The sequence below is a fragment of the Vanessa cardui genome, chromosome 13 (assembly GCF_905220365.1).
Source record: "Vanessa cardui chromosome 13, ilVanCard2.1, whole genome shotgun sequence".
NCBI lineage: Eukaryota > Metazoa > Arthropoda > Insecta > Lepidoptera > Nymphalidae > Vanessa > Vanessa cardui.
Genome location: NC_061135.1, coordinates 5,482,686 through 5,554,774, shown reverse-complemented (window position 1 = coordinate 5,554,774; position 72,089 = coordinate 5,482,686). Strand labels below are relative to the sequence as shown.

General features: G+C 32.1%; 3 protein-coding genes across 3 annotated transcripts; 2 read left to right on the top strand and 1 right to left on the bottom strand.

Annotated features, from left to right (window-relative positions):
- The first annotated feature begins 40,520 nt into the window (after positions 1 to 40,520).
- On the top strand, positions 40,521 to 45,062 carry LOC124534605. Its single transcript, XM_047110539.1, has 7 exons — positions 40,521 to 40,612; positions 40,816 to 41,014; positions 41,098 to 41,182; positions 41,599 to 41,778; positions 42,794 to 42,905; positions 44,080 to 44,147; positions 44,765 to 45,062. The coding sequence occupies exons 2-7, from the start codon at positions 40,860 to 40,862 to the stop codon at positions 44,840 to 44,842; spliced, it is 678 nt and encodes a 225-aa protein (XP_046966495.1). The 5' UTR covers positions 40,521 to 40,612; positions 40,816 to 40,859; the 3' UTR covers positions 44,843 to 45,062.
- A 76-nt stretch (positions 45,063 to 45,138) lies between these two features.
- On the top strand, positions 45,139 to 50,393 carry LOC124534938 (transcription factor SPT20 homolog). Its single transcript, XM_047110978.1, has 4 exons — positions 45,139 to 46,321; positions 47,085 to 47,434; positions 49,565 to 50,017; positions 50,334 to 50,393. Exons 1-4 carry the CDS (start codon positions 45,139 to 45,141, stop codon positions 50,391 to 50,393), a joined length of 2,046 nt encoding a protein of 681 aa, XP_046966934.1.
- A 1,462-nt stretch (positions 50,394 to 51,855) lies between these two features.
- Positions 51,856 to 55,403, bottom strand: LOC124534604. The gene is made up of 5 exons (XM_047110538.1): positions 55,138 to 55,403; positions 54,647 to 54,838; positions 53,677 to 53,821; positions 52,812 to 52,945; positions 51,856 to 52,223 (listed from the first exon to the last, which is right to left on the bottom strand). Exons 1-5 carry the CDS (start codon positions 55,192 to 55,194, stop codon positions 52,008 to 52,010), a joined length of 744 nt encoding a protein of 247 aa, XP_046966494.1. The 5' UTR covers positions 55,195 to 55,403; the 3' UTR covers positions 51,856 to 52,007.
- Between the last annotated feature and the right edge of the window lie 16,686 nt (positions 55,404 to 72,089).

The following is a 72,089-nucleotide window of genomic DNA, read 5'->3' as shown; positions in this document are numbered from 1 at the left end:
TTTTATGATAGTCATATTTTTTTAAATATAGAATAAAAGTAATAAGAACTGCTTATTCATGTCCAACTTAGCAAGACCTTCCACCACGCTGCTCAAATACGTTTATAAGTAACAACAACAACAACAACAACAGCCTGTAAGTTCCCACTGCTGGGCTAAAGGCCTCCCTTTGAGGAGAAGGTTTGGAACAAATTCCACCACGCTGTTCCAATGCGGGTTCGTGGAATAGACATGTGGCAAAATTTCTATGAAATTTGTCACATGTAGGTTTCCTCACGATGTTTTCCTTCACCGCTGAGCACGCTGAGCAGATGAATTATAAAGACAAATTAAGCACATGAATCAGCGGTGCTTGCCTGGGTTTGAAACCGCAGTTATCGGTTAAGATGCACGCGTTCTAACCACTGGGCCATCTCGACTCTTATAAGTAACATCATTACATAAATTAATATACATAGGGAAAGGGTCTAAGCCTTTGTCTAAGCCTGGATAAGACTTGTCCATCAACTTTTTACCGGCAAATAACAGTTCTAGATCTAAATCAGTCAAACATTTACATTATAAAATTAATGCCTATCACCCTTTTTAGTGTTTATCCAACTACGCAGGATAAATTATAGTATGCGTAAAAAGTTTTACTCACTTAATCAGTATTCAACATCACCGAAGTATAAGTACGTGTTATAGCTTGCATGATAGAAAAACTAGGCCTAAAACATAGTTTGGCGTCATAGGATAGGTCTGTCTGTCTGAGTGACTGAAAATGTAGCTGGTCTATTTAATGTCTGCATAGTGAATATCATAATATAAGAAAAAAAAACAACTAATTACTAAAATAAACAACATTGTAATGCGGTTTGTCATTAATATAAATATGTATATAGCGTGCTAGGTAGTTGCACCTATGATAGTAATTTCTGCGTTCGTCAAGTGACGATTTTTTTTATGGAATAGGTTGGCGGACGAACATATAGGCCACCTGACGGTAAGTGGTCACCATCACCCGTAGACAATGACGCTGTAAGAAATATTAACTATTCCTTACATCGAAAATGCGCCACCGGCCTTGGGAACTAAGATGTCATGTGTGCCTGTAGTTACACTGGCTCACTCACCCGTAAACCGGAAAGACAATAATATTGAGTACTATTGTTTGGCGGCAGAATAACTGATGAGTGGGTGGTATCCACCCAGACGGGCTTGCACAATTCTCTACCACCAAGTAAACGACATAATAGGAATTACAATTTAAGCCTAGATGTTGTGTTGTTTTGATGTTTATTATGCTATTTATAAGATTGCGCGTCAGACTTGAGTGTTTAACTGTATGTAATGATTACTTAACGGTTTATTTGTTAGACTTGAAACACATTGCTGTATGATTCTTGTCGTGAATTACAAGAATAATTTAATACTTATAACAAAACTATATTCAGAGTCTTTGTTAGAGCGTTTGTACACAAGAATACGATGTATTTCGATGAGCTATATAGATATTGTGTATATGTCGTGGAAAACACTATCTGCCATTTATTATAATTCCAAATTAATCCAAAAGTACTTGAATCATAAACCAAAAACTATTTATTTATTATTATTTTAAAGATAAAATATTTAAATATTGTTGATTAATTACTTTCTGAAAAATAAACATTAATTTATTCAGACTTCGTACCATCGATACATACTACTACTTTACTAGAAAGCGACTTAAATTACATCAATGATTAAATTATTGTACAAATTTATTAAAATATACATATTAATGTAACGTTTTACATCTTATTTTAAACTTCTCCAAAAGTGTGTAATGAAGCGATGTAGCAACAATTTCTACTCGTGAAAATAAAGTTGTCTAACTTTTGAACTCATAAACATCACATGCCGCTTATATACTAACGTCCAAATCCATTTATTATACACTAAATTCGCACAATTAAGAAAATTGAAGATATATTGTTAAATATTAACTGATTATATCTCCGGGGATAAAGCCGTGTGGTATACCGCAGACGTCTCGTCTTAATCCATATTTGTTAGCGCTGTCTTACGGAAACTTTTATTTTGAACATGGATACTTTAAAGCCATTAGCAGAAGCGCTTTATATATTGTTCAAGGTTCTTGAGACAACCATGACCATTTTATAATATATACAGAGAGAAACACATCTGCTGGGTTTTGCTATTAAAAATTTTAAAAAAGACTTCAAACAAAATACTACTGCAAAGCAACTGAATATGTCACTAAAAAGTATAGAAAAATAATTACGTATTCAAAATATTTGTTATAGTTATCCTAGGTAAAATGAAATGAAAAATATTAGATTACTTAAAAGTCGACTTAGGATTATATAATGTAGTTACAATATTGTTATATTTGGAGCCGGTATCAGCAGCGAGCACGCGCCTCAACGATCAAAAGAAAGAAGCGATACGAGTCTTTTGATTGACACTGTATATACGTATTGTCAAATAAAAGGTAATTTGTAAAAGAACATATTTTTTAAAGTATTTCTCGTTTTAATTTTAGCTAGATAATAATATGAAGGGTTTTCTTGGCTGACACCGTCTCCAAATATAGTAAAAATTGTAAAAAATACAGACGAATTGATAAACTTCTTCTTTTTGAAGTAGGTTAAAAAGGGCTTAAAATGTTTTACGTATTTCTTCGCCGTGGAATGTTTAAGTGTATGATAACATTTTAAAGAGCTATAAAGCAGCTACTTCTTATTTATAGGGCAATGCAATAACTATTAAATGAATTAACGTACGTGAATAAACGTCTGCTTGTATACAAATTTGTTTTCGTTTTATAAATTCGATACCGAAGTTTAATATTTCCCGCTCGCAAAATATTGGTTGCAAGGAATCTAAATTGAATCGTGTTTTGGTACTTGCTTGTCTATCACATGTTTATTGGCATTCACGCAGTTTAAAAGATTTACAGCGCTAAACTGGAATAGAGGCCAATAAATTCAAGTTAGCAAAGCTGGGTGCCAAAAAAATACGTTTTAATTTGTTCTTCATTTAAGGTGTGACGATACTGATTGATTTTGAGTTATTTTTTTTAACTAAAAATAAAATGCATAAAAAAAATGTAAATGAGAACTTATCGCCCTGGATATTCGGATTGTGTGAATCTAACGTGACTTCACTTCAGATACATTACTACAATTACTTTACAATTACTGTACCTTAATTTTGATTCTTTTTTTTGAATTTATCATATACTAGGTCAAATAGTAAAAGTAACAGCATGTAAATCCTTCACTCCAGCCTCTTCCAAATTATATCCAAAATATGCAGTGTTCTTTAAATATATTCTGTTTGACCATTAAACCGTTAAACTATTGGACATAACTCATGAGTTATGCTATGTAGTTACATGTAACTACATAGCATAAAACCCAATTCCTGGCAGAGTTGCATAGTAGCCGGTCTGGATAGACACTATCCACTCAGCATATATCTTAACCCTTAACAGGATTACTTAGTATTGACGAGATCCGATTGAAAACAACTGGTAGGAATCAAGACCTGGTTCTAGATGTATGTATGTCCATACATTATGTTCACAAGCGGAAATTCAATATAAATGACATATCATAATTAGATAACTAGTTTGTTTAAAAATAAATGCCGTTAATGTCTTAAAATGATTACTCTTAACTTTAAAAAGGTTTTATGCGATAAAATAAAGTTAAATAAACATAAAAAGAAAAACATAAATGTGTTTACTCTCGGACGATAAATATTTGTTTAATTTGAGAAGTCTCGAGAGTAAAGTCTATAACCCTACATTTAATTGTGCTTTTTTATTGGACGATGTATTAAGCTAATTCATTGTCGTACTATTTTACAAGTACGCCTTCGTACTTTAATTTATTTATTACTTTATACTGTATATTTGTTTTTGTATCTTAATCACGCTGCTTTAATTATTATTTAAACGACCCTGTTGATCTATACATAATTAATTAAATAAAAATTGATAGTTGGAAGTGTTACCTACTCTCTATGCCTTATATGTTTATTTATTAACATAAGCGCTTTAATATATACAAATATGAATTAAAAATAGTTACTGTATAAATCTTGACTGCGTGGAATGATAGCAAGAATTAAATTAAATGAAAAGGGGGAATGCTCTATACCTTGGAATATTGCTGGTCCTCCTGAATATGAGTAAGAAAAGAGATGTTTTCACTCTCCCCTTTTAATACCTTTTCGCACTATAACATTTGAAATGCTTGTTTTGGTTTGTTCACACTGTGATTTTCTGCCATTTTCAAAATATAATCATCACATTTAATTTCACACTTAAACTATCTATCCGTGCCGACTTCAGATGGGTGTAATAAGGCTAATACATATAGGGTGTATTAAACTCGTATGCATTATATTGAAGAACAAACATAAAAGGCAATTTAACTGTCTAGAAAATATATTTTTTTCAGCTTTTCTCCACTATAATTTGCATTTATTATATATATACATATATGTATACCTTCTTCTTGAATCATTTTATTTATTGATGAACGCAACCTTCGTTCGGTTCGGTTGCGTAATTTAAAAGATGTAATTGGACAGATGTATTTTTATACTACGTAGAGAAATTATTAAAATGAACATTATAAGCATACAGGTATGTAACTTTTGAATAGTTTATGTTGTTAAAGTTCAGCCAGTAGAAAATACGAGTTAATTTATTCTTTTGTGTCCTTACTCGAGCTAAGTTTGACCTGTAGTAACTTACCCACCAGTTGCGAGGAATTGTGGACGTTTAAGTGCCCAAGTATTTAAATATCGTATAATTATACAATCGTAGAACTATGCTGTGGTCGTAAACAATATTACGTGCAAATAATTACAATAAAACTTAACTAAGAATACGGTTAATAATATTTACAAGTCAAACGAGTTTCTGCTCGTGACTTCACCCGCTTGTTTGGAAAGGAAGAGAGGAGATCGGCCGCGTATGTTTATTTCTGTACTCATAACAAGATGTATGCAAAATTTCATGTTTTGAGTAGTTAAGACGCGAAAGCGAAAGTTAACAAACAAACACACTTTCGCATTATTCGTATAGTTATTTATGCACTTAGAGATATATACATTACGTAAATTGTTGTCAGAACTTTGTGCCTATGTGTTGTATGTAACGTTTTTATGGAGCAGAGATGGCCTAGTAAAACTTTTATTTTAATCGAAGATGAAAATTCAAATTTGGAAAACTTTACAGACATTTTAAGTGTTTAAGATGTGAGAAATATTGATATCGCGAAAACGAGATTTAGATGATAATTAACCCAAAAAATTAATTGAGTAGCGTGTATTTACTTGAGGGCTTTGGACTGGAAATAATAATCATAATAAAAGCGTGGTCCGATTTTAATGATGTGTTCTCTAGTATAATTTCAGGAATACGATAATAATATTTTAAATGATCTCACGGCGGCGCTTTCAGGGTTATTTGACACTTTTAGATCTTTACAGTAGTTTTATACATCTTGTAATGTCAATGTTCAGAAAACGCTTCAGATCAAGTGGTAAATAATAAATATATTGTTCGATTATTTTCAGCAAAATTTGAAAAGGAGGTTATCGATTTGATGATTATTTTATGTACTTATATTTGTGGATCGATTTTTAAGTCTTGTGATTAATTTATCGGTATATAATTGAACTGGTTTCATGCAGAATAAAAACTATGAGATTGTGGCAATATTGATAATATGTGAATTGATTTGAATAGTACTTATATCTATTTTAATTAAAAGACAAATGAAACTCCTTCACATATTTTCCTCATAAAATGCAAAGAGTACTTATTTGATTGGCAGATTTAATTGTAAGGTGGGAGTTTCCACATATTTGTGTACAATTCTCTTATGTAATACTCGAATCTCTGCTGTCAAATACTTGTGCCTATGTCAAGTGGAGAGGGATCATTATTACTACTGCAGCAAGACTTAAGTTCACCGATTTTATGTATGTTTCTCTGTGATTGGATTATCGATTTGGGAAACTCCACATTATTGACATTGAATTTATCATAGGAATTTGAAATATTGTAGCAAATAGGATATTAAATTATTTTTATTTCTGCTATGCTTATACTTGACGTATCGTTAATCGCGAATCGAATATTTGGTGGTAGCGCTTTGTGCAAGCCCGTCTGGGTAGGTACCACCCACACACCAGTTATTCTACCGCCAAATAACAGTACTCAGTATTGTTGTGTTCCGGTTTGAAGGGTGAGTGAGCCAGTGTAACTACAGGTACAAGGGACATAAAATCTTAGTTCCCATGGTTGGTGGCACATTGACGATGTAAGGAATAGTTAATATTACTTACAGCGTCATTGTCTATGGGTGATGGTGACCACTTACCATCAGATGGCCCATATGCTCGTCCGCCAACCTATATCATAAAAAAAAGAATTAAAATTCATAAATAATGCTTAGTAACTTTCGTTGAAATCCGTTCAATAAATATTTTTACTAATCAATTAATTTTGTTATTAGAACTTCGACTTATTTAACTTCAGGCATATTTTGCAATTGTATTATAAGCCAATTCAAACCAAATTATTTCATGTTATTTACGTAATGAAATTGATAAATTTTGTTTAACAATCGTTACGTTATAGCAAATCAAAGTATTCAAACTTACAAATCTCATTTATGTATTCGGTATCCAAAAATAGCTCGAAACTTATTGAAACTTTTTCGAGACAGATTATACACAAAACGAAGCCTTTTGTCATCTGCTGTTTAAAGGTCAAGGTTGATTTCGTTTGTTGCATGTCACGCTGTCTCTCAGGAGTAATATACAAGCGACGCGGGGCCGGTTCATGTTTAAAACAAATGTTTATAAACGTCCTTTATTTTATTTCTGCGTTATGTGTACTGTGCTGCAGGGTAATCACTGTTAACAAGAATTCTCATAAGATAACTTTTATAAAAAATCTTTTAAGCGAATTAACGATAGTGATTATTATGTTCGTATAATAGAGAAGTTGTATTTGATATATTTAATATTGTTGTCCTATGAATGAAAGAATGATTGATTGAGTGTAACGGGATTGACTCCTTAGTTGCCAAGTTTGTTGGCGCATTGAAGATGTAAGGGATGTTTAATTTTTTTTATTTTCGGGGGGGGGGGGGGGCGCGCTCGCCACACTATAATATCTATCTCCATATTAAACCAAAAATAGGCATATAATACTGTACTAGATCATATAGACGATAAAAGAGCTTTGATTTCGTATTACTCGTATTTTCATACAGTATAGTATATTAATTGAATTGTATGTGTAAAGAGTAAATTATTAGTGTCTATCTATCTAGATTCCGAACAGATAAATTTAATCTTATAAAATGACAATTCAAAATTTAATTGAATAAATTATTTATTGTATTATATTAACAAATATTCAATTTATTTTTATGCTGTTTCGTTTTTTTCTTTCTGTATTTCTATAATTTTATGTCTTATTTCAACATTATTTTAATGATGAATGATTATTATATTGAAATATTTTGTCAATTTATAAAAGACACGGATTTTATCAATTCATTAATTAGAAGAGCGACTTAATTTAACATAAAAGAAGGGCTTAGTCGCGGCGTAGCTTTAACGCCGCATGCTCATTGAAGCCAGCGGAGCTCGCAGTTGCTTTTGATATAATCTAGCGAAATCGGAGCCACGATAGAAACTCGGTTAAGTGCTTTAAAGTTTCTAAGATCGCTTTACCGCTGCTGTTCTCTCTGAAATGGGGTTTCAGATGGTATGAGAGAGTCATATTTTTTGTTACGTATGTGTGCATGAAGTTGTATTTTCAGCGTAACATCGCGTGATATAAATTTAACGGAAAATAGTTGGTGAAAAATTAAATGTTTTATTTTAAATTATTTCTGGGTGTATAAAGTATAGTAACAGCTTGTACATTTCCCACTGCTGAGATAAGGCCTCCTCTTTCATTAAAGAGAGGGTTTGGAACATATTCCACCACGCTGTTCCATTGCGGGTTGGTGGAATGCACATGTGGCAGAATTTTGATGAAATTAGACACATGCAGGTTTCCTCACGATGTTTCCCTTCACCGCTGAGCACGAGATGAATTATAAACATAAATTAAGGTGCTTGCCTGGGTTTGAACCCGCAATCATCGGTTAAGATGCACGCGTTCTAACCACTGGGCCATCTCAGCTCTGACTTTCTGGGTGTATGTGTATTACAAAATAACGTGGTCAGTTAAGGTTTATAACAACTTCATGTTGGCGGAGTTTTTTATCGATTAAATAATTACTAATTATAAACTACTAGCTACTTTCTTTTTCACATGGTATGATAAGGGTCTGTTTCCCGTGTGGTCCCGGATTAGAATAGGACCTCCCCAACTCTACCCGTGGGTGTCGTAAGAGGCGACTAAGGGTTTATATTAGGGCCCAGTGCATATCATCTGCACTTTGGGCCACCCGCACGGTGGCGGGTAAACCACCACGATAGCATTCCCAAGGAGGGTTAGTGTCAGGCAGGCGGCCGACTTTAAAATATAAGCCGAAACACTTACAGCATGGACAATGAAAACTATAAGAATGATAGGGCTAGGGCGTACCCCACAGGCGACGCGCAGGAGCAGCACCCGGCCCCTGTGGGAAATGGACAAGGGTTGTCGCACCAAAACGGGCGGGTGCGACGTAAGAAGCGAGCTCGAAGTGTGAGAGAGGTAAAATTGCGGTATGCGAGTTGGAATGTAGGAACGATGTCTGGAAGAGGAAGGGAGCTAGCAGATGTTTTGAAAAGGCGAAGGATAAATGCAGCGTGCCTGCAAGAGACAAAGTGGAAGGGTGCAAGGGCTAGGGAAATAGGAGAAGGATATAAGTTATTCTATTGTGGAAGTGATGGGAAGAGAAATGGTGTGGGTATAGTTTTAGATAGTAGGTTGAAAGAATGTGTGGTTGATGTAAAAAGAGTGAATGATAGACTGATAGCGATTAAATTAATTGTGGACGGCGTGACACTGAATTTAATAAGTGTATACGCGCCACAGTCAGGCTGTGAGGAAAGCGTGAAAGAAAAGTTTTGGGAGGATTTTGATTGTCTGCTGATGGATTTACAGGATAGCGAGGAAGTCTATGTGGGTGGTGACTTTAATGGCCATGTAGGAAAAGAGAGTGATGGATATGAGAGAGTGCATGGTGGGTTGGGATTTGGAAACCGGAACGCTGACGGCGAGGCACTTTTACAAGCTGCCTGTGCCTTCGACCTGGCTATAACAAACACGTGGTTTAAGAAAAAAGAGGAACACCTAATAACTTACAAGAGTGGCCACCACGCGACACAGATAGACTATTTCCTAGTGAGGCGAAGGAGTCTATGCTGTGTCAAAAACTGTAAAGTGCTGCCAGGCGAAGCTTTAGTCACCCAACACAGACTAATCCTAATGGATTTTAAATTAAGTGTCTCGCCCAAAAACAGCCGAACATGGCCCCCTCCTAAGACAAGATGGCGTATGTTAGAGAATGATGAATGTGCTATTAGATTTAGGAACCAAATATTGGAGAAAATGATAGAAATTAGTGATATGAAAGAGACATTGGCGAATGAATGTTGGATTGAGATGGCTAGGTATATAAGGAAGGTCGCAAAAGATGTGTTTGGAGAGTCGAAAGGAAAGGGTTTAATAGATAGGGATACCTGGTGGTGGAATAACGAAGTGCAAAATGTATTGAAAGAGAAGAAAGTGGCATTTAAAGAATGGCAGGTTGTAAAAAATGTGAATGCAAGTTTGAAAGATGAAAAAAAGGAAGTTTATAGGGAATTTAAGAGGAGAGCAAAGAAGGCGGTAGCGGTTGCCAGAGCGAAGGCACAGGAGAGGTTATACAACTCACTGGATAGCCCGAGAGGCCAGAAGGATCTCTACCGAATTACGAAAGAGAGAGAAAGACGATCGAGAGATATAACATATATCAAATGCCTGAAAGATGAGGCTGGTAAAGTTTTATGTAAAGATGAGGAAATAAAAGAAAGATGGAAGGTCTATTTTGAAAAGCTTATGAATGAAGAAAATGACTGGAATGGTGTTCTTCGAGAGGCGCAAGTAAATAAGGGATTAGTAAGAGAAATTAGCATGGATGAGGTAATGACAGCAGTCAAAAGCATGAAAAATGGGAAGGCTTTGGGTCCAGATGATATACCAGTTGAAGTATGGAAGATATTAAAGAGTGAAGGATGTATGTGGTTGACTTTATTCTTCAATAAGTTGTTGCATGAAGAAACCATCCCACAAGAATGGTGCAGTAGTTCACTAGTGCCCATCTTCAAAAATAAAGGAGATGTACAGGATTGCAACAACTATAGAGGGATTAAGCTCATATCACATACTATGAAAGTATGGGAGAAGGTAATAGAGAGAAGATTGCGAGAAGAGAGTGAAATTACCGAAAATCAGTTTGGGTTTATGCCAGGTCGAGGGACAATGGACGCTATCTTTGCACTCCGCCAATTGTGCGAGAAGTACAGACGTGCTCACAAGAACCTGCACATGGTGTTCATTGATCTCGAGAAAGCCTATGATAGGGTGCCTCGTGAAGTGTTATGGTGGGCATTGAAAGAGAAAGGTTTGCCTGGGAAGTATGTGGAGTTAATTCGTGCTATGTACAAGGGATCTTGTACCTACGTCCGATCGTCTGCCGGTAACACCGACCGGTTCAATGTGGCTGTAGGTTTGCACCAAGGGTCGGCTCTAAGTCCTTACCTCTTCCTGTTGGTTATGGACGCTCTAACGGCGGACATACAGGAGGAGGCACCCTGGTGCATGCTTTTTGCCGACGACATTGTACTGGTTGGTGAAGATGGACCTGAGATCCAGAGCAGATTGGAGGATTGGCAACGGAAACTGGAGAATGTTGGCCTGAAAATCAGTAGAACGAAGACTGAATACATGTTCTGCGATTTCGGCGGTCTCTCCGGTCCCGAAGCCATAGCGCTTGATGGCGCAGCTCTTCCAGTCTGCTCCGACTTCCGGTATCTCGGTTCACTCATTCAAGGCGATGGCGAAATAGATCGAACGGTGAAGCACAGGATTAACACAGGATGGATGAAATGGCGGCAGGTTACGGGAACAATTTGTGACCCCCGTATTCCCCTTAAACTTAAGGGGAAGATCTATAAGACCATGATCAGACCTGCTGTCCTGTATGGATCAGAGTGTTGGGCTACAAAAGGGATGACTGAAAGACAATTGCATGTTGCGGAGATGAGAATGCTGAGAGGAATGTGTGGTGTTACGCGAATGGATAGAGTAAGGAATGAGTATATAAGAGGAAGTTTGAAAGTGACACCGATAGCCGAGAAGTTATGTGGAAGGCGGCTATCATGGTATGGGCATGTAATGCGGAGGAATGAGGAACACATTGTGAGGAAGGCCTTGAGCATGGATGTGGATGGATATAGAGGTAGAGGACGACCAAGGAAACGATGGATGGATTGTGTGAAAGACGATATGGCTAGAAAGAATGTTACTTGTGAGATGACGTCTGACAGAGAAGTATGGAAGGAGAAGACATGCTGTGCCGACCCCAAGTAAAATTGGGATAAGGGCAGGAGAATGATATGATAAGGGTCTGTATACAACTTTTGGATTAAAGGAATAACATCAAAAAGAAAACCTTCTTACTTTTCGCGTTGAAATGTTAAAGTTCTCAGTTTTTCTCTACAATAATATGGATGTACCCTATTAATATTATAAATGCGAAAGTTTGTGAGGATGGATGTATGTATGTTTGTTACTCTTTTACGTAAAAACTACTAAACGGATTTGGATGAATCTTTACAGTAATATAGGCTATTCATCAAAATTGTACATAGCCTAAAATTTATAATGATATTATGTAATTTGGTCATAATTTAACGATATATAATAAGTACCCGTGCAAAGCCGCAGCTGGTCGCTAGTTATACATACAAACCTTTCTTTCGAATCGCACTATTTCATGATGAACACTAAATTAAAATCCGTTGCGTATTTTAAAATATCTATTTGTACAGACGTTGTGGTGACTATTTTATTCTATTATATACTAAGTGGATGTATATTAAAATTTGTCACAATTTAATAGAGTACAAGTCAGAGAACAACTCTCCTCAATGATAGTAATTGTATGTGTAGCATAAAATATGCATAGCGTGATTTATATGTAGAATTATTTTGGTTTTGGCTCAAACGATTCACTTTTATTAATAAATTTGTCATAGATTAAATTAAATGGAACTTATTAAAATCATAAATACTTAATCATTAGTGAATATAGTAAAACGAAACTATTTTACTGTTTTCAATAATATTTTATTGTAATACGTAGTAGTATGTAGTGTAATACGTATTTGACATACATATGTATTGGTATTCCATATATTTTTTTAATTGTTAAGAATGAAGTTAAATAAAGCTTGGCATAACGATCGTAATGCTATTCATAACCTTAGGCACATAACTTTTTTTATATACATATAATATTATACAAGTAAAACAAACTATTGATATATTTTGTTTACTTATAGTTTATATAATAGTAATGCGTATCGTATATGCGAAATTTTTTTATAATGTTCAATAAATGATTTAAAAAGAAATAAGTGTGCAGTCCGGCACGCCCAGAGGAAGCAATGACTTAAAGAAGACGTATTTTCGAAATATGGCTTTTTGGTTAGAGAAGAGTAGCCTGCCTGCCGCTGCCGTATGTGCTAGAAAATGAGAAGCTAAGCAAACTGACGATGTAACGCGTTACGTAACGAAGCGGTTTACCTTCCTCTATGAAGTTATCACTTCAAAAAGTATTTGAAATAGTACGGTTACGAGCTAAATGCTACACAAGAATTTATTGTTTTGTCTTGTACTGATTTTTTACTTTTTACATTACATTAATAGCCTATAAATTTTCCATAGCTGGGCTAACGCCTTCTCTTCCTTTGAGGAGAAGATTTGGAACATATTCCACCATGCTGTTGCAATGCGAACGCGTGCGTCTTAACCGATGATTGCGGGTTCAAACCCAGGCAAGCACCGCTGATTCATGTGCTTAATTTGTGTTTATAATTCATCTCGTACTCGGCGGTGAAGGGAAACATCGTGAGGAAACCTGCATGTGACAAATTTCATAGAAATTCTGCCACATGTGTACTCCACCAACCCGCATTGGAACAGCGTGGTGGAATATGTTCCAAACCTTTTCCTCTAAGGGAGAGGAGGCCTTTAGCCCAGCAGTGGGAATTTACAAGCTGTTGTTGTTGTTCTTGTTGTTGTAGCAATGCGGATTTTTTTGTTTTATTGGCCCCATATTATAATCGATAGGGGTGGTTACTCAGAGATAAATAATTATAATTTATACGTGACTTAAAAATAAATGTTATACCAATATAAATTTCATATCCGTAAGTTACATAATATGATTATGATTTTTTTATAGTGAAATCAACGATATCAATCTGGGGTTGCTGGTGGAGGTGTGGAACAAAGGCGTCATATGGGATCGCGCCCTCGGGTATCACTACCTGCCGCTCACCTCCGTCGCTTATGATGAGGTAAGAATACACTGCCTTTCTTTCTCTCTTTTTCTCATCATTGATTTGACATTTGAAAGAAGAGGAGAGTATTATTTTAATTAATCACATCATATTTTCTTGATGACTTTGTGCAAGCTCGTGTTATTCACTCATCAGGTATTCTGCCGCTGAACAGCAGAACTCAGAATTGTTGTGTTCCCATTTGAAAGGTGAATGTGCTAGTGTAACCATAGGCACGAGGGACATAACACCTTAGTTCCCAAGGTTGGTGGCACATTGACGATGTAAGGAATGGTTAATATTTCTTACAGCGTCATTGTCTGTGGGTGATACAAAACTCAAATCATTGGTAATACACTACCTACAGTTTTTTTTGACACATAAAATATAAATACTAAATAGTTGCTAACCTATTTATGAAGGCGGGCTAGCACGAAGACTCAAAATTAAAATTTCTTAAAATTATAAGTGAATAATACTAAAAAACAACTGGAGTATACTTTACTTTCCCGCGATCGAATAATAATCATAATAATAAAAGTGTAGATAAAATATTCTTTTCAATGATTTTCTTTGAGGCATAGTGCCAAGAAATCTAGCAAAATTTCCCCTTTGGATATTAAGGAAAGTTCCTAGAAAAAAAAAGAAAAGGTACACTCGCGCTCCTCAAAGAGTATTCATTTGAACGGCTTCAAGACCTATACATTACGGTTACAGTCATAATTAAAAAGTATTGCAATAATTTTATCTGTTATCGTCATACGTTTACAATACAATTTGCTATACATAATCTTGGGAGCATTTTATATTAATAACGCCTGCTGAACACAACTACTATCCATAATCTAAATACATAGTTTCTTGAATATTTTAAACGGATCTAAGAACTAGTAAATAATTTGAGACAGCTGTGGTGGTCCAGTGGGTAGAACGCTTGCATCTTAACCGATGATTACGGGCTCAAACCCAGGCAAGCACCACTATGTGCTTAATATGTGCTTAATTTGTGTTTATAATTCATCTCGTACTCGGCGGTGAAGGAAAACACCGTGAGGAAACCTGCGTGTGTCTAATTTCATAGAAATTCTGCTACATGTGCATTTCCAAATCCTCTCCTTAATGGAAGAGGAGGCCTTAACCCAGCAGTGGGAAATTTATAGGCTGTTACTTTACTTTTACTTTACTTTTAAATAATTTTATGTCCATTGTAATATTTTAAAAGTCAGATACTTGTTCTGAAATACTTAATGAAGGAGCATACCGCCAACAAGTTTTGTAAATTGTGCTTTGATATTTGTTCATACACATTATTTAAATAACCCCGATGGAAATAAAAACATTTGTTTTTTTTTTTATACTTTAGACGTAAATAATAGCGTGTAACAAAATTATTAATAAATATAATCTTGACACACTTTGTAATTGCTTTTTTACGATATAGGCTTTATTTTAACATTTGCATGTTAAGACTTAATAATTTTTCTGGTTTGATAGAAATAATTAATCGTAATATATTCTGATAACACTAGAAGCGACCGTCGAATTTGTATCGAAACTGAGGGACAAGTTTTTTAAGAATATTCGGGGCGGTAGATAGATTTGATAATTTCCGCGAGCACTTTCCCATGTCCATTAAACAGCATTAAAGTTTTTACAGAGCGTTTTAAATACTCTGTCCCCTACATTTCATTCGTGGAAAACTTAAGGGTTTTCATGTATTGATTTTCGTATCGGGTAACCTAAAAAACGTCCACTTTTGAAATATGAATAAAACAGAAAATCATGTTTTCTGAACGGATTTCAACAATTTTGGCCAATCTCAAGGAGACTAGCCAACTACACAGGGCACATTATAGTATACAAGTGTTTGCGCAAACACATCTTTCACTCTATCTCTCTCTGACATACACAATCCGATGAATAGGCAACAACGCTTTACGTGCTTTCCAAGACACGGGATAGTACAATATCAGATAGAAAAACTCAACATTTTTTATGGTTTCTAACAGAGGTCCAAGAACTCAGGATATGCGACTTCATATTTATATAGGCACTGGATCAATTGGTCAATACAAAATATTTTTTTAAATATTTTGATCAGACGACAACAATTTGAAAATATCGTTTTTAGTTTATTTCAAGAAATACTTATAAAAGGTATTCTAGTTTGAAAAGTTAGTATTAGTTTTTCAAGAATCCGTTCCATAATGCTCAGGTTCTCTCTAACGACACATCGGCTTTGCGCTATTGTAGAACTCAAGAAAATAATTCGAGTGAAGCTAACGCTGTGTCGCAAGACGTGACAAGTTAGTCGCTAATAGATTTCAGACATCGTTAACTCTATTCTAGTTCGTACTTTAATAGTCCCAGCTTTAATCTTTAATAACACAAATTAGTTTAATTGTCTTGATCGTATAAAATCGTTCGTTCGTATAAATAACGTATGATAATTGATCCAATTACGAGATATTACAGTTTTAATAGGAAATGGTATTTTTTATGCACGATGGAACGCAAATTGCGTTGAATTAAAATTAAAATTCTTATTAAAATTACGATTAAAATGTACTAGTAAAAGTTAATTTGAATGACGTTTTAATATCGTAAAAAGTGACGAGCACTGGTCTAAAGTGACGAGCACTGGTCTAAATCTGAGTAAAATGAAACGAAAAAAAATTGATTAGTTTGTTTAAGACAGACACAGCAACGTCTTTTTTGTATTTCGTGCAATTGTTTTTTTATAAATATTTTATAAATGTGCGTTTAAAACTTATAGCATAAAATAGTCCTCTCCTATAGACTCTTCATAGCCTTAATATTTTAATGTATTTTTTTATATTGAATATAAAACATGGGCAAAGGTCTTAACCTATACTTGTTAGTAACAATTTTGTTCGTAAATAAACAAACGAGAAGTCTTCAAGTCTCAGACGTCTGTTCAAGGGATACAAATACAATTTATTCCTAACATTTATTACATTGATGCTACAGCAAGAGTGCGGCGGGCGGTGGGTGGAGCTGGAGGCGCAGCTGATGATGCGCGGCGGCGCGGTGGTCGGCACCACCGGGCCCACTGGCCATGCCTTGCTGTTGGACTGCCGGTTCGAGCCGCCTTTCGGTAAGTATCAACAAAGACTATCTAATTTTGGAGAAAAATGCGTACTAAAATAATTGCATTAAACGTTATAAATATCAACTAACCGTTGAGACTGCTTTAACTTTTTGGTTACGTTATAGACTCCATGTAATGCCAGTTGGTCTTTAGTATTTAACTGATTACTAGTAGTAAACTGATTATTTTTGTAAAGTGTTTAAAATTAGTGATTAAATTTATTAAAAATTATCACGTGGTATAAAAATATCGAAATCAAATATCTTCGATTTTAGATTCATAGTTGTATTTCGTTGTAGCTCACAGCACCACTGTTTTTTATAGGAAACTAAGAAAAAATTATGTGACTTTGTACCAAGACAAATTGAGATCGGAAAAGTTTTTACAAATAACTCATAGTGCAGTCTTTAAAATAATGTCATTCATCTCGTAATGCATGTTTAATTCGAGACATTTAAAACATTACTTGACCTAGCTTTGGCAATCTCAAGACTACACGAGCGCAACTCGAGCATAGGAATGGGCTTTCGTTGTATATTTCATTTTCTTAAGCAGTGTAAGCGATGTGCCTTTTTCGTAAATGAGGGCAACCTCTTGTTTTATGACTATTTATGAACACGTATGCTACCTAAATGATGCAAGGTTGGTGTCGGTGACAAAAGACCTAGTTATGCTTTGGATTTTTTGTTCTTTGTTTAGTATGAAACATTTTAGTTGATTTTTCTTTTAAGATTGATTGTAGTTCTTTTGTTTATTTACATAAGCCTCCGGTTTAGTGTTCTGTTTTAAACGAATGTAGTTGCTATATAGATTTATAAAAATAAATTTGCAACAAGAAAGTAGAATAAAAAAAAATATGGTCACTTATAGCAAGCACTTAAATGCAATTGTATTTTATTATAATTAAAATTTCTTTTGTGTGTCATTAATTTTACATGTTTTACATTTTTTCAATTCGATTTGCTTGTATATTTTAAATTCTTGAGATTAAAAACCATCACAATTAATATTTTTAATAATAAAGTAATGTTCCTTGAAATTTTAAGATATTTGAGTAATATATAAAGGGGTTATTCGATAGCGTGAAAAGACGAGATACAATCCTTACCAGCTACCACTTGGCAGAATCAAAACTGTCGGACTGGCGCCGGTCGAATGGACGGCCTCGCCAATTTTATTATGTGGCTTGGGACGGTTACATCGTACTCCTTAATGATCTTGTCCTAGATTAGAAGAATTAAATGTACTGTTGTATTCTGCTTGTAAAATGTAACCATGACTGTCGCATATCATGCGACCGTAGAATACAAACAATGCTTTCTATATTTTTTTAACCGACTTAAATAAAGTGTCTCAATTTGTTTGTTTATATCATTTATGTAATATTATAAGTTGATTTTGGTGATTCAAACGATAAATTTAGTAGGATTATAGCGCTCTATCCTAATTTCAAATTTATTGGATATATTTTAATTTATATTTCAGGAAAAATTAAGGCGATTTTTTTATTGAAATTATAATCTTACCCGCATTTTTATTTGTCGCGATTGGATAGTAATGCCTCATTTAATATAATTAATTTGATTAAATCAAATTTGTTGACATATTTTTATATGCCTCAGTCATTTTTATGAACCTAACATTGAAAAAATATTCTTGGTCATAGTACTTTTTCTGGTGACGAAAGGACTGGTTTGTTGTAAAATTACGGATTAAAATGAAAATGCTACACGAAATGTTGTAACCACTCCACATGGTCATTATTTCAATGTTGGTTATTGTTCACATTTGTTTTATTTGGAAGTTTTTAATGTAATCCTGAAGGTATCGCTTTACATTTACTAAAGAGCAAGAGATAACTAGCATTAGAAAAATAATTACATATCATTGACTTCATAGATATCACAGGCCTTTTGGTTCATAATTACTAAAAATCTGCTAAAGACCTGATAAATCTTCGTAAAGGCAATACGAAAGAACCGCTTCAACTTTGCCATACATTTTAATCAACAATATAGAGTAAACAAAAATGTACAACGGTTATGAATGGCTCAGTATTTCACATTATTTTTAAATTTAAAATATAATAAAAGCAGTTCAGCACGGGACATTTAATAATATTGATATCAATTAATTTTATAACTTTCCCAAACATGTTGTACTAATTTAAGAGAAGGAACTAGTTCCTGAAACAGTTATCCACTTCAAGATTATACTGTGCATCATTGATTTTATACAATAAAGTTTATTATTATTACTACTATGTAAATTCAATATTGATAAACAATTGACCTTTATTTTTTCCTGGATATTTCAATCACTGGTTTCTTGGCGGGATGAGATGATAAGTTTTTATTTATGAGCCAATGGCGCCGTCTGGCCGGGGATGGCAGACTCGTGGGTGGCAAGGTCAACTCGACTTGAATGGAAACCGGTACGGTTACAGACGATCCGGCGACAATAACAACTGAAATGTACCGAATAAATCATATTAGATTCTAGCAAAAACATCATATTTGACATATATGTATGTGTGTATGTCATCCTATATGATATTAAATGATCATATGGTAAAAAAAGGCTTGGATAAGAACGATATTTTTATTTTTTTGTGTCAGAAACATTTCGGACATTTCGTTAGTTTAGGCGCAAAAGATCTTATGTAAAGTTTTATAAAAAAAACTGAATATCTTTGTATTTTGTATTTTCATGCGCATATGTACAAAAATTTAATTGAATCTAATAATTATATTTTAAAGCATGTTAGTCAGGAAGTTAATTTCAACGATAGATGATCCAACAATAGATTCAGATACGTACTTAAGAGACGATTTATATTCAATTCTTATTTATTTATTTAAAAAAATATTATAAACTACTTTTATGGTAAATGTTGAATTTATACATAAAATTAAAACACGATACGATTATTTCACTAAAAGTAGTTAATCGCATAGGAATTCAATATTCAAAAAATCAAATCCAAATCCCACTGCTGGGCTAAAAGGCCTCCTCTCCCTTTGAACATAGGTTTGGAACATATTCCACCACGCTGTTCCAATGCGGGTTGGTCGAATACACATGTGGCAGAATTTCTATGAAATTTGTCACATGCAGGTTTCCTCACGATGTTTTATTCACCGCTGAGCACGAGATGAATTATAAAGACAAATTAAGCACATGAATCAGCGGTGCTTGCCTGGGTTTGAACCCGCAATCATCGGTTAAGATGCACGCGTTCTAACCACTGGGCCAACTCGACTCATATATTTATTACAAATTAAATTACCTACATACACCTTAACCTATTTAAGTATTCGATATCACAAAGAAACGTCGTTATTTCACATATTTCGCAGTTAAGTCTATACTAAATTAACTTGTGGTTTTCTGTAAATTTAGGCCACGTTAAGCTTGTGGCTATTTCAGTTCGGTTGCGCTGCATATTAAAGTATTTGGTTAAACAATAGTGCCTCGTGGCGAATTATTTTCATATCAGAACAAAACCGTCTGAAAAAGCTATGAATTTGTTAGAGTTTTTATAAACACGTAATATTATTACTATCACCAACATAGGGAATATTTCTAATAGTTAATAGATATCAATATATATATAATCTTCAATTTTAATTTGAGTATTAAGCTACTACCGATTCAAGTAGATTCTACTGATAATAACTGGAAACAGACTCAGTTCCTGTTTCTCAAACATCAACTATTTGCTTGTATCTATGTATCCTGAAATAACATTAATGAGATGTATATTATTTGTGAATGATAACCTTTTATTTATAATCAAATATTCTTGTAAGCTCTTGATCAAAGGTGCTTTCAACAGATTAAAATCTGATTAAAATCAAAGCCATTTTAATTCTAAAAAGCTAATCCTTATATCTATTCTTTGGTATTGTAATATTTTTGTTATTTTTATGAATTGTATTGTAAGTTAATTAAAAGTTACAAAAGGCTGTTAATATAAAGTATATAAATATTTAGGCTTGTAGTGAGAATAATGCATTGTTTTTTGTATCGAAAAAATGCGTCCGGAGATAAGACACAAGAAATAGGCAAGGAAAAACCACTACGCTGTTTGTTTCCGATATGTGTAATAATAAACCTCCTGATAAAACAAATTTATCAGGAGGTTGCGATACAAATTTACTTTTCCTGACTCTGTTTTTATGCCACTTGAAGAACGTAGAGAACAAAGAGACCAAATGTTTCTTTACAAAATATTAAACAATTTAATTGATTCTCCATATCTGCTCAGTAAGATTTTATTTAAATGTCCTCGTTTTAACGCTCGCTCTCAGGATACTTTTTCAATACCTATTTGTAAAACAAATTATTTCAAAAATTCTTTTATTCTAAGATCTTGTAATAGTCATAATAGAAAATACAACCACATTGATCTGTTTAAAAATAGTTTAAGTAAATTTTATAATCTTGTGAAAAATACTTATTAGTAATTAACCATTATCAAATTCACGTTAAAATTTTACTTTGTCACAAATAGTTATGTTTTATGTAACATTGGGATGTTAAAACAGTAGTGGAAACTTAACTGGTATAAGTGTTAAAATATGATTATTATATTAAGTTGTAATATACGATATGCTGTATGTTTCCCTAATAAATAAATAAATAAAATAAATAATCTAAAAAAATATTGGTTGACTTGAATAACATGAATAAGAACCATTTTGTGGTATAAAGACGGCACCTTACAGATCAACAACGTAATCTTCAAGATGATGAATTTCATTCATTTTCAACAACTTCTTTGAACATCGCTTAGAGATGTGAGTTTCATAATAATTACTATTGTTTTAAATTTCAAGGTCGTCGTTATTAATCAACACATGAACTATATCTGCATGAGATTTTCCAGTTCAGTACAAAACTGTATCTTCAAGTTATGTAGATGGGGTAGTGTGACCCATCTCGCATGACGAAAAGAAATGCCTTATAAAAAACTCGAATGAAACTTGTCTAAATTATTAAATACTTTACGGACGTTTATACGTTTAAGCCTTTTTTCGGCTGAGTCCCAGTATCAGCTCTTAAAACACAACCGGTAATGCTGTCAGTAGAATTTATATTCAATGCCAGTTTACTATATAAACGATTCGTTTTGTTTCCGAATAAAAGAATTGATTTCGAGGTGTAGTTCAAAAGCTACTATTGATTTCAGATCAGAAAATTATGAATATCCATATACTAAGTGTTCAAGTAAGACAAGTACTATTATTTAAATTAAAAATTGACAAAAAATTTCAATTAGACCTAGATTCTACTACTTATAAAAACTAATTTGTTTTTAAAAACAGCAACTATATTTTACTCAATTGAAATCCAAAAGCTCGAGTAGATATTCAGTAAAAATTAATTCTTATTGAGTTTTCAACTATGACTTATTAACATAAGAATTAATAATATTAATTGCTTAAATATATATAAGAATATGAACTAAAACTAGTAACTGTATAAATCTTGACCGCGTGGAATGGTGGCAAAAATGCTAGCAGCATTTTCCCGTTGAATCGCAATTCCGATCCTCTGGGCAAAAAACGAACCAGCCCTCCTGTCAGCAGTAGGGGCAATAAGGCGAAGTGTTATACTTTTGATGAAGCTTTTTGCACTACTACTCCAAGGGCCAAGCGTTTGGACAGCAATATATTATATATATAATTTAGTTTTGGGACTTCTACACAATAAAAAACGACAATAATAAATCTTATAAGTAAAGATCTTTCGCCATATTTGATAGAACTACTAGTAGATTATTTGTGTAAAGAATCTGGTCCCATAACAATAAAGACCAGATACATTCCAATCTTGTCTCTGCTTCCTTTTGATATACTTTGACGGGAAGTAATGAGGAAATTTCTCTTTCTTAGGCGACTTTTCAGACAAACAACGATACGTAGCTATAAAGAAAACTTAGAGAACACTGGTGCTGCTCTCTACGCTATAGATTTTTTTATTAGTTCTATCAATGCTGGTTTGAAACTATATCATACCAGAAATATTATATTAAAAAAAGGCTGGTAAAATTGGATAGTGTCAAAAATGTACAGTATAAAGAGTTTTACCATATCTTCTTATTCAAATATCTCATTGCAGATAAGAAAATCTCTACTGTGTGAACTGTCCTTTTTATCGACACCAATATTTAAATGGGTTTATTTCCGCTGAAGTTTCCGTTGCGATATTCGTATGAAGTTTTCTTTCGTTGTATTGCGTTGCCAACGCGGTGTCGTTGTTTCATTCGGCTCGGGTGTTTTGAAAATGGATCGCCATTTTGTATTGTACTGAACCGGCATATCTAGTCCGTGTTTGAAGATAAAATAATACACTTTATTCGACAAGGCTTATTGGGTCTTCAAATTTACGATTATGTTTTATAAATCTTTCATATAACTTTCAGCATCCTTTATTTATTCAATTTGCATAAAGACCATTTGTGACTGGTATGATTTTCCTTATTAATCTTTATTAGGTTTCCTTCAACAATAACGCGACAATTTTCTTTATCTGACAGCATGACTTCGTGGAAAGCAAATACCAATTTAAGTATTACTAACTGAAAATTACATTCAACTTTTTCCATTATCTTAGCGTGATGAACAATGAACGATTCAAAAAGTATGTTTCTCATAATACCCTAAGGGCTTGTACAAAGTGGCTGGAAAAAATAATCTCTCAGTTTTTATGTGTATTTTAAATAACAAACTTCCGCATTAATTTCGATCGGAGTCCCGAGACCGGGAAAATAATAAATAGGATTAAAAACTTCATTGAAATGAAACGATGATACTGCGGTAACCGTAATAAGGAAAAATTACATTATTTTTTTGTGCTAACGAGTAACTATTGAATTTCAGTTTCTATGAAGTTACATCACTACTAAATATGATAAGGACATTATTCTACGAAGGATACTCTTTATGTTAATACTGTCATCGTGTATTGTTATCGATAACAGTTACATTCAAATATAATTGATTTATTTTTTCTCCTTTTAGAACAATTTTTTTAACCAAGTTTCCAACTTCGCAAAGTCAATAAATCCTTCTTGGGGCAAGGTATCCGTTTCTATAATAAAATTCCGGAGACATTTTTAACTTTGCCGTTTCGTAAATTCAAATCGTTTGTAAAGATACATTGGTATTTTTACAAACGATATATACAAAAGCATATTATTCTATACAAGATTTTATAGATGATAAAAAAGCGTGGAGTTAATACCTGTTGACTTCCAAGCAGGATATATTAATTTAAATAATTGTATTTAACTAAAATGACATTGTATTTTTTATAAGTTAAAAAGAGTAGCTACTGAGTTTCTTGCCGGTTCTTCTTGGTAGAATCTACTTTCCGAAACAGTGGTAGCTTCACTTAATTGTAAAATGACGATTCAAAAGTGCTTGTAAAAGCCTACTTGAATAAAGTTTATTTTGATTTGATTTGAATTACTAAAAGAGTTAGCAAAGATTAGGTTAATATGAAAAAAAATATTTTTTTTTCGCATCCGAATTCGACTCATTGTTTAAATCTACATACGTGAACTTACATTCCCAACATCTCAACTTTGCATAATTATTATACTGTATTCAATTGTCGGTATCGTAAGAGTCACTTGACCTCGTGGCTGAAAAATATTACAGACAAGCGCTACTGAGATTTGAAGTTCTTAATTTGAGTTATAATTAATCTTGCGTTTTAATAAACCATTTTGGTAGAGGAGGCTTTATGATATTTGCTGTCTGTTTCTTTTAATAATTATGGAGTACATTTGTTATGTAAGTCACAGTAACAGCCTGTGCATTTCCCACTAAGGAGAGGGTTTGGAACATATTCCACCTCGCTGTTCAAATGCGGGTTTGTAGAATGAACATGTCTCAGAATTTCGATGAAATTAGACACATGCAGATTTCCCTCACGATGTTTTCCTTCACCGCCGAGCACGAGATGAATTATAAACACAAATTTACATTATATGTTTATATACATCAAATAATATAATAAATTTAAAACATGAATTATGTACAGTAAATTATAGAAGGTGTAAGAGCTCTCTATCGTCATCATACTCTCATCACAGCGACACAAACATTCATCTCTCGGAGAGAATACGAATTGCCATTTCTTTTTTTTGCCCGTTAAAGTTGCATTTGCAAAAGTTGTAGTTGTGCTGGCACAATAGCGTGAGCGCCGGCTGTAGGCACACTTTGAAACGTGGGTTACGCAAGCCATTATTTCCAACCGATTTTTAAACGTAATTCTCTCATTACTAAGTTCATAGAGAGCATTTTCCGCTGAATCACTTTACACATTGTTTTAGAGTTGTAAGGCTTTTAGTTTTGTAAGAGTTTGAAATGTAAGCGATGATATTCTTGACATTGTTCAAAATTATTCATTTCAATTTATGAAACTTTATTTAAAAGAAAGAAATTGTCATTTTAGTTAGAAAAAGAATATTGTTAGATTAACGGTTACGTAACGCGTTAATACATGTACTTATATTAATATTAAATGAAATACATACATACTTTCAGAAATATATATCATGAAGTTTTCGATCGCAGCGGTAGCCTTTAATGATCTCATTAAGATCATTAACGTTTTGTTAAATATAATTCAATCCTCTATTCACTTCAAATAGAAAGATAGAATTTATATGATATTATAAGAAGAAAGATTGAATTTATGAACCCCTCACTCATTATTTATTTACAAGCACATAATAAGCATTATTGTTCAGAAATGTGCAGTATACCATTATACATATTATTTCGCTACGATAAAAAATTAAGTTGGATGGTTTCACGCACTGTCAAAGAAAAAACTCAGCGTCATACTTCGCTCAATGTCCAGTGTAACATAACCTCTGGCCTATTCAAAAATAGTTCTAGACAAAATGAAATAGAGTCACACAGCGTTACTCTCAGAGTCAAGTATAATTGGACGCTTGAATGGTTGTTTTACGATGAAATGGGGGCATCTTCCGAGCTGTCGCGATGCCCTCCGTTCTAATTATACTTTTCTAAAGCCAGTTCTGCTACCTAGTCGGCCGGCGTTCTATCGCTTACAGAATTACTGACGGTCTATGTAAGTGTCTTAGTTGTAACATTAAGAGTTAAATTGACTCATTGTTTTTATTTTTAATGTTATGTATGTATCTGTAAATGTAGATGTGTTATATACTGTCTCTTTCTATTTTTCTTACACAGCTGTGTTATTTAATCAATATAATGTAGTGCACTATGTTGAACGATGTTAGAGCAAGGTAGCGCTATTATATTGTGTCGTGCCTTTGACTGAATGAAACTGTATTTTGCGGTGTGTTTGTTTATATTTAGTTTTAAATAATTTCTTATCAATTTGTTTGTATTCAAATTAAATATCGTTACATTTTCTGCGTTACAATGTGGTAATTATCTTGAATAAGATTAATTATGTTTATTGTATTCGTTTCGTTCATTATAACTCAAATTGAGAGAAATTATCATAATGTAGAATAGAGGGCCAAGCTCGAGTCTGATTTTTATTGTATTTTATTTTGTAAGTTAAAAATTATGAAAAGGATTAATTGAAATATAAATTGGAATGTATTGTTTGAATTAACTAAAAAAATAAAAAGTTAGCTTCAAGAAGTTTTGATTCACGAGGGACGTAGAGAAAGATGCGTCTCACATTGGTGTTCTTGTTATACCTTTCAAATATCCTGTGACCATTGTTGTTTACATTCGTAATGTTATTTAGTATGCTATATCGTAAGAATCCTTACATCAATCTAAGAAGTGACATTGACTGTACATTTGTAGAAAAAAAAAACACAATATCATTTTTTTTTAATCAATACGACCAGCACTATATTCCATTTAAATGCCAAAAAAATATTTTTATTTAATAGAATAGCGATTGAATAACGTTCCAAATTTAAATATTTTATTTGTTAAGTCATACTCATATAAAGTAGACGAGCAGATGTCACTCGATTGTAAGTGATCATCGGGATATTGTCGTTCTAAGACGTATTAACCATTAATCTTGTTGTACGTAATAATAATATTTACAATGTCTCAACCTTAAAACGACGTACAAAGTATTGACGTTTAGTATAGAACTCTAGGTGATTTTAATGTCGAACCTACCAAAAAGTTATTTCTCACTTTACCACCAGTAAAATCAATCAAAGTTATTAGAAATATAATAACTTATTTATCTTCTGTGTGATTCTGTAAGAATACATCCTACTCATGAAAACCGGCTTTTGCTGATAAGCAGCTTTGATATGTGTATCCTTAGAATTAATAGATCCAGTGTCTCATATCAAATACTGACATTTCACGGCCGAGTTCTGCGGTGAGTTTCGAGTTTCTTCTTACGCAATACGTCTATAAAATGCTTAAATAATTTACACCGCATGAAAATGACGTGTTTATGTACTGTTCCACTTAGTATCTACAATTATGTATACTGATCCACTAGTATGGAGTATAACGATATAAAATAAAACCCATTGAGAGTCGGTACCGTGCTATGCACAGTCGTTTGTATATAATCACTAATGTCTAGTATGAATAAATGATTCGTTATGTAAAAAATATAGCAGAGAATACATTTCTAATTATTCTCTACAATGAACCACAAAGCTGGTGTTAGGAATGACATTATTGTCGTACAAGAGGCCATGATTAATACTAGTTATTAAAGATAAAAGGTGGATTGAAATATGTATTTATATTTTAAATCATAAATATCTTTAATCATCTGTGCACGGACCAAGGTCGATTATTCAAGATCAGTTAATATATTGATTAATATTCCAACGGGCGGCTGCAACCATGAATGTTCAAACGGCTGTGATTATCCAACTGAAAGGATTTAAGCGGATTATACGACAATAATCAACGTTCTACCCTTGTAATTGACAGTGGGATGGTGTACAATATGTCAGGCAATATTTAGATACATTTTCGTTTCAGCTTCGATCTAGTTGTAAAAAAGGGGTTTAGGTATTTATTTATGTACTGTTTATACAGAATTATAGTAAATAAAAAACATATAGAACCTTTTTTGTAGAATGTAGGTAATTGACGTTACGAATTATTTCAAAGTACCGATAGTATGATTTGCATTACACAATATTGTTCCAGTTCTGAGAGAAAAAGCAAAATGTTTATGTAGTTATGATTTACTACAATAGATTACATTAAGTATTGCTTTTCAAGGTGTACTTTTATTACGGTAGCGTGTTTCAATATCATAAAATTTATTATTTAAATAATATTGTAACTTCATCTATAAATAGATGCTAGTATTAAAATGTTAATATGTTGAAATTAAACGTGAATTTATTAAGTGTTTCATCTCACTTGAAATTTAAATGTATACTTTAAAATAGTTTGTTAAAATTTATCGCTTAGTATTATGCTTATTTAAATAAATTAAAGACAATTTGTTTAAGCAATAAGTTAGTCTTACAAATTGTTACTTCTATATATTGTTTATGAATATGATATTAACATGATTACTACTAATGTAATAGAGCTTTCAAAAGTCTACTTAAATAATGTTATCAAGTTGAAAATGTAACGTAAATTTTCACCCCAAATTTTATGATTAGAGTGTCAGGTAGGTTGTTATTTATTAGTGCTTAGTACTGTAGTAGCTCGTATTACACTTTTGTCACGCGATTTCTTGTTAAAAATAGCAAAAGCTCTTATTTAACATCGGTCCATTTTGTAACAGCAAAAATATCGTTAGAAAATTAAGGTGTCAATTTTTCAACTCGCTCAATTTATTGTCTCGACGAAACAGAATAATCAAATAAATTAACAACAGTGGTAATTTGAGTGATATTTCAGAGACTTAAAAAATTACTTAGTTAACATTTTCAGAAAATGAATAATGTTTATAAAATATTTCCTAATTACAACAACAACAGCCTGTAAATTCCCACTGCTGGGCTAAAGGCCTCCTCTCCCTTTGAGGACAAGGTTTGGAACATATTCCACCACGCTGTTCCAATGCGGGTTGGTGGAATACACATGTGGCAGAATTTCTATGAAATTTGTCACATGCAGGTTTCCTCACGATTTTTTCCTTCACCGCTGAGCACGAGATGATTTATAAAGACAAATTAAGCACATGAATCAGCGGTGCTTGCCTGGGTTTGAACCCGCAATCATCGGTTAAGATGCACGTGTTCCAAACACTGGGCCATTTCGACTCATTTTTTTTTATTTATGTATTGTGAAATTGACTGAAATGTATCATGAATATTTTAAGAAGTTTTCAATCGTGGTTTGTTGTGGAAACGCTAATAACTAGTATTGGACATTGAATCGAAAAGCATAGAAATGATGAGAAAACTGTCATGTTAGTTATTTAAAAAATGTGAACCAGCCACCGAGACAATGTGTTTTTAAAGTATAAAAAAATTCATCTCAGGTATTGTTTCTCGAGAACTTTTCATCTTTGAAGAAACCTCTCCCCTATTGAAAGCAAAAGTTACACGTATATAAGCTATAATGTTTGCCTGGTCCAATGTCTAAAACACTCGCGGCAAGGCTTTCAAGTATTTCTATCAATGAAATAGTTTCTATATACTGCTCATGTAGTAAGAGCTAAAATTTTGGCGATTTTTCATAACTAATAGTCAATATAATCAATTAGTTTTTAAAAATATTCAATTAGGATTCCTTTATATGAAAACAAACACACACAGACTCACATATACACATTGTCCCACAAAATAACTAACAATATGTACATTTAAGAAATTGCAAAATCAAAACATTAAACACCGTCTCCTTGAAATTTCAGAGAACAAAATAAATCATTGTGATTAATTATACTTTACGATGAAATATGTAAATTGTAGCATTTTATAGAAATAAAGTCGCTATAAAAAGTAAATTACATTTACGTCATCGGCTTAAAACATTTGCCCTGTGGGTATGCTGCTTAGCTTTATTTGCATATATAATTTATATTATAACTAAAATTGCCTTATGCTCTTATAGTCTTGAGAATGTTCATCTTCTGTTTCCAAGAAGATTTTTCTGCTTTTTTTACTACTTTTTACTTTTTTGATACTTATGTAGAGGTAAGTTATATTTCATACGAAATAATCAAGTTAGCTACCGACGTTAATCTTATATTACTCAAATTATTTCAGAAAATAAAAAAAAAAGAAAATTACTATAAAGTACATATTTGCTAAAAACAGTACACCCAAAAATGAAAAAACAACAGTCAAAATTCTTCATTCAATATAAAATATAGAATTTTGTTTTCTGTTAGAAATTGTGTTTACAATGTTATTGTTTAATATTTATATTCAAAACAGCCTGGAGGTAATCATTTCATTTATAAGGTATACTATCATCTACGAAGTCAATTATGTTATGAGGAATATTATAAAACAAATGTCTTCTTAGAAACACACAAATATTTCTAAACGATTTTTCTGAATAAATAATAATATAAACGAATTCTTTATTTACTATATTCAGCACTGAGCATAAAATGAAATATAGAATTAATTTAGGAAGACGTAAACTCAATGGTATCTGTGTTCTGTTTCATCTATAATTCCATTAATAAAACATATTGATGTTAATTGAACAGTTCTTACAATATCGGGACTTTATCATTAATAACTAAATAAATTCGTTCGATTAGGTGCTAGTTACACCGTTAATGACACTAAAGAACGTTCCTCTGGTCATTAAATGAATCGACACTATCTTGATAAAACTTTTGACTCATATACTATTAATGGTAGCGTGGTAATACACAAGCAAATATATACTTTGTTCTAAGTTTTGTAAAAATATACATATAGTAGCTGAACGCGTGCAATTTGTGAAACTTAATAGCAAACGCATATTCAAACACTGTTATACCCCGTGTGGGTTGTATTAAAAAGAGTAGCCGATAGTTGTCTATTCTTGGGGCTTAAGCTTACTCCTTAACAACTTTTATCAAAATCTGTTCTTTGGTAATTCTGCCACATGTGTATTCCACCAACCCGCATTGGAACAGCGTGGTGGAATATGTTCCAAACCTTCTCCTCAAAGGGAGAGAAGGTCTTTAGCCCAGCAGTGGGAATTTACAGGCTGTTGTTGTTGTTGTTGCTGTTCTTTGGTAAAGTTGTGAAATAGTAATAAACACATAGACTTGCATTGGCATTTATAATATTTATAGGGTAGCTACTATAAATTAATCTCTAATTTGTAGGTATGGATATGAGCAGAAGACTTAAAGAAATAGTATAATTTTTTTCTAAAATATGTGAAATAATCTTCAATTTTATTGGTCAAGAGTGCACGAACATTATTAAAATTGACGAAAAGTTAAAATTATAGTTAGCATTATATTCCTTATTAAAAAATGATCACCTTCATACAATTTTCATCCTTTCTTTACGGGTGATTTCCGTTACAAAAACTATGTCCTACCCCTGGACTCAATCTATTTACACAGCAAATTTAACCAAAATGGGTTCAGCAATTTAGGTGCGAAGAGATAACAGATTAACTTTGTATTTATAATACTAGTAAGGACGCTTTTTACTGCGTAATAATATGTTATTTATAAGCTCTAAAATTGTACATGAAATGTTTCAGTAAATTTCGGTTAGATTACGTACAATTTGAATTATAATTATATTTTCATATTCTATATTCATATCAAAATTTGATTTTATTGTCACCAAGCAGCTTTAAGGCAATAACATTTACGATTAATAATAATTTTACATTACATGTTGCATACATTACTATTGTTAGATTATTCAAAATGTACGCAGCGAATGAATATGAAAATTGAAATAGAATATTAAGATTATGGAAACGTTGCGGAAGAAAGCTGAGAATATCCATCAATTTGGTTTGAATCTTAATCGTTCCAGGTTCAAATCTATATAAGTGCCATTATATTTTAATGTGTTTAATTTGTGTCTATACCCCTGCTAGACTGTTAAGATAAACATAATGATGAAACAAGCATATGTCGGATACAAATCTGAAATAAGTGTATCCTTCAAGACATTGAAGCAGCATGGTGGAGTAAACTTCAAGCCATTTCCTAAGCTGAATAGTAGGATAAGACCAAAAGATATTTACAGGCTGATGAAATTAAATAAATAAAAATTCGGTTTATGATAGTTTAAGAAGGCTGACATACTTTAATATATTTATATGTTGTATATTTTTGAGATATAGCTTATTATGTCCAAGTAGTCGGAAGGAAAAGTGTCGTTTCAGGCACTTTTCAAGTGTATACTGCTTAACTTTACAAGAACACCTTGTGCATATGATTTTTAAACCACAAATATGTCTAAAGAAAAATCCGCAACATAATAAAGCTAAAGTCCTGTTGTATATTTATTGAATAAATAGCGAACTGAAAGAATTTGTTAATTTACGACATTACATTAGAAACATCTAAAATTATCAGTGTTTCTTTATTAAATTGTCCATGTACCATACTCTCGAATCACTGCATATATTTAAAAAAAATTCATCAAAATCCGTTGCGAAATTTTAAAGATCTTATACTATGTAATTATATCAATCAATAATATCCTTTTTAATCATTTAATAGTTTTTATTCTTAAATTGCAGTTCAAACTTCGATGTCCACAAGCGCTTAACAGATCATTAGGTTTCACTAAACAAAATTTGTAATAACAGTTTCTGTTGCGGTCGACCGCCTTATTTAAGTTTAGAAACTATTTTAAGCGGTAGTTCATCATGTTTTCATTTCCCAAGCGATTTTGTTCGGGACAAACTTCTCCGGTACTCAATTGCATTGCCCGCAACTTGATGGCTTATTAGCGATATAATGACGAGGAAATAAATTAATTTTCAACAAATTAGGTCATGGATAGGCTGTAACAGGCCCTTATTTATATTATTAGTCTTGTTCAATTTTAATAATGGAGCGATAGTATATTAAAATAAGAGTTCAGTCTAATCATGGCACGAGCGTACGCGCTGAGGAGAAAATGGTTAATTAATTAGGCATAGATAAATAAATAAGTTTACTCTCTGTTCTAATGCCCAAGGTTACAATACAATTAGTGAGTTTATGATTGATACACACCTTGGGAATGAAACGATAGTCTCCTGGCTATTTCTATTCATATTCAATATATGTATTTAATTAGTTTGACAAAAAAATCCTCTGAGTTTATTTCGCCGGTTCTTCTCCAGTGGAGCCAGTGGTAGTGTTTAATAGTAGAAAGCAGAAGGATTTATTATTAAAATTGTTTTATATCATATCGTTTAAACTATAAAGTCAAGTTCCATGTGTCGCGAACAGTGTGTAGGTATCAAATACAAACATAAAATTAATTACATATACATTTACAACACATAACGAAATTTAGTACGTGGATTTAAACCTAAAATTAAATAAACTAACTGATGAAACGAATCGACTTTGTCTTTCTGGACTCTTATGTATTATTTGAAAATATAATATCAACATACATAAATATACAACCAAAAGATTTTTGAATTGAATGTCATTAAGTAGTAATAAAAATAAGATGGTCTATTAAAAGAAACTTTCCAGGTCAAAGACAGTACCTTATTTGAATATAAAAAATATTGCATCATTGAAGTAGAAGCAAAAATAACAATCACAATACAAATTCTAAAATAGTTTCTTAAAAAAGTTAGTTAGTACTCTTTAATTTAATCGTATAACAATTGTAGTGAAATCGAAAGACGAATATATACCTTCCTTTTTTTTCTTTCAGCCATTCAATTTCTTATAGCCGGTCGAAATAAAAAAGGCATCTGTTCCAAGCATACTACATAGCAGACATTTGTGCACTATAATGCCGTCTTTGATATTGGCCTTAGTGGCCGATATTCGCTCAGGTGGAAGTTATAAGTATTTTGATATGGTCACTAGAAAAATATTACGAATTTATGATAGTATTTTTGTCCAGCTTTGCAGTTTTAGAAGCAAACAGCTTGGGATGCATAATATATTGCGATAAAACAAGTATTCTTTGTTGTATAAACCGTGGAACCGTATTTATAAAAGAATCTGTTTTACATTTTCAGTTTTTAAAATGACTCACAAAACATTTATGAGCTAACGATATTTTCTCTCGCAACTGTTACGGCACGCTAGGAAACTATGTAACTTTTTTAAGAAACTATTTTAGAATTTGTATTGTGATTGTTATTTTTGCTTCTACTTCAATAATGCAATATTTTTTGTATTTAAATAATGTACTGTCTTTGACCTGGAAAGTTTCTTTTAATAGACCATCTTATTTTTTATTCGCTTTAGTATGTTATATTTAAATACCTATTGAATATCATTTAAGCCGGTTGTTCAACCTATCTGTTCATAATTTAAAACTAAAGTTATAATATTCACTTATTCAAAGCTTCTTGGAAGTATTTTTCAGTGTTAATAATAGTTCGTAATATAGATTCTACGAAGGGAAACCACCGGGAAAGTATTGAATAAGTATTGAATTGACCACAGATTAAATTACCCGTGCTTGTATTATATATCTGTATTTTTTTAATTAAATATTTTTTAAAGAACGAAAAGGTTTATTAATCTGAATTCATTTATAAGCAATGTAAAAGTTTTTTAATAGAAAACTCTAAGGTATAATATCAATCACATGTGCACTGTGGAAGCACCCTAATCATTTAGCCTATATCCATAATGAAGTTTCATTCTTTCAGCTCTTAAGTATATCAACTTATATTATGTTAAGTACTTGTTCAGTATTCATTTATATACATTCTGATTTACTTGAAAAAGTAACATGTCGCTATAGTCCGTGTAATATTGCGTGTAGGGCAACCATTATGATGACATGTAACAGTTCGGAGGGGTTTCCCGAAATAATACATCACATAAACAAGCAATTTTGTTTTATTCATTCTATTTATATCTGTTTGTAAAATTTGTATTACATATTTGTGCAGTCGGGGTAAGAAAAGGTTCGTCACCTTCAGATCTATTGTCGTGTGCTCAGTATGGACGATAATCTGCTTTACCGATCGAGAATGATATTTTGCTTTGCAATAATTTGGTGTTTAGATACAAAAGGTACTAAGAGTTAAAGAGTTGATTAAGGAATTAATTTGAAAACTGACGAAGGTTTTCTTACTCTGACTGTACATTAAATCTTAACTAAGTTACCATAATGTAGTTCAAAAAGAATATCAGCTGAGTCGAGATGGCACAGTGGTTAGAACGCGTGCATCTTAACCGATGATTGCGGGTTCAAACCCAGCCAAGCACCGCTGATTCATGTGCTTAATTTGTCTTTATAATTCATCTCGTGCTCGGCGGTGAAGGAAAACATCGTGAGGAAACCTTATTGTGTCTAATTACAACGAAATTCTGCCACATGTGCATTCCAGCAACCCGCATTGGAACAGCGTGGTGGAATATGTTCCAAACCTTCTCCTCAAAGGGAGATGAGGCCTTTAGCAGCAGTGGGAATTTACAGGCTGCTGTTGTATCGATAAATAATAATGATTGTATGAGTTATTAATAATTGGTGACTATGATTTTGATATAGACATTTTTTCCGCTTTCGGAATACTTAAAATGAGCCATGCGTTCCAGATGCGGAAGGCACCGGAGGCGCCGATCTTCAGCGGAAGCTGGACTTGCTCAACGGCGCCCTCGATGCTGAGCGGGCGGAACAAGCGCGCCGACAGTTGCAGTACGTGGCACATTGTAAGTTTAATCATTATTTTACATAAAGTATTTTGTTCTTAGTAGATAATTATGGTACACTTTAAAATAATCTATACATATAATTTGGAATGTCTGTTTGTAATATTAAAAGAGCTCTTTTTTACTTAATGCATATACATGTATATATACAAAATATATTTTTTTACAATTTTTGTCCGTCTGTCTGTCTGTTTGTTTGTTCCGGCTAATCTCTGGAATGGCTGGACCGATATTGTCGGGACTTTCACTGGCAATAACTGATATGATAAGGAGTAACTTAGGCTACAATATTTTTTTTTTTTATTAAATTAAAACGGATACTAGGTCGCGGGCACAGCTAGTAAAAAATATAATTGGGAAATCGAAAAGTGCACAACATAGCCTTAATGCGTCAATAAACCTTTTCATTACCTTACTTAAATCTTAAAGTTAAACGACATACATAAAATACATATTTTTGATCGAAAAGAACTATCTCAAGCTTCGTATTATAAGTCGCGAAGAAATATTTTATTTTCGTATCGTGAGCTTTTTGTAAGTCGTGTAGTGAAAGCAACAAAAAATAATTTATACCGTTGTTATTTGTGACTTACATTTCTATTTAATGTAATAATTTGTAGTAAACTGAAGTACTGTTCTACTTTCGTGGGAACCTTTTTATGTCAAGAACTCGCTATATGTAATTATAAAAGTGTTGAATTTTTTATTAAACCTTTTTTAAATCATTTAATATTTTTTATGAGTTTATCGTCGAGTCACATTTATATCAAACAGAATCAGTAATATACTTTAGTAGGTCCTTACAAGCACTTTTGTATCGTCATTTTCCGTGATTATAGAGAGCGTTAAATACTATTACTTTTAATGTAAAAACTTAGCATAATACAGTTTTATCCGTTAATTTAATAAAGGTACATATTTAAATCAAAATTCAAATATACTTTATCCAAGAAGGCTTTTACTAGTACTTTTAAGACATCACAGAACAACTACATTAATTGAAGCTACCACCGGTTCGGAATGTAGATTCTACCGAGAAGAAAAAACAAGAAACTCAGTTTAAACATTTAAAAATAAAAAGTCATGTTAGTTAAAGACAAATATTTATGTATGTTGTATAATCTTGTATTGAATAATATATAAATAATATGTCTTCTTTACAAATGTATTTTTTTAAAGATTTGTATTTATGAAACAACAAAAAAGTTAAAAATGTCTGCCGAATTTTATCTTAGAAATACTAAAATATATTCTAACACCTATATAATCTTGTGAATATTAGTGAAATAATTTAATAAGTAAACATTTCAAATTATTATTTTTATTGGTAGTTTGTTTTATTGGTAGGAAAGTTTCCAAAAAGTAATAAAACTTATCACTTTAAGAATGACATAAATATGATGTAGCTTAGATATTTAGTGTAGTTTTTCAACTCAAGAGATTTATATAACCTTATAAAGTTTATCCATGTTTTGCAGATTATAATATAATGTGTTTCAAAATGAATGATATATGAGCGTTTTGGGATAGGAGATGATTTATTAGGCCTCAAATACATGATTATCCCATTACAGATTCTATTTCATAGCAAATAATATAAATATATTATTCTAAAGTGTATATTCGGTAACGTTTTTAATGAAGAAAGCGAAAGATTGATCTGAAAACCCGTTCGCTTCCTAGCCGATACCTAACCTAGAAAAGCCGTTGAACGATTTTATTATTAAACTAGCGACCCGCCCCGGATTCTCACGGGCACAATACTGATATACTTACCAAATATATTTACAGAATTTGAATTATAAAATATTTGAATTACGACATTATATTAAAAACATAAAATAATACTAAAATTATTTGTGTTTCTTTACTATATTGTCAATGTAATAAATACAAAAAATCCTTCTTCTCGAATCACTCTAGCTATTAAAAAAAACCGCATCAAAATCTGTTGCGGAATTTTAAAGATCTACACTGCCTACATAAGGCAGTAAGGGACTTTGTTTATACTATGAAATTAAGTTAAGAATTTGTTCAAAAATATATTTAAAATAACAACCTTTTCATTTCATTTGTTTGAAATAAATTTCGTTCTTTTTTAATTACAATACTAAGAACGTTCTTGAATACGAAGTAATAAGCTTTACTGTAACAATTAATTGAATAATATAGCGTAAATGACTATAACTACTACGTTTTTGTTATTAAATTTAATTAATTATTTGGTAGATAGAGGTGAAAATAAATGTTATCAACGTTTATTAAAATAATAAACACATAAAAATGCTGAAAAAATTTCGATATTATTATTCGTATTTCTATGTTATAGATGATTTCTTAGAAATAAATTTGTAAAGTCATATATAATTAATATATAATAATAATAAATAATATGATAATATAATTATAATCACAAGTATTATTACGTGTTTATTAAATATATTTTTCCAATATGAAAACTAAACAGATCCTGTAAATGTGTTTTTTTTAAATATTTTATTTTGGTTAATTTTATACAATGAGCATGTATAGTATTATATACATTTTTTCATTCTTCTTGAGTGTGCACGAGTAAAATAAGGAATTTATTTCTTGCTGTATTCTAATAATATGGAAACATTCGCATAAAAAATATTTTGTAACAGATTTCTTCTGATACCCTGGAGGCCTACAAATTTTTCGTATAAACTTCATGTCTGGTTATTATAGTTTTGGCAACGTTCGCTTCCAAAGACTACGTCAGCATTCTATGATTTATCTAAAAAGTATGCAAAATATTAAAAACTATATAGTCTTGAAACTGTTGACAAAAAACGCAAGCTTTGACATCACTATTTCACTTGCGTATTTTAATCAATTTAATTCTACGATATCATAAGGAATATGTGTGTATGAAATTGGCAATTTTAGATTTCTTTGCGGATGAGCAGGGGACCCAGTAACACGAGTTTACATGAGATTAAGACTATTTATAATATATTAATTGTTTTTAATAAAACATATTTACATTTTTACTTTTCTTACAGCGGGTTACTCAGAAGATTCAGACTATACGTCGGATCTAAACTACCCGGTAGGTCAGCACGCCAACTGCAGCGCATCGCAGTTCAGAAGCGCCGCGCATCAGATGCATACTCCACAGGTTAACGCTGTTTTAATTACTTTAATCTCACCGCTATTTAGAATGTAGTTTAGTTTTATGAAATGAATATCTTTTGTGAAACTTTTACAGAAACAAACGTTGTGTTGGAGATCAGTCAATTGAGCGTTTGAAATATATTTTGAGTGAACTGGTTAAATATGTTTTTAACTATTATTACAATGCTAAATAGTTTCATTTAATATATGTATATGTCATAGAAAACACACCTCTACTATTCTCGACACAATCATAAGTGATTACAGCTCAGTAGACGTTATCGCGGTTGAATGCAAGCATACAAATACGCATACAAACTGTTTCGTATAGTTTAATTAATGTTTCATAACATTTAATTATTTCACACTAATATAAAAGACCGATCAAAAGGTTCCAATTGAGTAGCAGGCTCCCGATATCGATATATTCTCTCAACAACATTATTATTCTATATTACCTATTCGCTTCCCGCCATATTGTGTATAACGTATATTTCCCGCCAAAAAGTTAAGATGGCGCCTCGACCCCGCTCAAGGTCTATGCTCGACTCTGATTTAGTAAACTTTAAAATAATAAAAAACGTAACTATACAAATAAAATTTAAGAAACTATTTAAAATGTTGACTGTAAAATATTTCACCATTTGTTCGGATATACATATGTATACTCATAGTAATAATAAAACCTTAAGTAAAATTTTTTATACAAATGCTACGATCAAAACTACTTGTCTTGGTACGTCATTTTCATTGAAATTTACTTAAAAAATTCAGACTGGTTCATTGTTCAGCTTCAATGTAACGAAAGAGTAGTATATGAAAAATATTTTCTTTTCAGAGGTCTTTGGAGGCATCTCGTGAAAACTCTTATGAAAGAGATGAATATCACCTGCACGGCGATAGCGACCCTCTCTATTACAATAGCCAGCCTAGGACTAATAGGTAAATAATTAAATTATTTTTTTATGTTCAATGATAAATCCCATACTTTGTGGTAGTTGATGGAAAAACTATCATCCGGTACTCCAGTACCGATAGTTGTAGTCCGTATATTCCATCTACTCTGTGAGAGGCAACTCATAACTTCGAATACGAGCGTGGAACGTCAGTATAATATATGCGACATTAACTGTAATCATTATAATCAGGCAAATTCGTTGTCAACATTTTACGAGTGAAAAAAGGAGTGAATTCTTACAGAATGGCATTGCAAGGTTTAATCCTGCAATTTATTATGTATTTTAATTTAAAAGAAGAAAATAATATCTGTAAGTATTAACAAAAAGTAATAATTTATTTCAGAATAGAGACGTGGTCTCAGTTGCACGCGCAGGCTAGTGTGGAATCCGCTATATCATGGCGGACGGCGGCGGATTGGCAATCTGGAGGTAAATATCTCATTTTATGGTACATTCAATTTGATAGATTTACGTAGAAAAAGCAAACAAATGTAACGATGCCAAAGGATTTCATTATCGTACTAACTTATTCGAGACCATTCTAGAATACAAAAATCTATATAGCCAGTAAACTATTAAAGACCTATTTATTGATAAGTCATTTTGTAAGACCCAATGCCTTATGACATTGTTTATATTTGACTACTCTAATACAATTGCATACCTACAACATAGAGTTATAATTATTTTGTTAGTTCCATCTATTTTATATGCGATAAACTTGACAATTTAAAAAAGTCTACGAATTTCGCTGAGGGTTTTGTAATTATTTTCGATCGCTCAAACTCTCATCTTTAATTCAAATTGTGACTAACCATTAACCCATCTAATACCCCTTGAAGTTTCTATGCTCGCATCAGCTAAGCATTTAAATTTACTGACTGCTGTTTTAATCCAACCGTTAACTCCATTTTTCTTCCTTTGTTATTTTTAAAATTATATTTGTTCAGACATTTTTAACTGTAAACCTTTTGTAATTTTCAGAGGAGCAGCGAAGGCCAAGCTTAGAGCGTCAGAATACGTTATATGATGACAGCATAGGATACGGGTACGACTCATACACCGCTAGTACGCACATTAGGTGAGACCATTAATGAGTATTTCTTGAACAAATGCGCCCATGTGTTCTATTGATAAGTTCCAAATTGCGTGAATATATTCCTTAATTTTCCTGCTTCATAAAATTGTTCAAGCTTTAAATCTATGTAGATTTTTGTGAGCAATATATATGATGATATACAATGTGATAGATTTACACATTTTAAAAGGTTTTGTTTTTACTAGGGACCATTCACATATATCACAGCAGGCCAGCTACGAAGAGTATTATGACTCAAGTAGCTACCAGTACCCCGCGTATCAGGCGCAGTGGGAGAACCGTTACTTCTACGAGGAGTGTGGTCTCACGCCCACTGAGTATGAGAACATCGTCAACAAACGCCGTTCCTCCGTTGTACAGTTGCCTCAGATGCCGCCTAAGCAGGTGAGATGCAAATTATTTGAAGTGTTTTCATTTTCTGGTCGTGGAGAGTCATATATAGATAAAATTTCTTTATTTCGTTTTAGCTTCCACCGTCGTCACGATATTCTGATTACAATGAGATGGCGCCGTACAGACCTCGGCCGCGACGTACAGCCGCTAGTCTTCCAGGTAAGATATACTTTACTTCATACAAGATAACTAAATTAATTTATGCGTTCATTTTTAAACATGATATGAATAAGGTTATATGTAAAAATGAAACCAAAGTCGTAACATTTCATATTAAAGGATTGTAACTGATTATTATAGTATTTAGGGCAAATTAGAATATAATGGATTATAATATATTTAATGAATCTCATACCGAAAAAATTGCAGTAGTACTAAGTATTTCCTCTTCAAAAAGATATTATTAAGTCGTAATATTAAATATTAAAGGATTGTAAATTATTATTATAGTATTATAGGCTTGGTAAATTTGAATATGGATTATAATAAATTTAATGAAACTCATACGGAAGAATTTGCAGTAGTACTAAGTATTTACTCTTGAAAATGATATTACTAATTTCAATAACTTATAGCAACACCGTCATCAACGCCAAAGCGTGGTCGAGCACTGCCCGTACCGCCGGGTAGCGAGTCAGGGTGGGGTCGTCGTGGTCGTCGGCTGCCACTCCCGCCCGCTGTCGCGGCGGCGCGCCTGCCCGCAGTCCCCGCACCGCACGCCCCGCCTGCGACCACCCACGTGCCTTACACACAAGGTGACTGATCATAATACCATCTGATCCTTAGATGAATCTGAGGGTAAACATTATTATCTCAGTTACAACCTGACTTACAGGGTTGAATTAGTTTCTAATAAATTAATCAGCATCTACAACAGGTCCAGTAGTTGTACTGGCTTAGTATACATGTACTTATGTGTTAGTCAACATCCAAAATATGTCATTGAAAAGCTGAATATTTTAAAAAATAATACAACATTATTTTATACTAGTAGAAATAGTGAGATAAATAAAAATGTTTTGCAAATACATAGCACAACCGGTACAACAGCTTAACCGGGAATCTCCCCTATTGGAGGCCCGCATAGGCGTCAGGGCTTCACAGTAGCTTGCGTTAAGTAAACCTGTGACGCCTGCTGAAAAGACGGAGAGGGTACCGCTGGTTTATTAGTGGTATGATGGGGCGCACTCGGCATTCTGGGCATCGGCGAGTCCCACATAAGCCCCCACTTCACGAGGGACAACGGCTTAGCCGTTTAAATAAAACTCTCGCTCGAGTATTGCGACAAGACGTTTTTAATTTTTAAACCCACACTTCCATGTTTCCCTTTCATATAGCAACCCTCACCATGCAAGCTAAGCATAAATTTGTTATAGATTCTTAGGTATCTAAATTACCAACATCGGACACGCTCGAGAATTTTCATGCATTATTTTTACAGTATTCAAGCCACTGAAATTTTTCTCCAGCGTAAGAAAAGGGAAACTTTACATTCATAGTAATTTATTTCTCTTATCATCTATTCTTTAAAATCCAATGGGTTCTCACTACGCTCGAGTAAATCTCCATTTATCATTATTATCATACCTTATAGATCCCGATGCTTGACTAAAAAAATTTAGTAGTAGTCCTACCACTTAAACATATAAATATTACATACAATTTTATACCTTTGATTGCCTTTCATATGTTTGCCAACTCCATTGACATACACACTCACACCGAAAATGTGTATTTTGGTAATAATTTTAATTCATTTTATTGTTACAGAGCCCGCAAGAACGGTACCCGATGTTAGTTATGGTTACGATAGCGGTGGTTATCAGCCGCAGTTCCAAGACACTGCCAATGATCAGTATCAAGAAACCAATTACAGTACCGGGTATGTATTATGGTATTATTTTTGGATATAAATTTGTCTGTATTCATTATTATTAGGGAGAATAAAGTAAGTGTCTGTAGTTTAATTGGCTTATTTTTCTTTTAGTGATAAATGTATTGCAAGTTTTACTTTACTTGCCCAGACGGGCTTGCACATAGCCCTACCAGGGCTATGTGCAAGCCCGTCTGGGTAGGTACCACCCACTCATCAGTTATTCTACCGCCAAATAACAGTACTTAGTATTGTTATGTTCCGGTTTGATGGATGATTGGTGGACATAACATCTTAGTTCCCAAGGTTGGTGGCACATTGGCGATGTAAGGAATAGTTAACATTTCTTACAGCTTCATCGTCTATGGGTGATGGTGACCACTTACGATCAGGTGGCCCATATGCTCGTCCGCCAGTCTATACCATAAAAAAACGATGGGGCTGGAACGCTTAGGCGTCCTAAGAAATATTACTAATTATTAATAATAGAAAGCTTAGAGCTTATTCCGTTATGTACCTATATCCTTGAATATTTTCTTAACATTTCTCTTAGCACTGTATGAATTATTGATTTAAATTAAGCACTTGAAAACTAAATGGGGCTTGATCGGGTTTTAACCAACAATCTTCAGTTAATATTCAATTTACTTGGTGGTAGGGCTTCGTGCAAGCCGGTCTACTCAGACCGGCTGAATGAATGTATGTTACATACTCATGTAACATACATTCATCAAATATTCTATATATTCCGCAAAACAGCAGTACTTAGTTTTATTGTTTTCCGGTTTTAAGGGTGAGTGAGCCGGTGTAAACACAAGGTTCCCGGAGTTAGTGGAGCAATAGCGATGTAGGGAGTGGTTGATATTTATGATCGTTCCATTGTCTACGGGCTTTGTTAACCACTTACCATCAGGAGGCCCTTTTGCTTGTCAGTCTTTGAATAATAAAAATGAATCATCTTAAGCGTACCACTGAACCATCTTGGCTATTTTTAAATATTGTTTACTTTGATTTATTAATAATTTATTAATTCTTATCGATACAATTTTACATTTTTATTTCAATTATACAGTCTGAGAGACAACGGAAAAGCTTCTTAATTATAAATCTCCTTTTCTATTCAATCGCAAAATTATTTAAATGTGTATATAAAATTATAATTGTTTACTTTTATGTTTTAAAGTTACGATGAGGATGGAATGCAGCCTTTCTTTGATGAGACACCTCATGCAACACCTCCAGCAGCGACAGGTAAAACTCATGATTAAAACAAATTGCCAATTAAATGTAAACTTATTGATTGTAAAATATTCGATTCTTGCCTCTTTTTCGTTAGAGTAGAATGCTAGAATGCTCCTGGATTTCGTTAAGTTGTTCCAATATGATTTAGACAGATATATAGCTTATATTTATCTAAAACGTGCAGGTTTCTTGTACCTCAAAGTAAGGGATAAATTATAAATACAAATTAAGTTGGGCTTGTATGGATTTGAACCCAAATTAATCTTATATTCAACTTAATTTTATAGGAAACCACTGGACGTTGGCAACGTTGCTATGAAATATAAAAATTTAGTAATAGGATTTCTGTCTCAATTATTACGTAAAAATTTAATTTTCGAAAAAACCATTGTATTCTATTAAAAATATATTTATAGAAACTTAATTTCATCATTTATCAATGACATTGAATACTGCTTCAATGTCCTTTGATAAAAACTTCCGTAGTACGGTCAGGGTTACTCTCGCAGATTAATTTGTTAATCAGTTTATTTCTGAATCTTCGTTTAACATAATGTCGTTATTGTTTAATAAATTTTATGACGAATTGATATATTCCTTTTTTAAAAATCTGGTTAAACTTCCAGCTCAAAAGACGACTTGGGCTGAAACGGAAAGTTCGACGCAATTTTCTTATCCAGTTACAAGTGAAGAAGAATCTGTGATACCTAAATCAGTGCCATCAAAAATTCATTCATATATTCAACCGCCTGTAACTAGTAAGCAAGATGTTTACCACGACCAAAGTTATCAGCAATATGATACACAGTATGAAACGATGAAACAGCATCAAAAATTTGAGCAACAAGATGCAAGTTACCGAGACAATCAAAATGATTATTTAGATAAAAAAAATGGTTATCAATATCAGTATGATGATCAGTATAAAAATGAACAAAATTATCAACAAACTGAACAACATCAACAATATCAACAAAAAAATGAGCAACAAGAATATCGAATGCAACAAGATATGCAACAAGAACAACAACAGCAAAATTATTTTAGCGACCAACAGCAGTACCAAGGACAACAGTATCAACAAGAACAACAATATAATCAAGACCAACAATACCAACAGGAACAACAATATAATCAGAATCAAAATTATCAACAAGGCTTACAATATGATCAACTCGATCAAAATAATCAATATCAACAGCAGCAAAGTCTACAAGAACCGTATGATAAACCACAACAAGATTATTATGAGCAACAAAAACAGCAGCAGCATTACGATCAACAAAACCAGCAGGAACAGCTCCATACATTACAATATCAACAACAACAACAGCAGCAGCAGCAACAGCAGTTGCAGCAACAGCAGCAGCAACAACAACAACAACTGCAGCAACAGCAACTTCAGCAGCAGCAACAGCAGTACAATCAACAACAGCAACAACAACAACAACAAAAAATACCAGCACAGCAACTTCAATCTACTGTTTTAACTGGTGCAGCGACATTGGGTTCATTAGTAGCTGGGGGAGCTAAAAAACTAGGTAGCTTCTTTGGTGCAGCTGCAGCAGCTGTAGCTGCTCCACCAGCAAGCCAACAGCAACCACCCGCACCAGTATCAACAGCTCCTCACACTCAATATCAATCTACAATAGCACCCGTCACGCCATTCACGAGTACTACAACAGTTTCCGCCACATCATCCGTCCCTGATGAGTCATCAGTTCCAGTGTCCAGTGTGACTACGTCAGCACCAACGTTACCGAGGACACCTTCGCTTAGAAGACAAGAATCAATACAAAGACCCTCAGTGCGTCGAACACGGACTTTACCTGATGCTCCAGAGGATTATTCCACGGGGAGCTTCGATGAAAGTGCCTACGAGGACGAGTACCAAAAGACTGATATCGATCAAGTAGATCGCGATAGGACATCCTTAGACCGGTTTCGTGATGATGATTTAGTACACGAAACCATCCAAGAGGATGTTACAGAAGAAGTGAAGGCGACTGAAGAATCTAGTATACAAAAAACTGCATCGCCTACCAAGACTGTTGCACCAGTCAGGAAACCTTCTGTTGATAGTTATCATAGTCAAACGCCTTCTGTACTTGATCGAAAAACTTCACAAAGTTCTTTTATTTCGCAACACGAAGAAAAATTGACAATACCCACAACATTAGAAGGTAAGACGCCGTTTTATTATTTATAATACTTTATATTGATACAAACAGAAACAAATTATTATAATCATTTGTACTTAGCTTAGCTTTTAAAGTTAGTTTATACTGTCTTTAAAAAGCAATAACTTCAAATATGCAAAATAAATGTATAAATAGTAAATTAGTTAATGTCAATAACGAATTTATGAGATGATATTTGATAAATTCTGTGATGCACTTTAAGCTATAAAATATTAAAAACAAAAAGCAAGTTATATCATATTTCTATTACTAGAATTCATATTATGCATATGAATGTATGCAGTATTTTGGTTTTAAATCTTTATAGTAACTATTTTGAATAAATATTTAAAAATAATATCAATTACGTACGTGAGAATCAATATATTTGAATATAATACTAAAGTGATCATCTTGATAAAATTATTAAAGAATTATTATTTATTTATGTATAGATTTAACATATTATTTATATTTTGAGTACAAGCTATAATTAATTACAAAAAGAATTAAATTGTATGTACGAGCAATCATTTTCATTCCACTGTTCGTTCATACATTAAATTAATATGTTTATTGGCAGTAACAAAAACCCCAATTCTATGTTAAAAAGAAAGAAGTCGTCAAGTTAAAATCATACAAAGTTTTGATACACTTTGTTCTCGATATTACTCGTCATAATTAAGTATATTTTATTAACATTACAGTCGATATTAAATACAATTAGGTATTAGAGATATTTTATTGAATGTATATTTTATTTCAGAACAAATGCAAGATAAGTCAAAAGTAACGTTCCAAGAAGAACATCCAACTTATCACGAAGTTCCCGAAGACAATGGATTCCAAAGACAGGAATCGTTCGATCAGGACGTGGAATATCCTGAAGACCAGGAGCAGTATCCGGACGAGACATTTACAGAGGACAAGTTTACCGATCAAGAAAGATTTGACGAAGCAGATGAGCAGTATAATGAAGATAGTGTATTTAATGAAGAGGAACAAAGGCACGAGGAGGAACAATTGGAACAAATGGAGTTCCAGCCGGAACAGCCCAAACTTACGCCGAAGCAGAGGTGGCATCGAGCGTACAACAAAATCGTGATGCAGCTAAATGTGAGTCCTTTTTTTCTATTTTCCGACGAATGAAACAAATTATTTTTTCTTTTTTTTTTTTTTTTTTTTTTAATTTACAAATGTGTATAAAGTTCAAACTTAACATTTTTTTTTACATATCTGTTTTAATCGTCTATAATTTTACTTATAAAAAATATTTTATGCAAATGGAGAATTAAGTTGTTCAGTGTCAAATGGTTAAGGTAAGTTATATTGTTTTAATTATCACAAAATACATGTTTTGAATTTTTAGCTCGCCATTAAAAAACTACATAGAAATTACCTTAATATTTATTATTATTATTAATTATTATTAATTTTTATTTATATTTACTATTATTATTATTAACGTTTTTAATATAAAAACGTTTAGGTTAAATTTAAACTTCTACCTGACACATAACGTGGAAGTTCTATCCACAATAACTAGTAAGAAATATTGATATTCTACGGAGATGTTAATAGCTTATAATCTTGAATCTGATGAAGGTACAAGACCGTTACTCTGTGATAGAATTAATTCAGTTTACGACTGTCTGTGCGCCTAATCAAGTTCATACATATTATTGAACTTAATCAACTAACGTCTGGCACCATTGGTGTCCAATTTACACTACTGTTTTGTTATAGTCTGTGTCTTAAACTTATATGACATCTCTAATGCAAAGTGACTCTTAGATAACGCAATATGTTTTATCTATAAAATATACCTACTTATTATTACGGCATAATTTCATGTTAAAAGCTTTATATGAAATTTTCAAAAATTTCTACGTATTTTCTTATTATTTATATTGTAAGAATATATCCAAATAAGATTATCACTTACAAACTATAGTGTTTTAATCCCGCTGTGAAAAAACGTTAGTGCGCAAACTACTGCTGGGAAATGGGAAAATGCTGTTACGTTGCTGAACTCTTAATGGTTTGACCTTGCACATAACTAAAGCTTTTCGAGACACAAAGGATAGGTCTGTAATTCGGTGAGGCTATAGTTCTAGCGATAAAATCTAAGAATTTTTTTACATTTGTTTCACATATGTTCGTTTGTTTTCAGTAATGATTCTAATTTTATAACAATTACCTGGGGTAATTTTATTATATTTTTTGTCTTTCTATAAAAACAATAATTCATTAAATAATAATTAAAATAGAAGGTAAATTTAATACATACATTTAGAAGATATTCTGAAAGTTAACCTTATTTTATATAATGATGTAAAACTCTCGATCAAGGTGCACTATGAGTATTATTATTTATCTGTACAAAATTAAACATCATTGACGATCATTACGATAGGAGTGGGCCTGGTCGAGTTTATCTATTTTATAGCTATATAAAATTAAGTATCCTCGGGAGATTATTGCACGAAACACTTTCGATATAAATATTTAATTTAACGGAAATAAATATTATTACGACGAATTAAAGTCTAATAGACGAGTTTCTAAATCTTTATAAATTATGCAGAAATGTTAGTTTTATAGAATGAGATTTCAAAAAACATTTTCCCATAAATAGTCGTTGTTACATTTGTCATTACCCTAAAATGTTATTAAGATTTCATAATTTAAAATACGAAAGGTTATCAGGGAAGATTATCTTGTTTTGATTTTAAATGGAATAGAGCCTTCCTTTGAGTTTGAAAGTAATTAATTATTATTAATTTGTTTTCCTTTATATCTTTTCTTTTTTGTATTCAATATAACTTACTCGTCATTGTTCCAACCGTCGCTGTTGGTTAAGTGTACCTCCTGTAGTACGGACCTCCCGCTGAGTCCTATGACGCCTTTGAACCCAATTACTTTATTAGTTCTATCGAGTTATTCTAAACACGCTTACTTAAATCTACGCACTCTCAGTCAGCAAACAGACCTTGTATCGTACGCACATCGAGACAGTGATAGTAGAAAGTAATTAAATACTTTCAAGTTAAAATGAAAATGTTATAAACTATGTTACCGGAAACCTGCGAGGACGCGTTATCGCTATCCTGCGGGCGACCGTGGCCCTAATGATTGCGACGCGCGCGCACCTATCAGCTATTTGTATGCAAATTTGTATTACTTCAGGTGTAAACCTTCAGTCTTTGTGTAATTGCTGTAACGGTCTGTGCTTTGTAAACATAGAGTATATTGACTCATGCCTCGGCGACCATGGTTCGAAGCAGGAAATGTCAAGCGGTCAGCGAAGCTGATGTGCGTTGCGATGCTTTCGCGTCAAGCCGTAGCAATGCTAGTGGTTCCCGTTTGCGGGTTCGCCGCGGGTCCAGTTTGACAGATTTAGATAAGTTACGATGCAGTGCCGGTTCGAGTGGTGGCGGGTCCATCGGGGACTTAATGAATATATTCAGTGGTAGTGCCAATTCCGTCGGGAGTGATACATTGGTTGCAAGAACAGTTCCCTTGGAGACGGTTCGCCGCAACATGCCACCGATATCGACGCCTCCTCCTCATCCACCACCATCCCCGCTAATTCATGTGTCTCGACCTGTAGGTCCATTGACGATGGCACAAAGAACTCTTAGGTTCAGCAGACTTTTGAAGTATCAGCCTTCATCGACTGATGTTGTTATATTGCTGGTAAGTTAGTACGGTAATTATTTGACAAATATGTCTTTAAGGCTTTTTATTTAATGTAATTTATAGTGTGCGTGACATAGTTACTTTTTCAAGTGAAATTGTAAAATGTACATAATTTAAATTGTAATCTAAGTACCGTGAATCAGCAACTGCTTTTATCAGTGGATACACTCAGCGATGCGCACCAAATAGGCACAATTTTATCTATACAACCTTTTTAATGAAACGTAGCATTACTAAACGCTTTTTAAATACTGTTTAAAAATAATATTTTTTAATTTTTCACATTTAATTGCAAATTCTACAAACATATCAGTCTGGAATGAAAAGAAGCGGATTCGATAACTGCTTGGGATTTGGTGTGGCTAATACTTGAGCTTTGTGGCTCTCAGGAGGTAACAAGAATCATATTTAAAAGGAGAACAATATAAATAAATTGCATTTATTAATCATATTAATCAATACATAACTACAAATGCGTACATAGCACACTAAGATTTGAAAGTTAGGTAAGCGTGGTAACACAGGTCAATAATACAGTTATCATACCAGTGGGTCATTAATAAAGTAGTAATGTGCGAAGTCGTCAAATCCACACGATATTTAGTGAGTATGACGCCATATTGCATTTTGGGAATTAAAAGCGAATATTTATGACATTTTTTATATCGTAGTTAATTTGTTTATCCATTTCATGTTAGGTATTGAGGTTATTTTTTATCCCACCTGCTATTCGACGTCAACATATGAAAATTTCACAGCAATAAACGTTTTGTACGGGATATTATAAATATTGTGTACGAATTTTATTCAATTTGCATCGGCAAAATTCAGGATTCATTGGCTTCAATTGAATATATTATGAAGAAAGAATCTGCATTAACTGACGTGAATTATTTCATAAACGTTCACGTTCCATTTTTATTTAAATACCTCAATGTAAATCGAATGGATTTTAATTGTCTTCGGCAATCAAGAGTTACAAAATATTATTCATTTATTAATTAAGGGACATCAGCAGTCACTATACTTACACATCTTATACATAAAACATATTTATACTTTATGTAAAGTGTGTGACTCTTTAAGACGGCCGCAACATGCATTTTTAGCTACAGTCTAGTTAAGAAAAGAGTAGTCACATTAAAATCTATTTTCGTATACTCAGTATGAGCAACATTCTGCTTTACCGAACGAGGATGACATATTTTGTCGTAATGATTTGATGTTTAGATACAAAAGGCAGTGGCGTAGCTAGGTGAGGAAGGGCCCCGGTGCATAGAAAAAGAATCGGGCCCTAGCATCCTCTTTCCCAGCCCTCTTTAACTAATAATTACCCTTTAAAATTAGAGATACCAAATAAGAAGTCTAGTGCGCAGGGTATTGATTTTTTAGCTGCAGAAGTTTAAGGTTTAGTTTAGAGGGCCCCCTGAACTCCGGGGCCCTGGTGCACCGCACCACCTGGCCCTACGATAGCTACGCCACTGACAAAAAGTAGGTACTAAGAGTTTAAGACTTGATAAAGGAATTAATTTAAAAACTGATGAATGTTTTCTTATTCTGTCTACAATACACAAGTATTCTTTTTTACTAAAATAATTTTATAATATTAAAATTCTACAGATCTAACTATATTTTATTTCAAATATAAAGCAATTAATATTATAATTAACAAGCTCAGTAATTGAATTAATATACAACAAAATAAATTCAATAAAAATGAAGTTAATTCGTAATACTTGTTTGCAAAATATAAATAAATTGTCTATTATGCTATTCTACATGTTATATCGAAGTTAATACGAATTAAAACAAATTGTATAAAAGTATCAGTTTAATAAAAATATTTCATCTTTCAGTCAAACATTAACATTAAAGTTTTAGGTTTTGTAGTTATATATACATATTATATTCATTCAATTATGCCTACACGGAGCTTACTTAAGGTGATCTATTAAGTCTATGAAGATGTTTTAGAATGAATAACTTTTCATGCATATTTCTTCATGAATTTCAGTAAATATTTGAGTTTCGGCATCTCGATGTTGTGAATGCATCTATTGAAGTCTCCAATGACCTTGACGGAATGAGTCATCATTCGCGATATAATGTCCTTGAGACAAACGCTCAAATCGGATACTTCTTTGAAGCCGTGTATCGCGATTTCTGCCATCACGACGGGAAATGGCGACGTTTCATATAAAAACTGAAATACACAATCAGGAGTTTCATTCAATCAATATTGGCTTAAATAATAATTTCTCGTTTAATTATACCAATAGGAGATCACCTTTACGTTGAAATAAATATAATTTTAAATTATAAAAGCAAGCATATATATTATTAACAGTCTGGAACAAATGATCAAAGGCAAAGTGCCACTTTGTTGAATAAATTTAGAGTTTATTCCAGTTATGGCTACTCTTATTTGCCTTGGGGGATGTAACACAGGTATGCGACATAAGCAGACTTTGTTACGTGTTTTCCATCACCGCCAAATATAATGAATTATAAATGGCAAATAAATCACGGAAACTCTATAGATCTCACTCGAATTAATGGAATTCGCCTTTTGGATAATCCACTTGTTCTCGATGAGAAGAATGATTAATGTAGCCCAGTGGTACTTTTACATATTATGTTTATATGCGTAATAAATTAATTACTTTTAACTTATATCCAATAAAGTCATTGGAATTAGAATACGCCCAATATACTACATATTCTTGTGTAAAAAATAAATATTTCTTGACATAACGTTCATTACAAATAAATTTATCTAGACATTACTTACCACTGTCCTTTCAAGGTCTTGACTTTCATGAGAACAGTTTCCGCCGACTTGCTGCTGCTTCTGACATTCGAATAATTTCGATGCCGAATATTTCTTCAGATTTTCCAACGTTTCAAAATGTACTTGTAACTTTTCTGTAATATTAATGAACTAAATTAGTTAAAGTGAAGGCTCTTGGAAAATATCGGAATTCAATTTAATTTATTCTGAGTAATATGTCGTTCAAATGTAATAATATATTTTGAAAATGGAATTGTAGTTTTACCCTAGATAATAATATGAGGTATAAGAATATACCAATCCAAATCTAGGGCACGAAAGAAAATTAAATAGTAGAATCTGACTAATTCAAAGAGTGATCTTCTTTTTCATAGAATTTATTTATATTATTTATTTATATTATACGTTTATTGTGATACTAGAATTGAACTGCCAGTGGAAAATGCACTACAAATACACTATGAATAAAAATAGTTTCACATTGTCAGACATTATTATTGTAGAAGCATAGTATTGTTTCCAACACATCCTGTGCTGTCTCATACGGAAAGACATGTACGAAGTAAACAAGGAAGACACCGCCAAAATAAAACCATGAAAAGTAGGTTGAGTATCATATCTGTCAACCTGAGATTGTCCTGTAAACAACTATGAGAGGAAACATGATCTTCTATCATAATATTTTTTTAAATAAACTGCGTTTTAGTACTTAGAAACTTTTTGGCCCCGTTAGCATTCTGAATTTAAATTTATCTCAAGACATATTTTAAATTATAAACCCCCAAGGAAGAGATAGAGCTCTGATTTACTGTACTTGGAAACAGTTTGTAGTTAGGTTGTTGGGAAACAATAATATTTATCGTACCTGGCAGCCGCTGTACTCGTTGATAGCCCAAAGCTAGACATAAGGTAACGTTCTCATCAGCAAGCTGCAAATTCTCCCCGAGCAGTTTAACAATGCTCTCCTTGCAGTAAGTGCCGTTGCGGGGTTTGCGATCGTGAATTATTACCTGAAACGTACGTAAATCAGGTGGAGATTGCACAACTGCAACAAATTCTGAGCGGCTTTTTGCTGGTTGTGGTAAATTGGTGCCGCTTTAAATTAGCCTACCGAACATTGCTCTGTATAAAAAATATATTCTGACTTTAATTTTAGAAAATTATAACTCTGAAATGCGAAATATCTTAATTCGCTGTACCGCTCTAAAATTTACAAGGGCTTATTTACAATGTTTCTAGCCTTCTAAAATGTGTTTTGTGCGTCGACTTTCCTATGTAAGAGCTCTTAGAATGTTGTAGCAGTGTAGCTGCCGACAGCTTGCTCGTGTATATAAGTCCTTAGGCTAAGAGGCAGACTGCCGGTTAATGGACCGTTCCTATTTCACATTTCTCTTTTTTCTTTCACGAATAGACCTCAATTTTATGTTTTACAGTTGTTTCGTTTGTTTAATTAACCTAATATTTTTGAAAGCTAAAATTGAGTCCAAGGACATTCGATACTTGAAAGCGAATATTCGTTTATTAAATTTTGTGTGTAGCCATTATTTTACAAAATTGTCGAAATACAACAAATAAATTTGTCGCAAAAAGACACAGGCGTCGCTTAGGTAATAGTAGAAATTTCTATAGTAAAGTAAAGTAAATTTCCCACTGCTGGGCTACGGCCAGTTAAAAGTTATTATACTAGTTCAATAAAACAGGAGGCCGTATCTAGCACGAAGGCATTTTAAGGCCGTTTTTTATTTTTAATTTAAGGGACATAACGATGTCGATATCATAACGTCGCATTGACGGTGTAAATATTTGTACATAATGTCAATTAATAAAAAACTTACCTGGAAATACATAGATATCTGTTCTAGATAGATAGTCATATAGTTTATTGCTTTGTCTGCTTCATTTTTCATGAGTAGCTTAATTTGTGACACTAGGGTGTCCATGTCTTCGCGTGATTTTTGTGTTCGAACTTGGATATCCGCTATCAGCGTTCTATAGCCATTTATGAGGTTGTCCTGGAAGTCTGTCGTCTGGAATTTTTTCAGACAAATTATAGCCCACAGACAATAAAACTCCACATTGTTGAACAGAAGAAATGTTTGTACAATTAATTCTCGCTTTATATGCCATTGTTATCGGAACTTGTAACAATGTATGTTTTCAAAACAAATAAACATATTAGCCTTTTATACGGAATAATTATTGGTATTCCATATTTAATTGTTATTGTTATGTGGTTTAAAGAAAATAAGCTGAATAAAAATTAGATAAAATTATCATTTAATTTTCAGTTTTAGTTTGTAGGTTACAAATTAACCCACTTACGTACCTGTATTGTAATGGCGACAAAAGCAGCAGAAATTAAAAATATAATAAAACGATTCATCGTTTGTTTTCAACAATTCGCATGTCAACTACACACACAGAACATGCTAATTATTTCTACACATAAATATTTAGTTTAACTCACAGACTTATGAAACACTTTTAATATTTTTATTAAATTGTAAGTCTAGATATCAAAAATATAATTAATTAATTAGCCTGTGTATGTTTTGTAGTATCAAATTGCTGATCGATTAATGACTGCACATTTCTGTTCCGTCTTGTTTTGCTTCCACTCTCCGATCGAGCGATTTATTGTTATCATTAGGGCTTGACATACTGGCATATTCAAAAAACTGTTTTTTTAATTATAAAAACCATGTAATCTTCAATACAAAATCTGTTGATATTTTTAACTTTGCCGTTTCATAAATTAATATAATTAGTATAAAAATACAAACATATTATTCAATACAAGACTAGATAAAAATCGTGCAACTACTCCTTGTTGACTTCCAGGCAGGATATATTATATACATATTATGTAACTAGCGGTCCCCCGCGGCTTCGCCCGCGTAGATAACGGTTCATAATCAGTCTTTTAATATCCCTACTGCTGAGGCACGGTCACATTTGAGGAATTACTGCAACCGGCGCTTGGATCTATTGTGATAAACCTCAAAGTCGTGATCACAACACCTCAGCCAGACCAACATCAGCCACGAATCTGATGAGGTTCTTAGGGTCGGAGGCCATTATGCCTTCTAAGGACCGGAGTTAGAACATTTTATAGTTCTATCTTTTATAGTTTAGGCATCATACGCAAAAAATCAAAATTTTTTGGTAGATTTTTTCCTTTTTTGTCCGAAAAACCCAAAATATCTTACGGAACCCTATTTTTTTTCAAAATAAAATTTTGCCTATGTTATGCGGGATTAATTTAGCTTTCGAATGGTGAAAGAATTTTTAAAATCGGTCCAGTAGTTTTTGAGCCTATTCATTACAACCAAACAAACAAAGTTTTCCTCTTTATAATATTAGTGTAGATTATATTTAGCTAAAATGACTTTGTATTTTTAAATGTTGAAAAAGATTATGTGAATTTACTGCAGGTTCTTCTCGGTACAATCTATATTCTTAAGCGGTGGTATCATAGTTTGTTAAATTGATCATTCAAAAGTGCTTGTCAAAGCCCTTAATTAAAATGAAATTTAAACGGTATTTTAATAAAAACTTGGGATTGTTTGTTCGCTTATTATTGCAGTTAACATATTTTGAAAATTCATCTTTCGTATGTACGAGACTTTACAGTGGAAATTCTGTGACGATTATATTTACTTTTCATGGTACTAGTTTACACTCGCTTATATTGTTATCGTGTAATTCATTGCTTAGGAATGTCCATTCTCTAATGTGTTCACGTATTGTTAATTTAATGATTAATATAAAAAAAATGTGTTTACAAATACACATATGAATACATTTATTTCCTAAATTAATAAACAATAAAAGTTTACTTAGTATTTACTTAGCAAAATATAACTTGCGCCCCATTTTTTTTAATTATATGACTTTAATTATATACTCGTTTTTCTTGTTACCCAAATATATCTTTGAATTCCGATTCCATTAACTTTTTAATCTCACAGACGATTTCATTGTAATCACATATCAATTTGACTTCCGTGTAAGCAATTTGGACGGATAATTGTATAAATGTACTATATGTAAGGGTGGAAATGTATGTTGTATTTGTGGAAATTAGTAGATGTGATAGTATAATACAATGTTACTATGTAATGTACTCAATACGACTGTACTTTTTGGTACACATAAAACATCGATCAAAGCCACGTCGCCTCCAAGTCTGTATGCCTAATGAAATTTAGTATTTAAATTACATATATATGCATGTGCAGCAACATATCTGTACATTATTCAGAAGTATTTCACCTAAACGGAAAAATATTATTTATGTATTTATATCAATTTTAATTACATACAAAACAGCGCCATCTGTTGAGTGCATTTGGAAACATTAGAACAGTAAAACCAGATCGGGCTGATTTGTGGGCGGAATAGAAGTTTGTATTGTAGTTTAGTTATGAAAGAGACAGATGTCGCGGTAGTGTTCAAGAAGTAAGTTAATTACATTTAAATAAATTTGAAGAAATGAAAACGACTTTTATAAAAGTTCGTTCAAGCACATAAATGAAATGTTATCAATAAGTTTAAGTAAGAAAATTTAAAAATAAAAAAAAGTAAAAGTAACAGCCTGTAAATTTCCCACTGCTGGGATTAATGGCCTCCTCTCCCATTAAGAAGAGGGCTACGGACATATTCCACCACGCTGTTCCAACGCGGTTTTGTGGAATGCACATTTTCTATGAAATTAGACACATGCAGGTTTCCTCATGATGTTTTAAAAAATTTAAATGTTTTTTAAATTTTATAATGAAACCGATGAATCCTATACACGTGTAATGTATGTGTTATTCGTCTAAATATCCAGTGAAGTGTAAAAGTGAACGCAATTTTACAAATTCTTTGTCTGATCCATACGCTTCGGCAACAAATACCTTCGCACTTGAACGCTTGTTATTGCATTTTGCTTTGTACAGTTCCTAACAAAGCTTTGACTAAGAAAAAGAGGTTTTACGCAAGATTTTATTACTATAAAGTTTTAATATGAGTAAATATTTATCGTTTCCTAGAGCGCTATGAATACTGCAGTTGTGAGAACAAGTAAAGTGAAGTTTAGTTATTTAATAGCCAGTTTTTCGGTTAGTTTCATTTTTACTTCAGAAAGGTTTAAATTTTATTTCTTAAATTATTCGTTCATGTATATATAGGGTGTATAATTTATAGATTGTATAGTGGGGTTCTTAATTTTATTCAATATAATTTGATATCTCACTTATATTTTAATTTCATCTATTTAAATCTTATTTATTTTACTTGGTAAAGTGATACACATACATACTAAAAATAGCTTATGGATTAAGAACAATATTTGTATAACTATTTGGTCCCACATGCCCTTATGATGTATAGCCGGCTTTATATTTGCATATCTTAATTCGCCCAGTCTATCTTATCACTCCAGCAATAATAATAATTACTCAAATATTTTGGTTCGTTGGTATTCGTGGTATAATTTGGCTTCGGATCGGTCTAAATGGACATTATTTCCAGTTTTTTATTATGTCATAGACATCATCATGCTGAATATTATTTAAAAGGACAGAAATACCGTACTTTACGTCACTTAAGACCTTTATATAACTTAATATATCGGTGACTGTAACTTTGGTAGCCTACTGTACAACAGTTTGTCCGACAGTCCCCTGGTACTAATTGGACGATTGGTACGCAACGTGCATACTATTGTCGAGGTATGCATGCACCTGCGAACAGCAAATATTCCATTTGAATGCATCAAATTAAACACAGCCGTGTGCTATTCAATTTTTGAGCGATTTGCGGTCAGATATCAAATTGAGAGCATTGTTCGTTAACGATTAAAAAATTGAGAATTTGAAGGTTGTTGTATATATTTATTTTACAAAAGAGAGCAGTCCGGTCTGTTTATAACCTCGGAGCTAGAGACTCTCTTCGGGATGTTTTCAACAAAATAGGAATACTCACTGTTGCGTCACAATATATTTACAACAATGTTATGTTTATTCATAGTAACATTGATCACTCTGATAAAAACTGTGATAATCATTGTATATGCACAAGAAGTAAAAATGAGCTTATAATAGCTTACTTGAATAAGGTATGTTTTTTTTTATTGTATAGGTTGGCGGACGAGCATATGGGCCACCTGATGGTAAGTGGTCACCATCACCCATAGACAATGACGCTGTAAGAAATATTAACTATTCCTTACATCGTCGGTGTGCCACCAACCTTGGGAACTAAGATGTTATGTCCCTTGTGCCTGTAGTTACACTGGCTCACTCACCCTTCAAACCGGAACACAACAGTACTGAGTACTGTTATTTGGCGGTAGAATAACTGATGAGTAGGTGGTACCTACCCAGACGGGCTTGCAAAAAGCCCTACCACCAAGTATGTTTTGATTGATTGATTAATGCTGCCTATGCTTCTATCGTGAAGACGAAATTATTTCATTATCTCATTCTGTTGTATGGAAATCCAAGACAAATGACCAGAGATTCAACGCAGATCCATTCCGAGGTACGAGCAATGAGCATGTATCAACTGCCTCACTCAAAGTTGCTTTCCGGGATTCAAAACTGGGCTTATAATTTGCAACAAGATCATATCACCTCTTCACTATGGACTACTTAACCTTATATTAATATAGAATATTGTGTGAATGTAAGGGTAAAACATAACAGAATAATATTAAAAGATTACTCTTTTTTTAAAGATATATTTAGAGAATATTAAATACTAAAACCTTACTAAAACTGACAATGTACGAAAAGGTATATTAGTCAGAACTTAATAAATGATATTAAGGTGAATAAACACAAAACGCTCACTCCATAAGACCGTAATGGAGTTACCGTGTATGATATTTTAAGCAAAGTTAGTTTAATTTATTAAGAGATATGCGGCGCATAAATATTAATAGAGAAGCTAGAGGGATGAAATTTCAACGGTTGCAAATCGGAAGTCGTAATACTGAATATAACATTGCAAAGTGTGTGATGAAAAACCGACCTTTTTAAAAATTACACGCAATGGATTCGAAATAATGTAAAAAGTTTTTTTTTTTATTTATGTCTGCTCTGCCTTTGCACTTATTAGCCTACTTTTATAATACTCATTTATCAACTTCTAGACATCGAATCAACATAAAGTTAAACGAATTTTCCCATTAGTGGCACAGAGTACTTACGCAATGAATACGTTTCAACTTTATTAAAAAATGATTAATCGTTCCTTTTTTAAAATTTTCTATCTTTGCTTTATTTTTCTCAACAAGCTCACCTTCTTCTTAACACGCAAAGAGGCCGAAGCCCTTATTTTTTGTATTTAAAGATGTAAGGAGGTTTTATATTTTGTAGTGTATAATATTATGTTGCTGGTTATATCTAGGCTTATCAAATTTGATTTTTTTAAATTAATGATTTACAATTAAAATTTAAAATCAAATGTAAGTGCATCGATCTAATATTGCCAATATGTTTATTTATGCTTCATGCACAAAAATTCATGAAAATAAATGAGTTAAATAAAATTTTAGTCTACATAAATAATTTATATTACTTGCGAAGTCTCCAAATTAAACAAATAAAGTTTTGTACACTAATAACGTGTTTGTTTTCAGTTCGGGATCGCGTTGATGTTGCGCAACCGACCACCTAGCGTCCGACTTATCTATTTCGAACTTTTCTCTCAAAAAGAATTCTAACAATCTTAAGACATTCTCCAGAAACTTTATCTTTTTACGTTTCGTCTTCTCATACTAAATGTGAAACTTCTTTATCGTATTGAAAATTTCAATTTGTTGCCTCGGTGTTTAACTTTTATTGTTCTAAAGAAATAACTTAATCAGGAAATTGAAAGACGTGAAGCTCGAGAGTTTTATTATTGTCTTTTCAATCTTTTGTTCGGACAGATATTGATTCTGATAGCTAGTTACTTTACAAACATTTACAGTTCCTATCGAGAGCGAAGATCTCCCGGCGATTTCAAGTTATTGATTGTCTAGTTGGCTTTGCGTAATACTGGCTTCTATATTTACCGAATCGTTATTGTAAATCAATAATCGATCGTACGTCTACACAAGTTAGCCTTTAAGCTTGTTTTGAAAATCGATTACGTCATATAATCTTTCGAAACTATTAGAAACTTTTTAATGGAACCTTTTTAAATTAAGTGTAGTAAAGAAATTTATTATTCGTAAACAGATATGTTTCGTTAGTTCTATTATAGTTTGTAAGGATTTTAATAAAAAATCTACTGCAGATATTCTCTGGTATAAACTTCAGTTCATATAAAATAAACTTTATTTATTACGAATTTAATGCTATTCGTATTGTCATAGCATCTGTTGTCATCATTTAATACTTTCATTTCGTTTCAATGTAACTATTATATTGCTCGATTTTCCGAGACTGCATATTTTGAAACCGGGAGCCGAAAAGCCTCAAATGAATAATTGGTTTATGCATGAGTAACAATCAAAACGTTTTGACTAATAATTCACAGAATATTATTATAAATTATATATCTACTAGTGGTTGCTCATTTATCGAAATTCGAGCGTAATTCGTTATTAATAAAAATGAGACGTATCATCGTAGAGAAATTAAATATGTTAATATAAAATAAAAACACAAGGCAATATCTACACATTTTTTTTATTATACTTATATCTCATTTTGATATATAACTACGTAATGCAATTATCAATAAATTAAAATTATACATGTGTAAAAGTTAAATTTTATATGGAGTTGGTCAGAAATCTAAAGCTGGATAAACTGACTGACTAAATATACATACATATTTATTTATATGTATATTTGTGATTGTATTGTACCTACAACAAATCAAATCGAGCATTGGTTTTAACTGCGCTTTAGATTTGATGTTAAATCTGTAATAATGTGATTGGTCTCAGCAGTGAAATAACGACGAATTAGCATTTGTAAGTAGCGCAAACATTTGGCCAGGTGCAAGATCTTTTATTTCTTGAACATTACACTTGATCATGCTTTTATTGTCACATTACAGGCGAGATAATGCACTAACTTTTCGAACAGAAAACTTGCTAGAAAGTAAAATAACGTAGGAAGTTAGCGTATGTAGCTATTCGTAAGCCCAAGGGTTGAATAAGTAAAGTTTGCTTTACCTATGAAGTTGTATAATCAATCACTGTTTAAATTAAAGTTGAATAGATTTAGGGTTTAATTACTGACTTGCTAAGAGTAAATGAACGAAACAGTACGTATAGTTTGTAAATTTTTAAATATAAATTTACTATTTTGTATTACCATATGTACCAAACCAAAAGGTCGTTAAAATATATTAAATACAGAACCATTTGCAGACTTCGTACGAGTGAAATTAGGTACGGCAAGTATTACATTAATTTTATGTATCTTATATTACTATTTGGTGAATGCGATATTTTAGAGCACTTCTCAAAGATTCGAACCTTTCGTAAACAGATAATCTAAATTATGGTGGAAAAAGTGTCAGAAGCTTGCGTAACTTAGACGGAGTCGTGGTAAGAATTTTAATTTTATTTATGATTAAAATTATGTCAAAAACATTTTAAAATATCCATTCAAATGTTATAAGATGCAGTAATTTAATTAAATGATTGCATTGAATATCGGAGAATTAATATATAATCTTTTTTGAAGATTTATGTTCCCATTTTTTGAAGTAAATATATCCTTCTGCGTATATATTAGATAGATTTTTTATGTTACATATATTTTTGATATTAATATGGCAATACCTCGCATCGAGCTATTTTGTAATAACTTAATATTATTTGAAGAAAATTCTCATTAAAATTGCATATATAAACGTAACAGGGGTTTTCACGTATGATCACAACATTATAATAAACTTTCCTCTAGTAATAGTAATCATTTTACAACTTAAATTGAATGTAAAGGCTTCCAAAGGTTCTAAATTTTTTCATCATATACTATTAGGTTTATATGTGTGAGTTTTTATCGAATCATACTGATGTTATTTTTTATCTCTACTCGTACATAGACATAATGTACGTTCCTCGTGTATAATTAAACTATGTAACGACTTCGTTATCCCAATCTCAAGTTTGTGTTCACATTTGATCGTTAACAGGTTTCCCATAACGACCATTAAAAGTTTTACGCTTTGATTGGGATGTGATGTTATCTAACTTTATTTTTGTTCGCGGGGATGATACTATAATTAATGTAATTATTTCTTATGTGTTCATTTGGGTAAAATTTTAAAAATATTATTACCAACAACTATCAAGTGAGAGCAGGTTATTCAGAACCAATACAATTTGACAATCTTTAAAAAACCTACATCTCTTAAAGGTTGGCATAGTACCTAGAAGCCTTGCGCTGAAGTAGAACTTAAAGTATTTTAGATGTCAATTTAGCCACCTCTATCATAAAAACAGCATCGATCATAAATACGTCAGGTACGTGGTGTCATAATGTACATATATAGTAAAAAACATGCTGAACAACGCAAGGTGAAATAAGTCGAATTGGAAGCAATTAAAACTGAACTTTATATTTATGGAAGCTATTTTTAAAAAAATACTATTATGAGGATATAATAAATTGTAACAGACCAAGACAAATATTATGTCATTTTATAATTTTTTATGTTTCAATAAATGAAAGAAAAGCCAATAAAACTGATGTACTAACTTTATTTGTGTTAGAAAACTTTACACAATAAATCTTGCTAATTATATTACTTGTGGTCGAATTTCAGATTCACGACTAAAATGTACTGAATTATAAGATAAATTACATTTAGTATGCAGCTAAAGTATCGTTTTATCTAGCTCGTGCGACTGCGGTGCAAATTGTAATGCCAGCTTTAATATACCTACAAAGGCGAGAGCACTGCAGCTAAAATATCTTTGCATGCAATCTATAATACTACCTGACTTAAGCGAATTATATAACACGTAGAATTAAAGCTCCACAGAGCTAGGATACCTGTGAAAATACGTATCTCTATCCGGAGTGCTACTATCATAACAAAATTGTTTACAATTTAACATTGTTATAACAAATACACCTCGTGTGAATTACACACACAAGCCAATTCTCGTACTCACCTACACACAAACCACAAACACACGCGCAATATACGTGCTAATGCTGAACGTATCTATGGAAGTAAATTAAATAATTCGGATGTAATTATTTGTGACACATGAATTCCAATGTAAAAAAACACAATTGTCTAAAAGTCTAATAACTAAAAGGATATAAATACGTTGAAAAGGGCAATGATATATGATTATATGATCGTAGGTGCTAATTTTACTTTTATTTTGTTGCAGTATAAACTATAGTTAGTATTTTAGATAGACATTTATATTCTCTTTGAAGGTCTTATTTAATTTTGTATCAAAGATGATTCGCACTCACCGAAAGTAAAATGGTACATCTTTTACGGAGCATTTCTTATGTAATCTCGTTTGAAATTCCCATTTGGAAATATCTCTGCAATTTCATTATTAAATAAAATTTCACCGTTCACGGCGCCATAATTGATTTAATATAGATAGTATCGTTCCTTCTTGAATATTGCTTTATCTTGCCTTTATTAGTTTCTAGTGGTTTCAATGTGCCACTGTGAAATTTCTGACCACTACTAGTTCAGAAATAATTCACACCCGTTTAGAAACCCGATTCCGGAAACTTCATTCGGTGTTGTAAATTTGACACTTTTCGGTCGGATTATTCGGACATTGAGCACGTAAATTAAACAAATAATTTTATGTGTACGCATTCTTTTTCGTATTATATAACTGAAAATATTTGTCATAACATACCAATATATGTATGTTCATATAAGATACAGCCCGTTTCGGAGAAGGTTTTATCATAACATACATGTCAAACAATCTAAAAAGTTTGGTTTGTTTATAATCAAAGCATGTACATGCAAATTAACAATACCATATGTGTAATCTAAGACTTTTCTCAAGTACCAAGAAATATATCCCCTATGTTGGTTCGTGGATTGTTATTAATAGCTATATTTACAATATTGCCCAGCGGGTACGATACGCGAATATTAGTCACGGACGATCACGGGTTTAAATCTAAGAAATCGCCATGGAGCTTTAATATTTCTGTTTGTTTAACATTTGTCTCGCGGTGAAAGTTCTACTATTTCCTTTCCTTCCGGAAACAGGAATTCATAGAATCAAATTCTGCCAAATAACCCTCGCAGTGGACAATGCCTTTGCTCAGCCGTGGGTAATATACATACTTCTTTTACTATTCGTATACAGTAACTTCAGTTCACCAAAGTAATTCATAACTGTTTCAACTTCATTAAATATTTATTCATGTATATTTTGATAAGGAACATCGTTTTAGTATCAATACACAATTTATATTAAATATTTTCAAACTGAAATTAAGTCTTGTCGTTTATGAAACCATTTGAGCGAGAGATTAATCACCATGTCCTTTCATATTTTTACTAAATTAAGTCGTAACAAAAGGACTATGTAATATATTAGTATGTACATATGTTACCATGTAGCTCCTAAGCTACTTATCATATTTTGACAAATTATGTGTCGTTAGCTTCGTCTTAAAATTTCGCGTATCATATTAAATCCAAAATGGCGGATGTGATAAAATTAATACGGAAAGAAACAAAAATATAAAGACATTGATGAATTAAATTTTCGTAGACTTTGAAGATTAAAAATATGAACTTACTTTATATAAACATAGGTGATTTATGTTAAATGTTTTTGTTTAATTATATCGTTATATATAATTAACATTTATGTTCGTAAAAGTTTTTCCGTAGAACTCTGAAGGTATATATATATATTTTTTAATATTATTGGGTGTCAATTTACATAATAACGATTTTATGTAACCTAGCACGATGTTCGATAATCTCAAATTATTCCTAGTGTAATATAAAATGTTGGTCTTCATTTCTTTATTATTATAGCATTTTACTATCGTAATTATTTTATTAAACTTAATTAATAGTGTCTCTTCATACAGTTATTAAATACAGGTTGATGAAAGTCTTATTAGTTTTTAATTAGTACGAAGTTCTCATTAAGAACAAATTTATCACTCGAATGTTTCAATTCATTCTGTATTTAATTTAAAATTATTAAATTGAATTGAGCGTTATTAAAATGTTTTATTCAAAGTTCAAATATTATTTTGATTAATTACGTTACAGCATCCAATTGAGTTGGCGTAATTTAATAAATAAACAGAGACATTTCCTCCAGTAAATGTCCGTCATAAGGATGATTGTGTGAAGTGTCAAATTTGGCGCGCAGAACACTGCGAATTATGTCTCAGGAAATAGTTTAAGCATTTAAAATTGACATTTTAAGTGCACGATTTCTTAGAGATGTTACTTTTTTATGACAATTTCATTGTTAAGTTACTTGTATTCATTGGAATTGATTAGAAATGTTTTCTTTAATGTTCTAGGCTATGTTTTTGGATTTTATTATAAAAATATATTAAGTATTTAAAAATCGGGGAACACATTAAAGAAAATTGTTACTTTGCCTATCTTATCGCTTCATTTATTTTTTCACGGTTGATTTTGTTTAGATCTTTGTTCCTTCAAATTAAATATCAATTTTGATTCGTTGTTCGAAGAAATTATGTTAAAAATCTCATATTTCAGAAAATATTTACTGATATAATAACGAGAGTTTATCGGTACTAATGTTGTGTAATAGCAGATCATTCCTTGTAAGCTGTTGTTTGATGTACAAAGGTCCTTGCTACTTGGTCTATCCTTTGATATATAGCTCGGAGGCATCCTTTGGGGAATTAATTAAACAAAACGTTGGAGCTGGCAATCAGAATCCCATTATTGCATACCGAGTAAACTAATTTGCGAAATCGTTATCTTTTATTTATCTTTCATTGGTTTAACATAAATTATTTCGAAATTTGACACAATGAGTAATTAATCGTTCACGTGTAAATATAAAAAAAGACATTTTTGCCTCGAACAACCATTGTTTATAACCGGTAAGCCATCTGGTATTATCTAGTGGTGATGCTACTTACCAGTCAGTGAGCCTGTTCTCGCAAATACCAAAGAAAAGACAAAAAATATCATATAATATTCATTTATTTAAAAAACATGATTAACATTGTTAATTTTGATAATTAAATTTAATATCCATGAAATTTTACATTCAAAAAATATACATTGAAATGATTTCAAGCGCAGCGTTAATGAGTGAATACAAACACAACTATTACAGTGCTGCTTTTCAGAGCATATTGGTTTTTTCTACGAGATTTTTTTACTTCATGGCTTTAATATGTTTGGACAAATGAGTATTGCGTTTTCAGATTTTCTTTGTATTTAATGATTATTATTTATTTTATGAATGTGAGTATATTGAAAAATATAACAGTATAGTATAATAAATAAAATAGTAATACATAATTAAGAGAATATTTCACGGTATCTAAACTGTAAACCCACGTAACTATTTATAAGTACTGATGGCTCAGTAAATGTAGATATTAGCTGAAAATGCTTCATTTTAAAACACCACTGAGTGTTAATAGTTCTATTTTATCAATTATTTTTAATTAACTGTATATTAAACAATTCAAAGTAACATTAGTTCTATTCCATTTAGAATGTAGTTTAACTTTAAACTACATTATTTCTGTAGTGTAAGTATAATAAAATTTAACAAAATGAATGTCGAAAGACTTTATGTCATTCATTTTAATAATTAACGAATATTATGCAAAATAGGCCTTATATAATAAATTCAATGTGTAATTCTGGAGGACTTTTACTTGATTCGGTCGTAGTCAACTTTATTTTACACCGAATAGCACTTGTGCCGCTGTTGTTGACAGACCATTAACGTTGAGCACGTTCTGTAAGTGCGTGTACATTATGCTTCGACCACAGTTGACATTTCTGCTTGAACAGAATGTCAAGTTACGACTTTATTAAAACAAGCAACAAATTTGTTATTTATCGCGTCAACAAAGTCTATTATATTGCCGTTTTAGAACATATCATTTAACGTATTATTTTTTTTCCATTACAAATGGATTTCCCGGTGTTTTCTCGTTTACCAGTTTTATTGAAAATCTCGGGTCAAAGCTGGGGTTGAGATTTATTCAATACCTAAGAGATATGAGGTTGGGAGTGTAACAATACCTTGCCCTGGAAAATAAGTAACATATTGGTCGTGTCAATCTTCAATTTCTTTTAAAATAAATAATAAAGCCGATATTACATTATCATTCATCATCATTAATACATCTTTATATTATCAATCAAAGTCCTTTAATCATATATTTTGTATAAACGCTCAAAAGAGTATATATATTTGATAAAATCAGACAAGGAAATGGCGGTCAAAAAGTTCTAAGGCAAATTTGCCAGTTTTGAGCTATTGAGACTCTAACTGTGCCTTAATGGTTGCTCTTATAACTGTTCCAAAACTATTAACAATGCTAGATAAATCCCCTTTCATACGACATGACGTATTGTCTTTACTTACAAGTTTGTAGACTGTCAGAGTTAGATTATTTATACTATCTAGACCAGACTTATTAGTAGATCTCGACTGTGCCTCAAAAGTGTATGTATTAAACAAGGAATTAAACAGGCCTAGTATTATATTGTCTAAGTATAAAGGTGTTTTATGATGTATTTGTTATACCAGGTTATGTCAACGTTTCTGTTTAATTTATAAATCATATAATACATAGTCGCGTTCTGCCTCGGTTTCGGTTTGCTTCCCGTTGCTTTTGTAGTGTAGGTTAATTGCGTAAATATTTTATTCAATTCATTATAAATCAGCATTCGAAAAAATTGCCAGTAACCATGACCATTAATTATAAAATAAATTGTTGATAAAAGATTGTTCGAATTTTAAATTTTTGAAGATATCCCCGAACCCAATTTACGTGCAAAAAATGACGAGTTGCAAAAGGGGTTGTCGAATGGTATTGGTAGTCAAATATTAACCTCGGCAGGTAATTATATACAAATTCGAATCTAAAAGGGATGATCAAGCTATGATCTACAATTCTACATATGTTTCACAATATAATTACGTCTCAAACTTTTAAAAATTGGTTTAATTATTTTCTCCATATTTTTTTTATAAATTAATTTCACCCGTGCTAACATAGCGGGTCACTATTGAAAAATGTTAATCATCATTATTTTTGTATAAAAGTTTTTTTTATTTATTGCTCAATTTTACACATTTAATATAGTACGTAGGTATAAATTATATAAAGCTTGTTTATTCAAAAAGTTGGAGTTTGTTAATTTGAACGCGCTCATCTACAAGTCCGATAAGGCCAATTATTTTGCGTTAGGTGGCTTTATTCAGAAAGGTTATAGATTAAATAATATCGAACAATGGTAAAACCTTGAAACCGCATCAAGGTACAAATAAAATAATTATTTTTGGCTATTTATTTCGAATAAAATAACCAAAAATCATATTGATATAAGAGTGACTGTCAGTCATTAAACCAATTAATATTTAATTAATGAAATATAAAAATTTAATGTTTTCTATTAATTATAATTATCATTTTATTTATAACAAATATTTCAGGTACATTCTATATTTTTTGTGGTATTGAAACATTATATGGTTTTAACAAACGCATTACACGTTAAGCAATTACTGAAAGTTAAATTTCATTCGCACATTTTGTGGAGTAAACAAAGGAATTAGTCCTCAAAAACGTGGTTTGCAGTTAAATGACATTGAGTTTCAAGGCGATTTAAGCTTCAACCGACCATTTCTAAGCCGAATAAAAAGGGTTCGACGGATTACGTTGGTTCCTAGAAATGCCTCGTTTAATGTCAAAAAAATATTTTAATATTCTCTTCGTTTTCAACGTTGGCAAATATTCTTTTGCCTTATGATTATTTAAAGCTGTTTGATGTATTTACTCGTATTAATATGTACTAATATTATAAATGTGAAATATACTCTGTCTGTTTGTGTGACTGTCGCTCTTTCACTACCAGATCACTGAACTGAATTTGATGAAATTTGGTTTGAAAAAAACTTTAAGGAAAAAAATAAGCTAATATTTTTTTGACATATGACGACCAACTCTTAAAATACGGGCGAAGTCACGGGCCACAACTAGTAAATAATATTACTAAGTTCTTCTTATTTAAAATAGTTCATTTTAACAATGGATTTAAGTTATAATATTTTGATAACGCTTGGAAGTGTTTATACGGCTTTATCGATTTTTTTCTGTAATTATATAATAATATATATGTACCTTAAATATGTCATAATGTTTGAGAAAGTCATGTAAGAATGTTAAGGTAAATTTTATACATTATTTTATCGTAACAACTGTAGTTCACAGTTTTCGTTTAACAAAGAAAATTAATTAAGTCAAATGAATTGCAGTTTTGGAACACGTTATAAATGAAAAATTGTTCGCAGTGTATAATATTTCGCTTAGATTAAATACAGGTCTTTAAATAATGTGCTTGAAAACGGACTCTTTTGAAAATACCCTTGAAATCTTAACAACAACTTTGTAATTCTTTGATGGAAAATACTAAGGAAGATTAATTATTATTGGTCTCGTGGCAATAATAGCTTGAAATTAAAGTTTCTTTGGTAAATTCGCTGATACAATTCTCTTTAAACATGGAATCAATTCGTTATTTTATTAAAATGTAAAAGATCTGTTGTAATAATTTGAATCTTTCTCTAAATATAATGGACTAAGGCCACAATTTATTCGCCTTACATGGGGTACATAAGTGATAACTTGGACGATGAATATAAAATGAATATATTCTATATTTTACTATTTATATATTTCTTCCCAGAAAACGTGTTTTTTTTTTCATTAAAATATATACCCTAGTCTCGATTTATGTGATATTGTCATGCCAATTTCCGAAAAAAATCATTACTAGTGGTAACGCAGGCGTAGTCAAACGCATACAATAAAAAAATAAAAATACATATATTCGTTCCAATTTTGTAAAATACACAAAATTTTTTTTCAACTTTATTTGAAACCAGTATCAATTTTCGAATCTTATAAATAACAATAAAAATTGAATTGAAATTATGATTCTTCGTGTAGTTTGTAAATATATATTTTAAAATATAATCATATTTTGTTCGATTTAGTTTGGTGGTCTACATTTGGATCACCATTTCGTGGATCAAGATGATTCTTATCTACTTTAGTAGTATTTATTAATAATTAACGTGCTTATAGGAACGCTAAACGACCAAAATGTAAGTCGTTATTCTTTTTCCGTTCTCAAATAATAAAGTAAAATTTAATATTATTTAAAAAGCCTTTTCTCTTACATCCTTTTAATCCTATGTAATGTATTACAAGTTTAAAATGTATTCATCGACTTTAGAAAATACAATAGGAAGTTTTATCGGGCGTGAAGGCAATAATTTACATGAACACTATCACCCGTTGCTAGTTTCCGGATAGATAAGCGTTTAACATTTAGCATAAAACAACTTGATTATGAAAACACTTCTCACTCCATTAAATGGGTTTCTCGTTAAAAATAACAACGGTACTAATTTTAATACAATATTTTATTTTTTAAATAAAATGAAACGTAATTTTTTTTTAATTTTCAACTTGTTACTTACATGAATTCAATGCATTGTTATAAAATTTTAGTGATCTGTTTTACTACCTGCGAATATTTCAAATATACTTTGTACGTTTTGTAGATGCTTTCGATAATATATACGATGTAGGATCATTAAAAGAACATCGATCAAATTATAAATAAGATAAACAATGACACGGAAAGTGGAGTAACTGAGGTTTCATAGAAAAAAACAGACTATAATACATACAACCTTATCCAATAAGCGTTACCATATAATAGTTCTGTGATTTAAATACTCTAAAATTTCTAGTTTTTAATGCATAATTATGACGTCCTTCTGATCGATTTCCAAATCGACCAATCACATTTACCAATCTACTTGGTGGCAGGGCTTTGTGTAAGCCCGCCTGGCTAGGTACCACCCACTCATCAGATATTCCATCGCTAAACAACAGTACGCAGTATTTTTGTATTCCGGTTTGAAGGGTGAATGAGCCACTGTAACTACAGGCACAAGGGATATAGCCTCTTAGTTCCCAAGGTTGGTGGCGCATTGACGATGTAAGGAATAGTTAATATTTCTTACAGCGTCATTGTCTATGGGTGATAGTGACCACTAACCATCAGTTA

What these genes read in the sequence shown, in the direction of transcription:
- LOC124534605 (XM_047110539.1), top strand. Translation starts at nt 40,860, where the DNA reads ATGACTCAAGTAGCTACCAGTACCCCGCGTATCAGGCGCAGTGGGAGA. An exon ending in CTCAGATGCCGCCTAAGCAG is followed by an intron (nt 41,015 to 41,097) that starts GTGAGATGCAAA and finishes ATTTCGTTTTAG; the next exon opens with CTTCCACCGTCGTCACGATA. An exon ending in TACAGCCGCTAGTCTTCCAG is followed by an intron (nt 41,183 to 41,598) that starts GTAAGATATACT and finishes AATAACTTATAG; the next exon opens with CAACACCGTCATCAACGCCA.
- LOC124534604 (XM_047110538.1), bottom strand. Translation starts at nt 55,194, where the DNA reads ATGAATCGTTTTATTATATTTTTAATTTCTGCTGCTTTTGTCGCCATT. An exon ending in ACGAGTACAGCGGCTGCCAG is followed by an intron (nt 52,946 to 53,676) that starts GTACGATAAATA and finishes TTAATATTACAG; the next exon opens with AAAAGTTACAAGTACATTTT. An exon ending in AAGACCTTGAAAGGACAGTG is followed by an intron (nt 52,224 to 52,811) that starts GTAAGTAATGTC and finishes TGTGTATTTCAG; the next exon opens with TTTTTATATGAAACGTCGCC.
- LOC124534938 (XM_047110978.1), top strand. Translation starts at nt 45,139, where the DNA reads ATGCAACAAGATATGCAACAAGAACAACAACAGCAAAATTATTTTAGC. An exon ending in AAATCGTGATGCAGCTAAAT is followed by an intron (nt 47,435 to 49,564) that starts GTGAGTCCTTTT and finishes TTGTAAACATAG; the next exon opens with AGTATATTGACTCATGCCTC. An exon ending in CTGATGTTGTTATATTGCTG is followed by an intron (nt 50,018 to 50,333) that starts GTAAGTTAGTAC and finishes CAAACATATCAG; the next exon opens with TCTGGAATGAAAAGAAGCGG.